General features: G+C 45.6%; 3 non-coding genes and 2 pseudogenes across 3 annotated transcripts; 3 read left to right on the top strand and 2 right to left on the bottom strand.

The window, feature by feature from the left end:
* The first annotated feature begins 4,962 nt into the window (after positions 1–4,962).
* Positions 4,963–6,646, top strand: LOC118621281 (annotated as a pseudogene).
* A 3,288-nt stretch (positions 6,647–9,934) lies between these two features.
* On the top strand, positions 9,935–15,124 carry LOC118621282 (annotated as a pseudogene).
* An 18,167-nt stretch (positions 15,125–33,291) lies between these two features.
* On the bottom strand, positions 33,292–33,363 carry TRNAQ-CUG. The gene has a single exon. It is a non-coding gene; the product is annotated as a tRNA-Gln (tRNA).
* A 4,365-nt stretch (positions 33,364–37,728) lies between these two features.
* TRNAL-AAG lies at positions 37,729–37,810 on the bottom strand. The gene has a single exon. It is a non-coding gene; the product is annotated as a tRNA-Leu (tRNA).
* Positions 37,811–38,493: 683 nt separating this feature from the next.
* On the top strand, positions 38,494–38,566 carry TRNAM-CAU. The gene has a single exon. It is a non-coding gene; the product is annotated as a tRNA-Met (tRNA).
* Positions 38,567–72,089: the final 33,523 nt, after the last annotated feature.

The following is a 72,089-nucleotide window of genomic DNA, read 5'->3' on the forward strand; positions in this document are numbered from 1 at the left end:
GCACCTAAACATGCTTGCTCCGTCCAGGAGTACAGGGACATTGATAATCCTGGGGTGACTTGGGTTGTTATCCAGTAGATTTACAAATCTTTTTCTCTTTGGGGTTGCTGCTCCCTCATCCCTACTGTATTTCTTCATCTCCCTTGCTATTTTTTCAGTATTGTCCTTTATCCTCTAGATTTAATTGACTCTGGACAGCCTTGCTTTGCTTATCTCTCAAATTGCCTCTGTTCATTTTCATTTCCATTACTACACTTTGACCTCAATTATTTCAACAATGTCACTTTGCAAGTATTTTTTAAATGAATTAGTAACTGGACCAGTTCCACTTGTTTCTCTATTTCTAGTCTTTCCCTGTAACCTATTCACATAACCTCAAAGGAGAGACTCATCCTAAAAAAAAACCACCTAAAATGTTTCTTTTATTCTGTCACTTCTCACTCTGAAACATTAAAAACTTCCTTTTCTTTTCTTTTTTTTTTTTTACTTCCTGAACATTGTCCAAACCCTTGAGCAAGGGGATCAGTCTGAGCACCTCCGGCCTCCAACATCGGCTGCCGTCCTCACTATCTTCTTACCTGCGTCAGCCCGGCTGCGGCTCAGGTTCTGCTCACCACGGTCCTCCACAGGGCCTGCTTACGAATGCTATCCCTTCCTTGGAGCTAACCCTGAACAAGCAGGCCACACAGTCTCTCCACTCAGCCTCCTATGTTTGCATAGCACCTCAAATTGTGATACTTGACTGTTTTCTATCCTAAGATTTTCTTTGACTTTGCTTTGTGTAGAACTCTTACCTACCTGTCAAAGTTCTTTTAGAATACTAACATACTTCATAAATAAGGACACGGAGGTCAGATCCTTAAGTAACTCTATGAGGACAGAAACTCCTTTGCAAACCCGTGTTCTCCATTACACTTTGCACATAGCTCTAATCATACTGACAGTACTTAAATTCTCGTTGAATTATTAGACTAATATGTAATTAATTTAGTGATTCCACTGTCACATTTTATACATACTTTTTTATGACTGTTATTATTTATTCAATTATAAAGTGACGAGCACAAACACAAATGCCTTTTAGAGGTAACCTGCATGAGCAGGCCAGTGGGTAAAGGTGGGGACAGTGACTGATTGTAGGACAGGTGGTCCTCCTGACAGGCAGCTATTTCTCATCCTTAGCTGAAGGTAACCATTGAGAATGTGGCCCAAGAATATTGCCGAATTTTTAGATTTTTCAAAAGAAGGCAAAAATCTGGAGTTTTATGAGAAATATGTTGACTTAACTATTGAAAATTAACTAAAAATTGTAAAATCAACTCTGCAAGATAAAATTGGCCTCCTGGTCCAGCTGACCGGTGTGGCTCAGTGGTTGAGTATCAACCCATGCACCCAGAAGTCGCTGGTTCGATTCCTGGTCAGGGCACATGCCCAGGTTGTGGGACCAAATCCCCAATGAGGGGGGGGGGCATGCAGGAGGTGGCCAATCTATGTTCTCTTTCATCAGTGTTTCTATCTCTCTTCCTCTCTCTCATAAAATAAATAAAAATAAAATTGGCCTCCTGACCTCCAGTTTGGGACTTCTGGTACAGCTCTTTATTTTAATACGTGCCTATAAGGGACTGTTGTTTACTGTTTTATAGCCAATATCTACCCTTTAAATTTTTATTCCAGGTAGCAATATGTCCAGCTAAAAGGTGCCTCCCAGGCCCCTTTGCTGCCAATATTATAGTAAACTCATGAAGGCAATGCTATAATATGAAAATTATTCACCCATATATATGGATGTTCCCAGGAGCACCCTCAACTCACCCAGCACTTCTTTCACACCTCAACACAGTCCTGAGCTTGGGGGTGGCCAATGATACCTATGTGGAACTTTTTGGATGGGAATTCTGAGAAAGCTTCTAAAAGCCTACTCAGCTGGGAAGTATGCCCTTTCCCCCTTCTACTTCCTGATTATTCTATCATGGAATGTGCACGTGATGGTAGGACCTGGAGCAGCTGTCCTGGACCATGAGGCAATCTTGAATATAAAAGCCAGGACTGCCCTGGCCGGTTTTGCTGAGTGGTTAGAGCATCGGCCTGCAGACCAAAGAGTCACAGGTTCGATTCCAGTCAAGTGCACATACCTCGGTTGCAGTTCATCCTCAGCTCTGGGGACGTCAATGTTTCTCTCTCTTTCTCTCTCTCCCCCTCTCCCTCCCACTTTATCTGAAGATAAATAGAAAAAATATATATCCTCAGGTGAGGATAAAAAATAAAAATAAATAAATAAAAGCCAGCACTAAGATGGTACAGTGAAAGGTTATGAAGCCTTGTTCACTGCAGAGTGACTGCAGCCAAACTTCATCTGTGTGAGAGTGATAAAAGCCATTGTCTTGTTTAGCCACTTATTTAGATTGTCTTCATATGAAACAGAAACTAAACGTATCTGATAAAATACAATTTTCATCGATACAATTTTTTATTTTAAAATGAATCCCTACTGCCTCCTGTACACAACCGTGCGCTCTGCGAGCACCAGTGGTCTCTGATAGCACTGGCCAAGTGCAGGGCGCTTCAGTCCTCGCCTTAATGTTTCTGGGGCATTTGACACTGTGACCCGCCCTCCTGGACTGTTTTTACTTCCAGGCACTAAATTGACTAGGACCAAGATATTTCTGCTTCCTCTATCTCCTCTTCTCTTACCCGCCTTCACCAAGTGGTGCTAAAATTATTCCGAAAAAATAAAAATAAAGAGTAGTTAGGAAAATCACAAAGCTACCAGTAGAACAAGCTGATAGATCAATGGGACAGACAGTAACTGAAGGAGGCCAGGTGTGAGTAAGACTTGAGTACGAGATGAAGGAGAAATTTCAGGTTGCTGGTGCACCTTTGGTAAATGATCCTGGAACGATGGGGCAGCTACACACAGGTGTGGGGGTCAAGGAGGATAAAAAGATCCCATTTTTACTTCTTACACAAAAATATGTTCTACATCAATGAAAGATTTAAATTATTAAAAGTAAATCCAGCCCAGCCAGTGTGGTTCAGTGGATTGAGTATCATCCCATGGACTGAGAGGTCCCCGGTTCGACTCCTGGTCAAGGCACATACCAATCCATGTTTGTCTCTCACATCGATGTTTCTATCTCTCTCTCCCTTCTCTCTCTAAAACGTCAATAAAAACAATAATAATAATAGTAATAATAATAAATCCATAAAAGCTTTTTTAAAAACTGATTTATTATTTTTTAATCTTGTCTGGAAATTTTTTCTAAACATAATCCAAACCCAAAAGCCACAAATGGATAAATTTGATTACATTAAATTAAAAATCAAATAACTTCTATTCAGAAGTGTGCCTCTGAACAGTCAAGTGATAAAGAAAAAATGGAAAAAGTTATTTATAGCAAATAAGACAAAGGATGAATTTCTTAGAGAGATAAAATTCTTTCACAAATCTAAGAAGAAAGAAAAGAGAGAGAAAGAATGCAAAGAATACAAACAGCACAGAAAAAAAAGAACAAGTGGCTCATAAACATGTGAAAAGAGGTTCAACTCACTATTTTTTTATTGATTGATTTGAGAGAGAGAGAGATCAGTTTGCTGCTCTACTTACTGATGCAGTCACTAGTGGCTTCTTGCATGTGCCTGACCGGAGATCAAACCCACAACCTTGGTGTATTGGGATGATGCTCTAACCAACTGAGCTACCTGGCCAAGGCTTTATCTCACTATTAAAATAAAATAATGTGCTGTTGCTCTGAATTTATGAGATCAATAAAGATTAAAAACTCAATAATACTATTGGTGAGAATGTGAGGAAATAGGTATTTTAGTACACTGTGGGAATGTAAATTGGGAGAACATTTTTTTTTCATCCTCACCCAAGGACATTTTTCCATTTTTAGTTCAGATAGAGTGGGAGGGAGAGAGAGAGATTGACACTGATGTGAAAGGGACACATCGAGTGGTTGCCACCCACATGACCCAACCAGGGCTGGGGACAAACTGCAACTGAGGTACATGCCCTTAGCGGGAACCAAACCCGGGTCTCTCTGGACCGCAGGCCAACGCTCTAACCGCTGAGCCAAACCGGCCAGAACAGGGAGAACATTATTAAGAGCAATTTGGCAATAGCTAATTTTTTTTTTTTTAATGCACAAACTCTTTCAACCATTACTCCACTCCTCTCCCATCTGCACAAAGATGATTGATTGTATAAGGTGTGTCGTTATAGCATTGTTTGGATTTGCAAAATACTGGAACTAACATCAATTTGCTTCAGTAGGGGACAAGTTAATGAAACCCTATGCAGGCATACAGTGGAATACTTTGCAGGCACCAAAACAAAGGAGTTAGATCTATGTACACAGTATGAAAACATGTCTGGGATTTACTCATTCACGTCTGTTGAGTATCCACTCTGCCAGGCTCTCTTCTAGGCTTCAAAATAGTACAAAGTTCCTGGGCTAAGAAAGTTGCTTTCCAAAGGGGAAGATGGCCAATAAGCAAACCAAGAAATAAGTACATAATATGAAAGATGCCACGAAGGAAAATGAATGAGAACATGGAGTCTGGGGAGTAATTGGAGCGTGTTTTTATATTTGGTGGTCAGGAGACGTCTCTCTCCCAATGGCTGCTGTAATTTTGAGTCTTAAATCTGTATGTCATTGGGCATTTATCTGAGAGAAATGAAAGTTTATATTCACACAAAAATCTGCGTAAAGCATTATTCGTATTAGCCAAAGCGTTGAACTGAGCACATCCATGTTGCGGAACACTTCTCAGCAACAAAAAGAAATGATCATTGAATTGAACCACAACAACCGGGGGGCTCTCAAGAGAATTGTGCCGAGTGAAAAAGTCAACCTCAAAAGGTACATTCTGGTCACGCCAGCAGACTGACTCGAGCAGGAGCATGCGAGACTTTGGCGCCTGGCTGCCCCTGCCCAGCCACAATGTCGCCAAGCCCCGATGGCCAAGACCTTGGCCCAGGGCCCGTCTCTGCTCTACTTCACCTGGGAGGAGGTGAAGCAGCGCTGGGGGGGACAAGTAGCAGTGGCTGGTGATGGAGTTACCAGCCCTGAAGCAGGGCAGGAGGCCAGGGACCTTTTTGTGGCATTCCACATCAACAAGGGCCTCGTGAGGAAGTACATGAATTCTCTCCTGGTTGGAGAACTGTCTCTGGAGCTTTGAGCCCCTAAGCGTAAAGAGCAGACCCTGTGAGTTTCGGGAGCTGCAGGCTCAGGAAGCCAGCCCTGTCTTCTTCCTGTTGTACCTGCTCCAAGCTGCTGCTGCCTGGCTCACTCGGGTCTCCGGGAGGTCCTTCATGCTCTTCCTCCTTGGTGCGGGGCTGCTCAGCCCAGTTCAGGCCCAGGCTGGCGGGCTGGCTGCAGCTTGACTTTGGACACCTGTCTTCAGCGCCTCTAGGTGGAGCCACCTGCCACATCATTTCATGATTGGCCACCTGAAGGGGGCCCTTCCAGTTGATGAACCATACTTACTTCCAACACCATGCTGAAACTGAATGGGTCCAGCCGCCTGTCACTACTTAAGCCAATTAAGCAGAGACCAGGTTGAATCGTTTATTCCAATATTGCAGACAGTATGGGGGAGCCATGGATTATCCAGTAAAATCCGCTTTGCCCCCTGTCCCTCAGTTGCCAGCTGCTTCTAAAGAGCAGAGAAACCGCCCTGGCCAGTTTGGCTCAGCGGTTGGAGCGTCGACCTGCGGTCCAGAGAGATCCGGGTTCAGTTCCCGCTAAGGGTGCGTATCTCGGTTGTGGTTTGATCGTGTGGGTGGCAGGCACTCAATGTGTCCCTTTCACATGGATGTTTCTCTCTCTCCCTCCCACTCTATCTGAACAAAAAAATGGAAAAATGTCCTCTGATGAAGATAAAAAAAAAAAAGGACTAGAGAGAAACCATGACTGTTGTTCATCTTTCCAGGAAGTCAGGTAGTCCCTTGTCCTCAGATTCGAGGTCAGCTCCCCAGGCCATACCTCCCAGCCAAGTCAGATGGCCTTTTCTTTAATCAGAACAAAGCAATCACAACTAACATTTCGTATAACTATGGCTAGTGTCCCGTTATGATCAGTATTCTTAGTCTTCTAATATTTTTTGTTAATTATAATATTCTTTCCTGCCCCTTTCGATGCCAAGCCCAAATGCTTCTGCAAAGACCTAGACATCAACATGCACCCCTTCTTCTTCACCTTGGGGAGATGCTCTCTGTGGAGCTTGGGAAGCAAGTACTGGCCATGCAGCCACCAGCACAAATACGTCTTCACTGGGCCCCTGGCCTTGCTGCCTCACTACGTCCAGCAGTATGTTTTATTTGTTATCTAGCAGAAGAAATGTGTGGAGTTGGTCTGGATGATCACTTCCACTTCTGCATCTTCCTCACTTATGTGCCGTTGTTGCGAATGAAAGTCCTCCTGGGCCTTTTCTTCATGGTCAGGTTCCCGAGCACCTGGTTTGGTGGGTGACACAGATGAACCATATCCCCAAGCACACTGATCACGACCAGAACAGGGCCTGGGTCTCCACCCAGCTCCAGGCACGTACGGCCTCCACAGGTCCCCTCAGTGACTGGTCAGTGGACATCTCAATCCCCAGACCAAGCGCCGCCTTGCCCCAAGGTGCCTCCATGCAGTGACACAGAGTGGCTTCTCTGGGACAGTCCTGTGTGTCGAGCATGACGCAGAAGACCCTGCTCTTAGCTTTTGCCGTCATGTTCCCTCTCTGAAGGGGTCTGGGCAACTCTGGTTAGATGATTATCTTCAACAATAAAACAGCCCCCATGTGGAAGAGGAGCCCCCAGAGCCAAAGCAGAAGGGAGCTTGGGGGACAATGCCACCACAATTCTAATACTCAGAGGGGTGGGATGAGGAGATAAAGGCTCTGGCCCACCACCACCCCTTATCTTCTAGGCAGATCTGTGACCCAAAGAGGCTGGGGAACATGCAATCCCCTGGAAGAAGGGACGGAGCTGTTGGGACAGGGTTGTGACTTTTGTCATTTCTTTTTTCTAGTGTGTCAGATACAGATGGTTGGCGAGCAAAGAGAGAGTCAGGAAGGTGACAGAAGAATAGGAAGGGCCAACTGAGCCCAGATATCATGAGGAGATTTAGCAGTAAAATCCACCCAGGAAAGCAGTGAGCTCACCTTACTGGTCCACTTCTCAGTGCCTTCTCCACCGTCGCTTGCAAGCCTCACAGGTCCACAGGCTGAAGGGAGATTGAGCAGCTGAACCTTTAGAGCAAGATTTAGAAAGGAGGAGTGAGTGCTTGGAGCTCCGAGGCCTGGCCTAAGGCCGTGCCTGGGCACTCAGCTGTCAGGGCTGGGACCTCTGTTTGTCACAGGTTCCTGGAGAAGCAGGCAGGGCAAAGAAAGGCCAGGACTATGGTATTGAAGACATCTGGCCCAAAAGGACCCTGCCGCTACTGATGCTGGTCCCGTGTTCCATCAAGGGTACCAAGGCAACATTAGGTCCTAGGTCTTGCCAAAATGGCTAGCAGAGAGTTGCTGGTCATTAAAAATTCCTTCAGCTTTTGATTCACCTCTTCTAACCAGCACCAAAGGAACAAAACAGTCCTAGGACAGAGAGCCCACTTCTTGCTCGATAAGCAACTGAGTAGATGGGGCAACTTAATTTTCTCCTCCTTAGAAACAAATTTTTGTTGCTTCCCTACCATGTTTCCAAGTTTAATACAATGAAGTCAGTGAGCACAAGTGACCAGGCTGGGAAATACTGAATTACCAGTCACAGGGAAAACACAAATTTGATCATGAATATAAAGGCTGTAAGAAATTTTCTGAATATAAACTGTTTACAGCATTCCTTCTGAGCAGGAGCAGCAGGGTTGACGTAACCACATCACAGGTCCAACCGGAACCAGGAGAGGAAAACAGCTTCGGGAGCACCTGTTGCTGTCCTTAGGCATCCTACTCTGTCAACTCTGTTCAAGTTTTTTTGTGTTTTTTTTGTGGGGGTTTTTTGCTGGAGACCAGGTAGGAATTTTGGATAATCTCTTATCAGTCTGATGCTGAAATGCAATTTTTTCATGCCCTAGTGTTTAAAAGATAAGAATGGTTTAACCCATCTCTACAGAGCAGACATGGGAATATGCCCCAGGAGTCTGACCTTAACTCCAGGGTCTGTCTTAGCATGCACACCCCTTCCTCCCACACCCGCGGTCTTTCCGTTCAGGTGAGGGGTTGCTCACCTGTTCAGCAGCACTGAGGCGCTGGGAGGAGGGGCCTCAAGCAGAAGGGCCGAGCAGAGTGGGAGAGTCTGCGTTCAGTTTGGAATGGAAAGCAGTGAGGGAGACGAAGTCCTAAGGCATGCTGGGATGGGACTAGAGGCACCACCAATGGAAAGGATGTTGTGATTACTTAGAGGTTTGTCAAAACAAAGAAAAAATTTAAAAATAAGTTGATGGGGGAGAACAGGTTGCAGAGGAGTCCTTTTCCATTTGGGCAGAACCTGGTTAAATTAGGGGCAGAGTTGAAGCGTCCTGTTTTCAGTGGCGTCCTCCCTCCAGACCAGGCACTGACCTCCGCCCCCTGCCCCCTGCTCCTGAGGTTGGGTGTGCTGTCACCAGCTGCCAAGTCCAGACCCTCACCGCACCTCCAGCGTGTGGCCTTCTCTCCGCAGCCTCGCGGCCTCACCTGGCCAGAACAGACACCTGCTGACAAAGGCTCAGGCTGTTCAAACGGTCACACACAGGAGTGACCTGAAATCTGGTGAGAGATGAGAAGACTGGCTCAGACAGGGCACGTCGCCCCGGTCACAGATCGTGGCCGAACTAACATTGGAACTGACTTTGTGAAAACACCAACTTCTGTGTTTGTCTTTGTTACTTCATCATCCTACCACTTTGTCAGAGACATTTTCTTTTCTTTTTTTCTTTTGTGACTTCTTATTTATTTTTTTAACTTATCTTTATTGTTGAATGTATTACAGATGTTCCTCATTTTTCCCCATTGACCCCTCCACCCCACTCCTGCCCCCTTCCTGCCTTTCCCCACACTGTTGTCTGTGTCCACTGGTTATGCATATAAGTTCTTTGGTTTACTTCTTCCCAGCCCTCAACCCCCCTTCCCTTTGAGGTTTGTCAGTCTAGCAATGAATTTGTTCTTCTTAATCCCTTTACCTTTTCCACCCATTCCCCCAACCCCCTCCCATCTGGCAACCAACAAAATGTTCTCTGTATCTATTAGACTGTTTCTGTTCTGCTTGTTCATTTTGTTGATAGCTATGTATTCATTGCCATTTTGTTTGTTCATATTTTTTATCTTTTTCTTCAAGAAGACCCTTTAACATTTCATATAATAACGGTTTGGTGGTGATGAACTCCTTTAGCTTTTTCTTGTCTGGGAAAGTCTTTATATGGCCATCGGTTCTAAATGACAGCTTTGCAGGATAGAGTAATCTTGGTTGTAGGTTCTTGCTTTTCATCACTCTGAATATTTCTTGCCACTCCCTTCTGGCCTGCAAAGTTTCTTTTGAGAAATCAACTGACAGTCTTATGGGAACTCCCCTGTAGGTAACTATCTACTTTTCTCTTGCTGCTTTTAAGATTCTCTCTTTGTTTTGAACCTTTAGCATTTTGATGATGATGTGTCTTGGTGTGGGCCCCTTGGGGTTCATCTTGTTTGGAACTCTCTGTGCTTCCTGGACTTGTCAGAGTCATTTTCTTTAATTAGGTCCAATATCAGTATCCTTCTTATATGTGCCAATTTTGTTATTGCATCCTGATGAGGTAAATCTGAAAAATAAAGTTAATTTTGACCAAAATAACCACAACAATAGAGTGGTTACATTCTGTGTGATTTCATTCATAGCATTCTTTTTTTCTCAATTAGCAATAATTGCACCTCAGATGAACCTCCTTAGCTTTGATACTGCCATTGTGCCAAGCCCGTTCATAACATTCTCGAAATGACACATCACAGAGAACAGATCAGCGGTTGCCGTGTGCTGGGAGCAGAGAGGGGAGAAGCTGACTCAGAAGGAGTAGCAGGATCTTGTGATAATGGCAACCAGAGGAGGGGCTTAAATAGAACAGTTGTTCTTCTCACGTAGGAGGGGATGAGAAGAAGTCGCTTCTAGGCTACCAGGGTAGATTCCCCATCCTCAGTGGCTCAGTCTCTGCCTATTTTCTGCTCCTGTGTTCTTGGGCGGGCATCTACCCTCACAGTCCCCTCACAGTCCAAGGTCAAAATTCAGACAGGAGGGAGAAGAGGCAAAAGGCCACTTTTCCCAAGTGGGTGAACCACCTTTTTTTTTTAAAGGGGGATTTTTTAATAATTATACAAGGACAACAGATGGAAATAAGAAGTGTCCAGATAAATTGGGAAAATCATAGCCCTGTCTTTAAAGATTCTACTGAGCAGACTCTTCCCCCTGCACAACTGCCACGTGTCAGTGGTCACCGCACAAGGAAGGTGCACCTGCCAACCAGAACAAAGATCTGGGTTTGCAAACAAGAAAGAAGGCGAGAATGAGATAGGCCAGCAGCCAGGGCAAGTGGAACAAGGAAACTGAGACCGTTACATAGCCAAGCAGTTTACAGTCATCTAGTAAATCACAAAATTCTACCTTCCCTGACCAGGGACACTTAAGAGTAAACAGTTTGCACTTCTCCTCCCCAGCTAGAGGGTAAATCACTGATATCACCCTACTCAGAGAAAGAGAGCAGAACTCCAATTTGTGCCATTAGCCAGCCACATCCAAGGACAGATGAAATCAGGGGAATAAATCTTGTTTTGATACTTCAGCATGAAGATGATGAGATCCTCTCCTAAGACCTCCCCTAAACTCCCAGCAATTAAAAGCCCTCAAAGTGCAGGTCCCAGTCTGCACTTTTCCTCTGGGGAGCATACCAGAGCCTTTCCCGTCCCCTCATCTTCTCCACAGGCAGCATCTCCTAGACTCTATGGGACCCACCCTGTGAAATCCTTCCTGCACAAAGTCAAGAACCCACACGCTACTGGCTGGCCTAGGCAGACCCGCTCAGAGCCGGGTCCCCTTCCTGGTTCCGGATCACCCGCTGAAGTTTCTTGGCAGTTCCTGCCACCAGCCCTGCATTAACACTATTTGCGATCTGGATCCCCAGTTTCTGTGACTCCTTTGACTCTTGGCTTTCACCTTTCTCTCCAAAGGCATTCAAAACCGTACGCGGAACATGGCCGGGACAAGCCCTCCTCTGTCCTTATCTTGTCCCTCTCGCTTTGTTTCCCAACATCTTCCCTCAGCCCAAACTCAAACCTTCCCATTAAACAGACCTGAGGAGGATGCACCCATGCTGCAGGTGCTCTGAGGGGTCACCGGGAAGAACAGACACTGCTGTCAGTAGTGAAATTCCAAGTGCTGAGAGCCTTTCTCCCAGGAGAAGACAAAGGCTACAACTCTTTGTAGGTGAGGCCAAGTCCTTACGACATAAGTACCATGAACACAAGATGAGAAACCTTTATAGAAACATCAGAAATGTCTCAAATTTAGTGCAGGTGAAAAGCCTGCCGTCCTGCCAGCCCACTTGGAAGAGCGTCTCAGGGTCGCTCGTGTCAACATGAGATACGTCCAAACCTGTGCAATTTTTATGAGTTTATTTGAGTCAAACTGATAATAATTGCTGGGAAGCAAAGTCTTAGGAAATTGAGAAAATGCTCCAGAAAGTGGCAGTTTTACCACTTATATTATACTCAGAATCAAAGGGGAAGATGTAAAAGGTACATGAAATCCACTGGTGACGAATCAGGGAGGTGGGAGAAAGCAAAGTGGGGAACCTCTGGGACTGGATGAAAAGTACAATGATAGACACACACATCTTTTACGTAGGTGGGTACAGGACGGTGAGCAGTCAACAGTTGACTCAGTAACAAAGAGGGTTCTGTCGTCTCTGCTCTAATGTGGGTGTGCTCTGAAGGGTCGAGATAAAAAAATTACTTTGATATGCCAAAGGTACATTATCAAGTATGTTATCATAGATGCAGAAAGACAACAGACAGGACCAGTTAAGGTGAAGATTGACCCTTGTCAGGGAAGATTCTAGCCCTAGGACATGACTACTTGCCTTGAACTGCTTTTGTTAGGAAGTTTTGGTTTTAGACCATCCTGTGGTCGCTCCAGTTCTCTGAGTTTGCAAGGCCCCATGAAGGCCTCCCTGAGCTCGCCAGGTTTGCAAGGGGCCCTTTTGTTTTGTGTGCACTTGTAAAAGGAGACAAAATAGAAAACATGATAGTCCCTTCCTTTTCAGCTTCTTGCCTTTGCTTCCTCACAGATAATGGAGGTGATGGATGGCTGGGGGTAGGGACTGGGTGCATGAAGCAAGGTGGAGGGGTCACTAGGTCCACAATTTTATTTTTATTTCATTATTATTGTGTTTTTTTTTTAATCCTCACCCGAGTATATTTTTCTATTTATCAGCAGATAGAGTGGGAGGGAGGGAGAGAGAGAGGGAGACAGAGAAACACCAATGTGACTGGTTGCCTCCCACACGGCCCCACCAGGGCCCTGGACAGACTGCTACCACAACTGAGGCACGTGCCCTTGACCAGAATAGCACCTGAGACTCATTGGTCCATGGGCTGACGTTCAACCACTGAGCCAAACCAGCCAGGGCAACAATTGTAAAAACTTCAAGAGAAATGATTAAAGGACTACCAGTACTCTATGAGGCATTTCTGCTTTGGAGTGAAAAGTTAGTAGACCTTTCGTATCTTGAATTTTGCGCCATGTGCATGCCTTATTTATACAAAACAAAAAAATTTTTTTAAAGAACACAAATAAATTCTAAAGTATTTAAAGCACTCCTCTCCAGTGGGTGCGGCTCAGTGGTTGAGTGTTGACCCAGCACCAAGAGGTCACTGGTTTGAGTCCCTGTCGGGGCACATGCCCAGGTGGTGGGCCAAATCCCCAGCAGGAGGTGGCCAGTCAATGTTCTCTCTCATCAATGTTTCTATCTCTCTCTCCCTCTCCCTTCCTCTCTCTAAAAATCAATAAAGAAAAAAATAAATAAATAAAGTATTCAAAGCACTCCTCTCTGTGCAGAGAAATGGATATTCTATTTTAAATTTCAAACTTTAAAACTGGTTTTGCTTGAGTAAAGGAATGAGTTTTGTTTCAGAAACTTACCTTTTGACTTTGAGAAATTTTATTCATTTAGAAATGAGACAGGCCAATAAGCCGGGATAAGTGGAAGGGGAAACTGAGCAAGAAGATGAGTAAGGCGCCCTGGCCAGTTTTGCTCGGCGGTTAGAGCATCGGCCTGCGGTCCAGAGAGACCCGGGTTCGGGTCTCGCTAAGGGCGAGTACCTCAGTTGCAGTTTGTCCCCGGCCCTGGTTGGTCATGCAGGTGGCAGCCACTCGATGTGTCCCTTTCACATCGATGTTTCTCTCTCTCTCTCTCTCTCTCTTCCTCTCTCTCCCTTCCACTCTATCTGAACAAAAAATGGAAAAATGTCCTCGGATAAGGATTTAAAAAAATAAATAAATAAGGATTAAAAAAAGAAAGAAAGAAAATGAACAAGGCCACACAGCTGGGCAGCCTGTGAGACCCTCCCTTCCCCAACCAAGGACACTTGAGAGCAAATGGTTAATACCTCTCCTCCCTAACCAGAGCATACATGCTTAAATCACCCCCTAACCAGAGCATACATGCTTAAATCACCCCCTAACCAGAGCATACATGCTTAGATCACCCCCTAACCAGAGCATACATGCTTAGATCACCCCCTAACCAGAGCATACATGCTTAAATCACCCTGGCCTGGGAAAATGAGAACAAGACCCCAGCTAAACCCAAAGACAAATATCACTTGGGGGACATTAGGCAGGAGGAGGGTAAAGGAGAAGGAAAAAGGGGGAGTTTTATCTCACCCACTGAACAAAGAAGTCAGCTGTCTCAGGACTTGCCAAACCAGATGTTTGTACAAACATCCCAAGAAAAGCCACAACAAAGTGAAAGGGGTCCTTGGAACCTAGTCTGGTCCCGGAGGAAACTGCAGGGAGCAGGGCATAAACCCCCTGAACCCCTGGGAGGCGTGCTCAGAACATCTGAGTTGCCTGCTGGTGCTATGTGCCAAGTGTACTTTTAGTAAATTTGCTTGCTTTGCTGCAACTCTGCTGTCCAGTGTCACTTGTTTGAAATCTTTTTTACAAGATTGAGAAGAACCAAGGAGGGACAGCCCTCTCCTCCAACTCAGGAGGCTGTCCAATAACACCTTTTATGGTGCTGATAGCACAATAGACTCTGAAATTTCTTCTAACAGTAAAGAAGTAAGAGGTATCTCATTTTGAGATAGCGGTCTGTCCATTTTACATCCTTTGAAGTGTTTTTCTTTATAAGACAGCATTTATCTTGCTATTTTCAAAGGTAGTTACTATTTAAATCTAAATTTTGGTCTAGTTAAGACTATGAGAAAAACAAAGAGAACCAAAGTAAAAGGAAAGCAGCAAAGAAAAAAAAATCATTCAACATGTATTAATTTAAAATGTATGGAGCCGCGGACCGGAGCTGACAGGCGGTGGGGTCGGGTCCTTCCTTCCCTCCAGCGATCACTCGGAGTAATAGCTCTTCAAGTCTGCAATAAAAAAGGGCCTCCAATAAAACTACATTGCAAAAAAGGGGAAAGAAACAGAATGGAAAGAGTAAAAAAGGTGAAGAGGCAGAACCTGAAGAATTTGTAGTGGGAAAAGTCTGGGACCGACGGGCAGGGAACGGGAAGGAGGGTGTTTCCTGAAGTGGAAGCGCCCACAGATGCTGACAGTACTGGGAACTTGGAGAGAATTCAGATTGTCCACAGTTAATTGAAACATTTCTTAATTCTCAAAAAGCTGGTAAAGAAAAAGATAGTACAAAAAGAAAGTCTTTATCTGACAGGGAATCTGATGATAGCAAATCAAAGAAAAGAGATGCTGCTGATAAGCCAAGAGGCTTTGCCAGAGGTCTGGGTCCTCAGACGGCAGGGCAGGGAGAAGGTCTTTCTCATGAAACGGAAAGACTCCCATGAGGCAGACTTGGTGCTGGCAAAGAGGCAAATATGAAGTGTCCTCAAATTGTAATTGCTTTTTATGAAGAGAGACTAACTTGGCATTCTTGTCCAGAAGATGAAGCCCAATAATTATTTGCATTGCTATATATATATATATATATATATATATATATATATATAAAATCTGGATCTTTTTTTTTTTCTGATTTATTAGTGTGAAGAAAGAACTACATTCTAATGAAAATCAAGTTTGATATGTTTGTTTTGAAGTAGTACAGGGGGAATTGTTGGGGGGTGGGGGTGCAGCTATAGCACTGGTTACTTTGAACAAAAGCTTTCTGTAGTTGGTTCCTTTATCGGAAAAGAACATTTGACACCATGGTGAATTTTTTCCTCTGCATTAGAGAAAAGCTTTTCTAAATGTTGGGGGAAATCTCCATAGTCATTGCTCAGTCAGAATTTGTGTTTAACTCACATATACCTAAGGATCATTGCCTGGGGGTGGGGTGGGGGTGGGGGTTGTTTATGGGGGGTAGAGGGGTGGGGGGTGTTCGTGTGTATACATATGTAAATGGTTTCCTTTCTTCAACTTTTTTTTTTTTTCTTTCACCAAAACAAAAATAGCTTTTACAACCATAAATAAGTTCCTGTTTCTGGGCTGCCATCATTTTCAGCATTTCTTAGAATAAATCACTTAAAGTAAAATTGAAATTTTTTCTGAAGCTTTAACCTTTGAAATTAAATAGATAATTTATAATTAGTTGGGCAATTTAAATATAATGTAAGCATTTTAAATTGGACAATTTCAAAGTAACTATATCAGTATCCATACCTACAATCATAAACGCAAGTTTACCTGCAAAACCCCCACAGGAACATTTTATCACTATCAACAACCTTCCCACCTGCATGAGAAAACTAGGCAAACTCTGCTGCTTTAATTAGGCAAGAACACTTGCTTAAAGGTTTCACCTGGTAAACCGTTCCTTTACAAGAAGTTAAAATCCCTGTGCTATATTGACTAAAAAGTTATGATCATGGAATGTGTAAGACTTTATTCATGGAAACCCAATCAGATTGTTAGAGACCTTGGCAATTTAGGACCTGCTGGGCTAAATGGGTGAAGAAATTTTTATAATCTGAACTCTTGACTTGCATGTTTTCTCTTTACTCCAACTCATTCCTTACATGTATGTTCAGTCTGAGTATTTGGGTTACTGGTTCAGCAGAAGCCAGGAAAAACAATAGCTTTGTAGTAAACTGTATATTGTTTACTTTATTGTAAATACTGGTGAACAGTGGTCAATAAAATAGTTTTATATTCCTTTTAAAAATAAATAAATAAAATAAAAATTATGGCATATGGCCCTGGCCGGTTTGGCTCAGTAGTTAGAGCATCGGCCTGTGCACAAAAGAGTCCTAGTTTCAATTCGGTCAAGGGCATGTACCTGGGTTCCAGTTTGTCCACATCCCTGGTCAGGGTTTTGCTGGAGGCACCCAGTCGATGTGCTCTTGCATGGATGTTTCTCCCTCTCCCCCCTCCCCCTCACTCTATCTGAAGATAAAATGGAAAAATATCCTCAGGTGAGGATTAAAAAAGAAATTATTGCATATGCTACAATGTTATGTCATTATATGTCATTAAAAAGAATGTATTACTGATGTGAAAATATTTTTCGCTTATGTTAAAAACAAGTTGCACTATATAGACTGAATTAATATCTTCGTAAAGTAATATATATACTGAAAAACATCTGGAGGAATATCAGCCAAATGAACATGGGTGTGATGTATAAGAAGAACTGGAAGGAGGGGTTAGATTATGAGTGACTCTTGCTTTCTAGGTTATAAATTTCTGCAATATATATTTTATTTTTACTACAAGTATATATTATTTTGTAAACAAGAAATACAGCACAGATAAAACTTATTAAAAGGGAGGGGCAGGTACAGTTCAGCAAAAGACTACAAAGAGTTACAGACCAAGAACTCAAGAAATACTTTCTTCTCAGACTTTATTTTTACAAAATGTAAAACTTTTATGTTTTATTATATGGTTAGTACTCTTTCCACCACCTCAAGTCCTTCGTGGCTATCTGTAGGGGAAATAATAACTATCTACTGGGAGGATATTGGTAAATTGTGAGAGTATCTGACTTGCAATAAGTTTAGAAGTGAATATGTGAAAGAAAATTTGGACAGGCGATACTGATAAAATTGGCTAAATAAATTCATAGAAAGAAAAAAGCAATGGTCATAAAATTGGCTCTGGAGGACAGAGTCTGAGTCCTGAATAAGAGGGAGGTCCATTAAGGCTTTACTAGCAGAGCAGTGACCTGCTGATGGTGTGGGTTGTAGTAAGGCGACACCAATCAGGAGGTGGACTTGGAGGCCATTGCAGTAGTGGTGCTGTTGCCGCACAGGTGGCCTGGCCCAGAGTAGGTCTTTCCAGGGCCAGCTGATGGTGTGTGGGTTCTTGACTTTGTGCAGGACAGATTTCACAACATGAGTCCAGGTGACTATAAGGGTCATTTTTTAAAGCTGGGGACAGTGAAAGAAGTAAGGGCCTGGGATGGAAGAAGCAACAGGAGAGAGGCTGGGCTGGGCTGCTTTGCTTTGCTCAAAATGTTATAGGAGGCTCAGCCTTGCCCTGGCAGGTTTGGCTTAGTGGTTAGAGTGTCAGCCTCTAGTCCAGAGGAGGCTCAGCCTTTGGAGGTGACTCCGCTGGGCCAGCACCACTGCGTTCCTCCAAGTGCATGCAGTCTGTCTCTTCCTGCCAACCAAATTTCTGCCACAATATTTTCCATTCACATCTCTCTTCCCTCACGGATGATGCGTCACAGTCTTGCCCCTGCAAGGTCCACATCCAAAAGTGAAACCAGTGATGAAGAAGAAAAAAATGCAGCAGAGTGAATAGAAGCTTCACAGACAATCTCCCAGAACCAAACTGGAATTACAACTAAAATAAAGACAAATCATTGGAAAAAAAAACAACAGAAAAGCAGCTGGAGAGGCCTATATAACCAGGGACACTGAATTGAGCCTGGTAGGTCTGTGGAGGCATGAGAGAGTGGTGGGCTTGGAGCCCACAGACAGCAGCGGTTTTAGCTGTAGGCAGCACGCCCAGGGTTAAAATCCCAAGCCTGCTCCACAGCACAGAGGGCCGGGAAAGAACACTAAATTAGCTATAGCCACTCACCTTGGGCTCCAGCAGAGGAGGGCAAACTGAACTGGAACTCTATGGGGACACCTGGGATTTGGAGGGCACTCAGAGTTTTTGCTAGGTCACGGCCACACAGGTTGGTGGCCATATTGCTCCTTCCTGGAGCTCTGGGAAGTAGCAGCGGCCCCTCCCTCGAAGATTCAACCCCACCCAGCTGAGCCAAAGAAATGCAAATTGAGGCTCACTAACAACCAGCATCTGCCCCACCCTTTGGAAATCTTACACTGAACACCTAAGGGAGTTTTTCATGCAGCTGAGGGCTACAACCTTAGGTCCTAAGTAACTGAGACTAATAGCCTCAAGGCAAAAAGCTAGAAGATAACTGAACTATTCCTGGGCTTGCAAATCTACTCTGGAAATTAAGACTAGACAGTGGTGTGTAACGTGGGTCCTCCCACACTCATCCAAACTGAGTAGAGGGAGCCACAAACAGCAGAACACCAACACCCACAGGGAAAATTTGGCAGGCTCCAAAACCCACTGAGATAGCCAAAATGGTGAAACAAAGTAACAAATCCCAAATGAAAGAACAAGAGAACTCTACACAAGATGAGATAAATGAAATACAGTTAAGCAAGTTATCAGAGGTAGAGTTCAGAGCCATGATCTTAAGGAAGCTCAGCAGCATGAGTAAGGACATCAACACCATGAGCAAAGATATAGAAACACTGAAAACCAACCAAGTGCAAATGAAGAATGACATAGCAGAAATAAAGAACACATTGGAAGGATTAGCCAGCAGAGTAGAGGAAGCAGAGGACCAGATCAGTGAATTAGAAGACAGGGTAGAAAAATTCAACCAATCAAAAAACTAAAAGAAAAAAAAACAATTAAAAAACAGGAAGACAGCTTAAGAGAACTGTGGGACAATTGAAAACGTAACAACATTCGCATCATAGGAGTTCCAGAAAAAGAAGAAAATGAACAAGGGTTAGAGAATATATTTGAAGAAAGAGTGACAGAAAATTTTCCAAACGTGGTGAAGGACGATGGCATTCATGTTCGGGAAGTACAGAGAGCCCCAAGTAAGAAGACTCCAAACACAAGACACATAGTAATTAAAATGCCAAAAATTAAAGGCAAAGAGAGAATCCTAAAGGCAGTAAGAGAGAAGCAACAGGTTACCTACAAAGGAACCCCCCCTATAAGCTGACTTCTCAACAGAAACACTACAGGCCAGAAGGGAATGGAATAAAGTAATGAAGGTCATGAAAAACAGGGATCTGAATCCAAGACTACTCTATCCAGCAAGGCTATCATTCAAATTGGAAGGTCAAATAAAGAGCTTTCTAGGCAAAAAAAAAATGACTAAGGGAATACATTAACACCAAACCAGCACCGCAAGAAATGTTAAAAGGACTGCTGTAATTAGGAGAAGAAATAGAAAAAATATATATATAACCACACTGAACAAAAGTGGCAATAAATAAGTACATATCAATAATCACCTTAAATGTAAATGGATTGAATGCTCCCATAAAAAGACACAGAGTAGCTGATTGGACAAGAAAGCTCGACTCATATATATGTTGTTAACAAGAGACCCACCTCACAACAAAAAACTCACATAGGTTGAAAGTGAAGGGATGGAAAAAAATAAACCAAGTAGCCCTGGCCGGTTTGGCTCAGCGGTTAGAGCATCGGCCTGCGGTCCTGAGAGACCCGGGTTCGGTTCCCGCTAAGGGCACGTACCTCGGTTGCAGTTTGTCCCCGGCCCTGGTCGGTTGTGCGGGTGGCAGCCACTCGATGTGTCCCTTCACATCGATGTTTCTCTCTCTGTTCCTCTCTCTCCCTCCCACTCTACCTGAACAAAAAATGGAAAAATGTCCTCGGGTGAGGATTAAATAAATAAATAAATAAATAAATAAATAAATAAATAAATAAAAATAAACCAAGTAAACAAAAAGGAAAAAAAGCTGGGGTAGCAATACTCATATCTAATCAAATAGACTTCAAAATGAAGGCCATAACTAGAGACAAAGGAGGCCACTACATAATATTGAAAGGATCTAACCAACAGGAAAATATAACCTTGGTAAACATATATGCACCCAATATAGGAACACCAAAATATATTAAAAATTTTCTGGAGGACTTCAAAGGAGAAATCGACAGCAATACAATCATAGCAGGGGACTTCAACACACCGCTGACATCACTGGGTAGATCCTCTCAACAAAAAATTAATAAGGAAACAGAGACTCTAAATAAATCACAGGATCAAATGTATTTAATAGATATCTACAGAGAATTATACCCCAAAACTGTAGAATTCATATTTTTCTCAAGTGCACATGGGACATTTTCAAAAATAGACCACATGTTAGGTAACAAACTCAGTCTCTATAAGTTCAAGAAGATTGAAATCATGTCAAGGATCTTCTCAGATCACAATGGCATGAAACTAGAAATCAATTGCAACAAGAATATGTAAAGACATTTGAAAATATGAAGCTAAATAGTATGTTATTGAACAATGGATGGGTTACTATGGAGTTTAAGGAAGAAATCAAAAACTACCTGGAAACCAATGAAAATGAACACACAACAACACAAAATTTATGGGATGCAGGAAAAGCAGTTCTGAGAGGGAAGTTCATAGCATTACAGGCCTACCTCAAGAAGCAAGAAAAATTTCTAATTGACTATCTAACCTCACAACTTAAAGAACCAGAAAGCACAAAAAGAAAACCCAAGAGAAAGCAGAAGGAAAGAAATAGTAAAGAGCAGAGAAGAAAAATGACATGGAAATGAAAAAAACAAAAAACAAAAAACAATTCAAAGGATCAATGAAACAAAGAACTGTTTTTTTGAAAAGATAAACAAACTTGATGGACCCTTAACTAGAATCACCAAGAAACAAAGAGAGAGAACCCAAATACATAAAATCAGAAATGAAAGAGGAGAAGTAATAATTGGCATCACAGAAATACAAAGGATTGAAGGATTGTTAACAAATACTGTGAACAATTATATGGCAACAAATTGGACAATCTAAGTGAAATAAACAAATTTCTAGAAACACATAGTCTCCCAAAACTGAACCAGGAAGAGATAGAAAACTTGAACAGACAAATAACAACTAAGGAAATTGAAGATGTAATCAAGACTCTCCCAGCAAACAAAAGCCCCAGCCGGGATGGCTTCATGGGGGAGTTTTACCGAATATTCAAAAAAGAACTAACACCCATTCTTCTCAAACTACTCAAAAAATACACGAAGAAGGAAGACTTCGAAACTCATTTTATGAGGCCAGCATAATTCTAATTCCAAAACCAGAAAAAGACACTACAAAGAAAAAAAAACTACATATCAATATCCCAGATGAACATAGATGCCAAAATCGTGAACAAAATACTAGCAAATCAGATCCAGCAATACATTAAAAAAATTATACATCATGACCAAGTGGGAGTCATTACAGGAATTCAAATCTGGTACAATAATTGCATATCAATAAATGTGATACACCACATAAACAAAATGATAGATAAAAACCATATGATCATATCAATAGATGCTGAAAAAGCATTAAACAAAATCCAGCACCCATTTCTGATAAAAACACTCAGCAGTGTGGGAATAGAGGGATCATATCTCGACATAATAAAGGCCATATATGAAAGACCTACAGTCAACATCATACTCAATGGGCAAAAACTAAAAGCATTTCCCTTAAGAACAGGAACAAGACAGGGATGCCCACTTTCACCACTCTTATTTAACATAGTACTGGAAGTCTTAGCCACAGCAATCAGACATGAAGAAAAAATAAAAGGGATCCAAGTTGGAAAGGAGGAAGTAAAACTGTCATTATTCACGAATGACATGATATTATACATAGAAAACCCTAAAGACTCCATCAAAAATCTACTAGATTTAATAAATGAATTTGGCAAAGTAGCAGGATACATAATTAACATCAAGAAATTAATGGCATTTTTATACACCAATGATGAACTCACAGAAAGAGAAACTAAAAAAACAAGCCCATTTAACATTGTGGCAAAAAAATTAAGATACCTAGGAATAAACTTAACCAAAGAAGTAAAGGACCTATTTGCAGAAAACTACAGGACATTGCAAAAAGAAATAGAGGAACATATGAAAAAGTGGAAGCACATACCCTGTTCATGGATTGGAAGAATCAGCATCATTAAAATGTCCACACTACCCAAAGAAATCTATAGATTCAATGCAATCCCCATCAAAATAGCAGTGACATATTTCACAGAACTAGAACAAATACTTCAAAAGTTCATATGGAACCAAAAAAGACCTCTAATACCCACGGCAATCTTTTTTTTTTTTTAATTTTCAAGGTAGTTTTAATTAATTTATTTATTTACTTACTTTTTTTATCCTCACCCAAGGACATTCCTTTCATTTTTTGTTCAGATAGAGTGCAAGGGAGAGAGAGAGAGAAACATCAATGTAAAAGGGACACATCAAGTGGTTGCCACCCACATGTCCCAACCAGGGCCGGGGACAAACTGCAACCAATGTACGTGCCCTCAGCAGGAACTGAACCCGGATCTTTCCAGAATGCAGGCCGAAGCTCTAACTGCTGAGCCAAACTGACCAGGGCAGCCATAGCAATTTTATTTTATTTTATTTATTTATTTTATTTTATTTTTGTTACAGATGTTTCTCCTTTTTTACCCCATTGACACCCTCCTCCCCATCCCCCCCGTCCCGTCCCCAGCTTTGTTGTCCATGTCCATTGGTTATGTATACATGCATATAAGCTCAGTGGTTTATCTCTTCCCACCCACCTCCCCCCACTCTTCTGAGGGTTGTCAGTCTGTACCCTACTTCCATGTTTCTGGGTCTACCCTATTCCTCAGACTGTTATGTTCATTATATTCCATATATAAGTGAGATCATGTGGTATTTGTCTTTTTCTGCTTGGCTTGTTTCGCTGAGGATAATACTTTCCAGGCCCTTCAATATCGTCTTAAGATAAGAGATCTTTCTTTCTTACAGCTGCACAGTACTCCATTGTGTATATGTACCACAGCTTTTTATCCATTTGTCTACTGATGGACACTTGGGCTGTTTCCAGATCTTAGCTATTGTAAATAGTGCTGCTATGAACATGGGGGTAGATACATGAACATGGGGGTAGATACATTCTTTCTGATTGGTGTTTCAGGCTTCTTAGGGTATATTCCTAGAAGTGGGATCACTGGGTCAAATGGAAGTTCAATTTTTAATTTTTTTTTTTTTTTATCCTCACCGAGGATATTTTTCCATTTTTTGTACAGATAGAGTGGGAGGGAGAGAGAGAGAGAAACATCGACGTGAAGGGACACATCGAGTGCCACCCGCACGACCAACCAGGGCCGGGGACAAACTGCAACCGAAGTACGTGCCCTTAGCGGGAACCGAACCCGGGTCTCCCGGACCGCAGGTCGACGCTCTAACCGCTGAGCCAAACTGGCCAGGGCTCAATTTTTAATTTTTTGAGGTAATACCGTATTGTTTTCCATAGTGGCTGCACCAGTCTGCATCCCCACCAGCAGTGTACTAGAGTCCCCTTTACTCCACACCCTCGCCAACACTTGTTGTTTGATGATTTGTTGATGGCGGCCATTCTGACAGGTGTGAGGTGATACCTCATTGTTGTTTTAATTTGCATCTCTGATGATTAGTGATGTTGAGCATTTCTCCATATGTCCTTAGCCATTTGTATATTCTGTTTGGAGAGGTGTCTATTCAGCTCCTCTCCCCATTTTTTAATTGGATTCTTTGTCTTCCTTTTGTTGAGTTGTATGAGTACTCTATATATTTTGGAAATTAACCCCTTATCTGAGGTATCATTGGCAATGATGCTCTCCCATACAGTGGGTTGCCTTTCCATTTTGATGGTTGTTTCTTTTTCTGTGCAGAAGCTTTTGAGTTTGATGTAGTCCCATGTGTTCATTTTTTTCTTTGTTTCTGTTGCCTTGGGCGATGTATCAGTGAAAATTCTGCTGCGTATGATGTCCAAAATTTTGTTGCCTACATCCATAGCAATCTTGATAAAGAAGGACAAAGTAGGCAAGATCACAATACCAAATATCAGGTTATACTACAAAGCTACTGTAATCAAAACAACCTGGTACTGGCACAAGAACAGGCATATAGACCAATGGAATAGAACAAACATCCCAGAAATTGACCTAAAACATTATGCTCAATTAATATTCAATGAAGGTGGCAAGAGCATACAATGGAGTAATTATAGCCTCTTTAATAAATGGTGTTGGGAATATTGGACAGCTACATGCAAAAAAATGAAACTAGACCATCAATTTACACCATACACAAGAATAAATTCAAGATAAATTAATTAAATGTGACCTGTGAATCCATAAAAATTATAGAAGGGAATGTAGGCAACATAATTTCAGACATCATACGCAGCAGAATTTTCACTGATACATCATCTAAGGCAACAGAAACAAAGGAAAAGGTGAACACATGGGACTACATCAAACTCAAAAGCTTCTGCACAGAAAAAGAAACAACCATCAAAATGGAAAGGCAACCCACTGTATGGGAGAGCATCATTGCCAATGATACCTCAGATAAGGGGTTAATTTCCAAAATATGTAGAGTACTCATACAACTCAACAAAAGGAAGACAAAGAACCCAATTAAAAAATGGGGAGAGGAGCTGAATAGACACCTCTCCAAACAGGACATACAAATGGCCAAGAGGCATATGAAGAAATGCTCAACATCACTAATCATCAGAGATGCAAATTAAAACAACAATGAGGTATCACCTCACACCTGTCAGAATGGCCGCCATCAACAAATCACCAAACAACAAGTATTAGCGAGGGTGTAGAGAAAAGGGGACTCTAGTACACTGCTGGTGGGAATGCAGACTAATGCAGCCACTATGGAAAACACTACGGTGTTACCTCAAAAAATTATAAATTGAATTCACATTGACCCAGTGATCCCACTTCTAGGAATATACCTTAAGAAACTTGAGACACCAATTAGAAAGAATATATGTACCCCCATGTTCATAGCAGCACTATTTACAGTAGCTAAGATCTGAAAACAGGCCAAGTGTCCATCAGTAGACGAATGGATAAAAAAAGCGGTGGTACATATACAAGATGGAGTACTATGCAGCTCTAAGAAAGAAAGATCTCTTACCCTTGAGACAACATGGAGGGACCTGGAAAGTATTATCCTCAGCGAAACAAGCCAAGCAGAGAAAGACAAATATCACATGATCTCACTTATTTGTGGAATATAATGAACATAACAGTCTGAGGAACAGGGTAGACCTAGAAACATGGAAGTAGGGTACCGACTGACGGTCCCCAGAAGAGGGTGAGGGGGAGATAAACCAGAGAACTGATATGCATGTACACATAACTGACAAACATGGACAACAAAGCTGGGGATGGGGTGGGGAGGGATGTGGAGGAGGGTGTCAATGGGGGAAAAATGAGAAACATCTGTAACAAAAATAAACTAATTAAAAAAGGGAAAAAGGAAGAAAAACACAAGTGATGCAGAAAAGAAATTAAAAAAAAAAAAGTCATAGGAAAGAAATGAACTTAGGCTGGGCTGTTTTGGCTCACTGGGAAGTCAGAGAAAAGAGGGCCTTGGAGAGAGGTTCAGGGGGTGAGCCCAGGATGAACTGCTGCTGCCCATTGCTCCCTTGGTTGTAAGTCTTATGGGGACCCTTGGAGGTTAGGAGATGAGTGCCTGTGGGTAGAGAAGAGGGGGAACAATGGTCATGGACAACAAAGCCGGGGACGGGGTTGGGAGGAATGGGGAATACGGTGTCAATGGGGTAAAAAAGGAGAAACATCTGTAACAAAAATAAAATTGAAAAAAGAAAAGTACACTTTAAGTATTGTCATAAACAAAAGAAGAAGAGGGAGAAGGGGAAGGCATGAGTGTGCTCCCCAGAAGGATAAGGGGAGTACACTCCAGGTCCTTTGTCTTGGGAGTTTTTATCTCTCTTTTGCAGGCAGGAATCTTAGGGGAGGTCTCAATAGAATAATCATCAGTTTTCTGGGTGTGTCCTTTCAGGTCTGTGGTCCCCACTGAGTGGCTGGTGCCAGGGCAGGGGATTAGTCAAGGCCATCGCCCTGAGGCCGCGGCATCCTTTTCTGGGCCTGGAGCTAAAATACGACGGATGCCTCTATTGCATTTAGAGAGGAAATGTCAGGGGTGTAAACTGCATGGTCAGCGATATGCTAGGGGAGGAGGTCCTGTTTCCCATTCTTTGCCCACATCTAGGCATCCTGGGCTTTCCACCCTGGTGACCTTCCGTACCTGGTCCATCATCCTTGCTTTGCTCATGCCTGTCTGAGACAGGCCAGTGAGCCAGGACAGGTGGGACAGGGAAACTGAGGCAGGGCTGAACAAACTGGCAGAGCAATTACAGCAGACACAGACGGCCCCTCCCTAGGGTAACAGCGAGGCCTCACTGTATTTCAGCCCCAGGCCCAGAAGAGCTGAAAAACCATGTGGGGGCACCAGGACCAGCTGCGCTGACCAACAACCCCCTGTCCTGACACTGACCAATCAGTGAGGACCGACCCTGAAGGACACACCTGGAGAACTAATGAACAGTCTGCTGAACGCTCCCGGAGACCTCCCCTGTGGTCCCCCCCCCCCCACAAGAGAGGGAGGAAATCCTCAAGACAAAGGCCCCAGTGGGAGCTCCCCTCCCGGGAGCAGTCGGTGCCTGCCCCACCCCCATCTTCCCCCACGGGCAGCGTCTCCTAGACTCTGAGGGACCCCAGGAGGTTTCCAACCAGGGCAGCAATGGGCAGCGGCAGTTCAGCCCGGACAACCCCCCTGAGCCTGGCCCCAAGGTCCCCTTTTCTCTGACTTCTCAGTGAGCCTGGGCTCCTTTCTCCTCTAGTGCCTCTCCTGTTACCCTAGGCCCCTCCTTGTTTCGCTGTCCCCAGGTTTAATAAACACGTCCTCCAAAATCCACCTGGACTTGTGAGACTTGTCCTGCACAAAGTCAGGAACCCACACACTACAGCTGGCCCCAGGCAGACCGGCTCAGGGCAGGTCCCCTTTCCGGAACAGGTCTAGGTGCCTACCACATTATAAGAGGACACTACTGTGGAGAGAGCTGATAGAAACAGAGGGTAGGTAACTAGGAAGGATAAGAATCAGGATGCTCAGTGCCATTTTCCTCAATTATTTCTAAAGAGAATGAAGCTGAAACTGACAAGGAGAAAGACGTCTTGAAATAGAGAAATAAAGAGATATGCAGCAACAATTGAGCTATCAGAGGTGAGAGAGAGAGAGGAAGAAACACCGGTAAAGGAAAGGGATTTATTTGCACTTTGGAGAAGACATAGAATTCTTTTGAACAGGTGTGGCTTTGTAGTTTTCTGGCTGTCTCCCAGCAACCCCACCAAGACAGGACCCAAACTCTCAGAATGGACTACTATGAATCCAGAGGACTGAGAATAATTGGGAGGAAAAAAATCAGCAAACTTTTAAGAATAATTGATTTGAACCAATTCTTCCTCTTCTCACTTGGTTTATTTAATTGGTACCCATTTAGAAGTTATTATATACTGGGCTCTGTTCATTACAGCACAAAATTCTTCTAGAATCTAGATCCTTGTTGGGGAAATTAAGTAAATTATCTAAGGTCACAAAGTTGGTGAATGACAGAGCCAGGACTGAAACCCACGTAGATGGCTCTAGAATCTGAGTACCAACCACCACACAAATGGTCTCTCTTATTCTAACCCAGGTTTCTGCCAGACACATTTTTTTAAAAAACAGATACTTTTATTGCTGGGTTTATTTAGTTCTTAGGACAACATTCTCTGGTGTAGCTTATTACTTTAGAAGACAATGTGAAGAACCTAGATTATAGAGCAATCTAGGACAAAATACAGGATATAAGAAGGCATACTCAAGTAATACTGTCACTGAAAAATGTGATCATCTTTAGTCACTTAAATATTTTTCAAATTGGTAATTTGCTTGCCAATATTTAACTATATTATATTTCCTAAGGATCAAATCTTTTTTTTTTCCTTTATTAATTTTTAGAGAGAAAGGAAGGGAGAGAGAGATAGGAACATCAATGAGAGAGAACACCGCTTGGCTGCCTCCTGCATGCCCCCACCCCCTTGGGGATTTAGCTCACAACCTGGGCATGTGCCCTGACTGAGAATCGAACTGGTGACCTCTTGGTGCATGAGTCGATGCTCAACCACTGAGCCACACTGACCTGACTGAGGATCAAATCTTTAGTGACAGTTGGGGAAGGGTGACCTAACTTGACCCATCCTTTCAAACAGCAAGGGTTTTAAGGATCTTGTTTAGTATAGTCACTTGGGTATGAGCAGAGTACCTGGTAAACACTCTAGAGAAGATTCCTGCTCTTATGGAGTGCACACACACTGGAGGCTAGGTGGTAGTAGGGATGGTAGCTATCTCCAAGATGGTCATCATCAGTTTCTTCCTTCCTTGTATACACTTGACAGTGCATCACTGGGAGGTGCAGTCCACTCTACTCCCTCGGATGGGCTGTCCTGCCAACGCTCTGACCAATAGAGTGAGGCAGTGATTCTACACTGGTGCTGGCCCTGGCCTGGAAGGACTGACATCCTGTGCCTTGGTCCCTCAGAGTCTTTAGCCACCATGGAAGACGTCTACTTGGACGGCCACAACAAAATACCAGACCGTGTGGCTCAAACAAGAGAAATTTATTTTCTCAGTTTATTTTTTGGAGTCCGGAAGTCCAAGATGAAGGTGTCAGCAGGGTTGGTTTCTCTGAGGTATCTCTTCTTGGCTTACAGAGCTCCACCTTCTCTCTGTGTTCGCACATGGTCTTTGCTCTGTGCACACTCACCTCTGGTATCTCTTCCTCTTTTTTTTTTTCCTAATTTATCTTTATTGTTGAAAGTATTACAGATGTCCCTCCTTTTTTCCCCATTGACATCTCCCCCACTCCCACCTTCACCACACTGTTGTCTGTGTATATAAGTTCTTTGGTTTATCTCTTTCTCTGAGGTTTGTCAGTCTGTTCCATACTTCCATGTCTCTGGATCTACTTTGTTCATCACCTTATTTTGTTCCTTATATTCCACAAATAAGTGAGATTGTGTGATACTTGTCTTTCTCTGACCAGCTTATTTTGCTTAGCATTTCTCTTCCTCTTTTTTAAGGACACCAGTCATATTAGATTAGGGCCCCACCCTTATGACCTCATTTAACCTTAATTACCTCCATAAAATCCCTCTCCGATACAGTCACATTGGGGGTTAGAGCTTCAACATATGAAGTTTGAGAAGACACAATTCAGTCCATAACAATGTTCGACTATTCTACCATGGGACTCTGTAGAGGGAGAGAGGGGCTCAGCTGAGCCCCTCCTTTCAGCCATCCCCTGACAAAGGCATCCTGCATGCAAATGAAGAGCAGCTCAACTGCCAGATGGAAACATCCAAGCTGCCAGTTATTGCCACATGGAGCGAAAGAATCACACCATGGAGCCCCAAGTTTTGGGGCAGTTTGTTACCTAGTATGACATAATTAGAATAAGAAGTGGCATTAGGTTATTAAATCTATCTATCTATCTATCTATCTATCTATCTACCTACCTACCTACCTTCCTACCTATCTAGTCCTGGTCGGTTTGGCTCAGCGGTTAGAGCATTGACCCATGAACTGAAGGGTCAAGGGAAGGTACCCAGGTTGCAGCTTCGATCCCTTGCCCCAGTTGGGGTTGTGCAGGAGGCAGCCAATCGATGTATTGCTCTCACATCCATGTTTCTCTCCCTCTCTCCCTCCCTCCCTTCCACTCTATCAAAAAAAAATCAATGGAAAAATATCCTCAGGTGAGGATAAAATGAATGAATGAATGAATGAATAAATAAATAAATAATAAATAGTTACTAGTTGTGACAAATGGTATGGGTGAAGAGTCCAGATGCTATGAAAAGAACAGCACTGCAAGTAGAAATGGCATACTGAACTGCAAGGGGGACATTCTCAAGGGACCTGGAGCATGTGGCCTGAGGAAGGTCGCAGGCCTCTGTGGGCTCTGGAGCCATTTCTCTTCCCTTTCTGTGCTAAATGTCACCTGCTTTCCTGTGGTGACCCACTCCCTCCAGAATCAGTCTCTCATAACATTTTCTATATCTTCCCAAGATTACAACTATTTCTCCTTTCTTTAGTCTCTTCAGAGTGTACACAGTATAGCATCTAATTGACACTGAATAAGAAATTGTCTCCTATTGTAATTTTAAACGTATCAAGGTAAAATATACAGAGTGCACAGGGTTTCAGTGTAGAGCTTAATGATCCGTTCCGTGTGCAGCTACCTTCCAGATAAAAATGAAGGGTGTCCGCAGCGCGGCCGTCATGCTTCTTCCCATTAACACCCACCCTTAGGGTCAATCAGAAGATATTGTTATTCTAAATTTCTAGAAACAATGATTAATTTTTCCTGTTCTTGAACTTGCTATAAATAAAACCATTCAGTAAGCACTTTTTTGTTTTTGTTTTTTTCACTCAATATACCTGTAAGAACCATTCTTTTTTTTTTTTTTATAGAGTGGGAGGGAGGGAGAGAGAGAGAGAGAGAGAGAGAGAGAGAGAGAGAGAAACATCGATGTGTCCTTCACATCGAGTGGCTGCAACCCACACGACCAACGACAAACCACAACCGAAGTACATGCCCTTAGCGGGCACCGAACCCCGGTCCCTCCGACCGCAGGCCGACGCTCTAACCGCTGAACCAAACCGGCCAGGGCGTAAGAACCATACTTATCTATAGCAGTAATTCAATTTTTTTTCCCTGTGAGTAGTGATTCACTGTATGAATATTATTCCCAATTCAACACCCGTTTTTGACACTCTTTTATGGTCAAACACAGAGGGGTTTATCAGTTCCATTTCCTCTTGGAAATATCCCTCTTTAACCCTCCTCCCAGCTCCTGTAGACTGAGGTCTGAGCAGCAGGCTCCGTGGGACTCATCTTCACCTTTCTCCTGTGATAGGTCCCCTATCACTGGACCACACATCGTCCTTTTCCTTAGTTTGATGCCCTGGTCAGTGAAACAATTCCTCAGAAGCTTCTGAGTAAGTGGACATGGGAGGTAAATTTTTTTGAGATGCAAGATTAAAAATGTCCACTCACAGCTGATTGGCAGTTTGGCTGGGACCAGAAATTTAGTGTGGAAATTATTTTCCTTAATGGAAATTACTAGAAGGCATTGCTTCTCTGTCTTGCATCTTTCAGTGTTGCCTTTGAGAAGAAAGATACCTTTCTGATTCCCAGTCTTTCATGCACAAGCATCAAGTTTTCTGTCTTTTAGGCTCTTCACTTTATGACGTCCTGCTTTCCCAAGCGGCTTTTGTCGCACATTAGGCAGGGCTGTGGCGAGCCCCTCTGATCTGGAGACGAGTCTTCAGTTCTGGAAACTAGTCTCGTGTTATGTCTTTATCTCCTTTTCTTCGTGGTCTCCCTTTCTTCTCCTAGGAGCCTGGGGCTGTAGAGTACTTTTTACTCTATACCCTTTTGTTTTCTTATTGATTCTCTCCTATTTTACCTCTCCACCCTACACTTTTTAGAGTTCTACAAGTTTATTTTGAAATTCTTTTTAAGATATTTCTGTCATGATAATATTAATTTTAAGAACTACCCATTTCTCTCGTTTAACGAATGCAATCTTTTCTAACCTCACCGAAGATTTAAGTATTCTTTTTTTAAAAATCCAGTTTCTTGTATTGTATTTGTTTTGCCTTAGTTCCTTGTTTATATTGTAGAAATATTTTCGTTAACATCTGGTGATTCTCGGTTGTCGTTCTTTTTTAAACTGAGAGTCTAAACGCACGATTGTGGAAGCTCTGTGGAGTGGACCAAGCTCGTGGACTGGAGAGTCTTGGGGGATCGCGTGGAGACCCGGCCATTTGTTTGGGGGACCCTCAAACGTCAATGTCTGTGGTGCTTCATCCCTGAGCTCCCTTCCCACGGACAGACCTTAAATCTGCCAAAAGCAGACGGAGCGGGGCTGAACCCGAGTGGAGCCGTGCGAGGCTGCCGGGCACTGCCCCTCCCGGGCCTGGTCCGCGCCCCGCCGGCCCGCCGCTGGCTGCCCGCGTCGGGAGCCGGAGCCCGAGCCGGAGCCGGAGCGGGAGCCCGAGCCGGAGCCCGAGCCGGAGCCCGAGCCGGAGCCGGAGCGGGAGCGGGAGCGGGAGCCGGAGCCCGAGCCGGAGCCGGAGCGGGAGCGGGAGCCGGAGCGGGAGCCGGAGCGGGAGCCGGAGCGGGAGCCCGAGCCCGAGCCCGAGCCGGAGCCGGAGCGGGAGCCGGAGCGGGAGCCGGAGCGGGAGCCGGAGCGGGAGCCGGAGCGGGAGCCCGAGCCCGAGCCCGAGCCCGAGCCCGAGCCCGAGCCCGAGCCCGAGCCCGAGCCCGGCGATCCGTCCGCGGGCAGAGCCGGCCACCGCGGGCTGCCGGTGGCAGAGCCGCGCTACGTTCACTGGAAGTGCCTGCCTCTAGCGAGAAGCCACACTTACATTCCCATTTCTTCGATAAACCTCAAACTGAAAAAAATGTAATAGGTGCACGTTCATCACAATCGAAAACCTCACCCAATGGGAGCTGGCGGGCGGCCCAAGGCCCAGGCTCCAGCCCCGAGCGGCCGCGGGGGCGAGGGCTCCGCCCCCCCAGGTGGCCACCCCCCCCCCCTTAGCCTCAGTCTGTTCCTCACTCTTGTTTGTTTTTCATTCTACTCTCTATCTTTCTCTTTTCGATCCTAACGACTGACCCTCAGTGAGGTCTGTCCCTTCCTTTTAGTCTTGCTGGCTACGTAATCACGGGTCACGTTCTGCTCTGTATTCTGGTTTAGGCACTGAAAGCACGTTTGCTGACAGCTCGGCACGCCGGGGGCGCCCTGGGAGAGGATCTCGGCTGGGACAGAGGCGCGGGCACCCGGCCGGCGGTGGCGCAGTCCCGACCTCACAGGCCGCCGGGCCGCAGCCCCGCGGTTTTCCTCATTGCTCCAGCACCTCAAAACTCGACATGCTGGAATTGAGAAAAGTTTAGCTGGTTTTGATTAAGATGAGAAAAGTTAAGGTTCCACCGAGATTTGAACTCGGATCGCTGGATTCAGAGTCCAGAGTGCTAACCATTACACCATGGAACCCTCGCTGGCAGGGCCTCCCATTCTATCCTAATATCCCTTTAGATTTTCTAAAACGCAAATCATGGGATTCATAACATAATTTCTGAAGAAATGCCATTTTAAATGGAAGCTCTGCTTCTCAAGTTATTTTGTTTTTAATTTACAGGAATGTTTTTTAAAGAGATCTAAGCCATTTTCAGTCATAGGGCAAAGAAAAAACGCCAGCCAAGGGTGGGAGGTGGGTGGGATGGGGTTTTCTCTGAATGTTTTCACCGACATCCTTTCCCGGCTTCTTTCCTTGGATGTTCGGGGAAGGACATATGATCCAAGCATGTTGTTACTTTTGGCGATTTTGATTTTGTCTTCATTTCCGACCCACGAAAGGACACATTGAATTTTAATCTCACCTCTGAAAAGAGAGATTTTTACCAAAATAAAATAACGTCTTTCTACAGCTTCACTTACTCATTCTAGGATACCTGCAGAGGTCGCTAGAGCGACCTTGGAGTTTCTCAGTAATTCCTGCTCTGCTGTGATCGTGGGCTTGAAATTTTTGAAACTCCAGAATGCCTTAAATACAAGACCAGGTCTCATTCCTCTTTAACATCCGATGGTCTGAAACGTAGAAATTTAATCAATGCTTGTCGCATGAAGAGAAGTGTATGGACGACGGCACGAAGGAGGTAATGAATACTCCGTTGGGATAGACCGGCGTTAGACTTTTTGGAGGTTTCATTTTCCTTCACTCCATAAACTAAATCCTACAACCCTAAAGAGATTATTGGCACTTTTTTTCCCTTTCTAGGTCCTAGCTCTCAGGTAGACATTCCAGTGTAAACAATAACATAAACAGAGCCACTTTCAAATGGAGCTAGAGTTTCCAGGCCAGAGGAACTACCTGGCATTTCTTTTGTCTCAAACTTTTGGAATGTTAAAACAGAGAAAAAAATCACCTTTGAACTGGGCTTAAGCAACCTTGTGTGCCAAGAAAACTGTTTGCGAAGATAACAAGAAAGCAGTTATAACTACAGGACTGATGGTACTGGGCTGAAAATTAAACATATTTTTTAGAATTAGCATGAATATATTAAGTTTTCTGCACCAATAAAAATGCCTTCCTTCTATTGATATAATTGTTCCCCTTGTGCGTTCTCATAAATACTTATTGCCTTTGTCTCCTCATCAGAACACTATTTGGGCTTCTGACTGAATAATCAATACTGGTGCCTTACTTTGAAATGCATTTTATTCTTAGATTAGCACCAGTATTCATAGGGCCCCATAATTAGGTGTCCTTGGGTGTGGATGACCAAGAGAGGATGTTGTAGTGCTGGGCATAATCGTTTATTTTTCTAAATCTTAACTTTATTAAGATAACATGACTATCTAGTAATTGTAAGAACAACAAATAACAAGATCATATGTGTAGCATAACTGGAAGAAATATTCAGGTATTAATTAATACTTTAGTCAATCTAAATATTAATTATTGGCCACGTATCCTTAATGTATGTCTGGAAGTCTCCCAAGGCTGAATTGCCAAGAAATGCCTGAAACATTTTTGGGCATTCATCCTTTTGTTATACCTCCAACCAAGCCTTACATAAGACAGCTGCTTGATAAATATGGGTTGAAGTGAATATGTCTTTTAGGAGGTCAGGAGGGAAGCAGGAAAATGCAAAGACGTTTTGCCAGGTGGCTATAAAGTTCTCCTAAGTGTCTGTTCCTTCCCTCCATCCACACAAACTCTCCATTCTACCCTTAAAAGGTAATCTTCTAGCCTTAAAAGGTAATTTAAACTATCTCAGATTTAGCTGAATCATGGACCAAGTGTTTTTACTCCAGCACAGATGGTATTTTTTATTCCATTAGCCACAACCTTTTATCTTAAAGGAAAAAAAAAAAGTCCACTGGTTTAAAATCATGCCAGAGCTTCAAAAGCCCACTATTCAATCATTGGCTTCAAACTGCTCTCTAAGGATAGGTAAGGGGAACTGTTTTTTCAACCTTTTTTCATTTACCTCCCTCCACTCCCCCATCCCCAGGAAACAAGAACAAGATGAGAAAAATAGGGAAGATGGCCATTGGTTGGTTTGTTTATTTATTTTTTTCTACATTTTTTTTTTACTGCATACTCTTTTATCACCTCTTCACATGATACTGATTTTATTTTTGTGTGCCTCTTTATTGGGATTAACAACTTCAATGTTGCAGAACATTGGAATATTTTCTATTTTTATTGATATACAATTATATTAGCTTCAGGTGTGCAATATAATGATTTAATATTTGTATATTGAAAAATGATCAGCATAATAGGTCTAGTTAACATCCATCACCACACATAGTTACAATTTTTTTCTTGTGATGGTAGTTTTAAGATTTCCTCTTTTAGCAGCTTTGAAATACACAAGACAGTATTATTAACTATAGCCATTACATTCCAAGACTTACTTATTTTATAACTGGGAGTTTATAACCTTTTGATGACCTTCACTCCTTTCAGCCACCCCAACCCTAAGGTTTGTTTATTTTGAATCTGGAGTTCATCAGGCTGCACCTTTTCACTGGAATTAGCTATGGTTGGTTTACAAATATTACAAGGTAAGTGCAAATAAATTAACACCACTGAGGGGAATGAGTAGCGGAAGAGAGGATTGGGTTCCACGATCAGGAACAGTCTATCTCTGGTAATCTCAGCACTGGATGTTTTGTAATCACCTGGTAGAAGGGCTGAATCCAGAAAGAGCAAGTCAGCAGGGCGTAACCAGCAATCCAGAACCAAATTTCAATGGAGTGTCTGTCCTAGAGAAAGGTGGCTTCAGAACATAAAACTGTACCTAAATCTGAAGGTCTGAGTCTTCCTGACTCCTCAGTTCTGTATACCTTTCTCACCTCACAAATTAGAAATCTATTCTTCCATGTACTTATTCATTGAACCTTACCGCAAATATCTATTTAGTTTTTATGACGTGGGGAAGCAAGAGAAACATGGCTCTGTATCTGACAAAACTTATGATGCACGTGGAAAAGCAGACAATTACACAAAAATTTCCAAGTTACAGTAAATGCTAAGTGATGGGTTGAGTGATGACGGAACATACCCAATGCATACCAACAGGAATACTCAACTAAGGGCACAGGCAATAAGGAAAGCCTGCTCCAGGAGAGGATGGTTGCGCTGAAGTCTGCCGCCTGTTTCCCAGTTCGCTGCATTTCTCCTTTGCTGTATTGATCAGATTTCGATTTTTAAAATTTCATTTATAAATTGTTGAATTCACGTACTCGATTTATGAAACAAATATCCACTCATTCTAACAACCCAAAGTGAAATGTCTAAAGTAAAATTTATAATCTCCCCTTGTCTCTGACACTGTTGTGGCTGAGAACAATTTAAAGTGTGCCCTATACATTGTACTGCTGCGTAACAATCGGTAACATTCTTTATTCTGGTAACAATATATCTAAGATGCCATTTATAGTTCAATCTCATTCTTTGCAGTAGAAGTTGTATCATCTTGGGGCAATTATGCATCCAACACTAGTCTTCCCTACTAGGCACCAGGGCAGGGGCCCCTTCTCTAGTTCCTCTCCATATCCGCAGTGCCTAATTGTAATTATAGAGGGAGAGATCAAGGGAGGCTTCCAGGAGAAAGCAGCTTCCAAATTGCGACCCAGGGGATGAGAAGAAGCGGCGAGGGCACAGCGAACCGTTAGCAGCAGACGGGGAACCCAAGCGAAGACGCAGAGACGCGCACGCAGAGGTGCAAGAGGGCCTCTAGTCCGCGGGCTGCGCCGCAGTTGACTGGCGAGGCCGGGCGCCTTGCGTGGAGACGCCTTCGGCTGCAGCACAGATCAGCATAATCAAGGTTCAAAACGTGAAAGCAGCAGCTGCGGGAGCTGATGATAGCGGTTGGACAGGACCTGTCTCCGGTTGCAAGCAGTCAGGGAGACAGGCTAGTCATTCGTTCATCATTTGTTAAATCATGTAATAAGTACTGCTATATCTAGGGGTACTAAGGAAGTTCCTAGCCCATAGTAGGCGCTGACTACATTTTTAAAAATACACGAACGACCTAAAGGTCTGTTATATTTTGAATACTTCTGGGTAGTGAAAACACAGTAATGAAGGGAGTATTACACACACACACACACACACACACACACACAAAGTAGATGTTCATTAACTGTCAATTGAAATAATAGAAGGCCTATCACATGTCGGTGACTGTTTGGGAAAGAGTATGGGTGTTGTCTCTGACCTCTGGAGAAAGACAGATGGTAGGAGTGAGGAACCTACCTGAAGTAGGAGCCTCAGAACTGTACACATTGTGAATAAAAGAGCGGTTATCTATTGGATCACGGTGAAGCATGGAAAAAGGGGTGTGGCAGCGGTGGGATTCGAACCCACGCCCCCGAAGAGACTGGAGCCTTAATCCAGCGCCTTAGACCGCTCGGCCACGCTACCGCCCTCACGCGAGCCGCTCACTGCGTATCCAGGGAACTAGAGGTCGCTTTTCCCCATCTTTCTCTTCCGCTCCGCCGGCGCGCCTGCCCTTCCTGCGCCCGACTCCCAGAGGAGCCCGAGAACCCCGCCCGACCCGTGGGACCCTGGCTCTTCTCGCCGCTCCCAGGCGGACCCTGAACGGGATGCTGCAGGCGGCACGGGAGGAGGCTCTTGCCCCGTCTGTCGCCAACACAGGGAAAAGGGGTCACGCGGCCGAGAGCCCCAGTGGACGTGTGGAGCGCGGAAGTAAGCCTCCAGACTTCGGGGGTGAGCAAGGAGTCCGCGCTCTGCGAAGGAGGAGCGAGAAGATCCCGAGGCCGCCGGCCCGCCCTCCACCCGTTTCAGGGGACCGAGCCGCCCAGAACCTACCGAGCGAGCAGAGGTGCGGTGCCTGCAGCAAAGTCAGGCTGGCGGTGCAGACGGCGGGGCCCCGCAGACCTGCCTCGCCGCCCTGACGTCTCGAGGACAGTTCGCGGGGAAACGGGCGGGCAGGTGGCCGGCCGGTCCCGGTTCCGCACCGCCGTGGACGCTTTGGATACTGCAAATCGGTTGCACTTTATTTTCAAACATTGTGGCTTCAAATTTTGAATAGACGCGTCTTTTAATACTATTACTAAGTGTTCCGTCAGGCGTTGCGCGCAGTTGCCTCCTTAGCGCAGTAGGCAGCGCGTCAGTCTCATAATCTGAAGGTCCTGAGTTCGAACCTCAGAGGGGGCAACGGTCACCTTTTATTTTTTTCTTTTCTTTATTCCTTAATCTTAACCAAAAGAAACGTGACGATGAAGAGAGTTAACAAAAATCTTTCTTTTTTTTCTCTATTATTTTTCTGTCGGAAGTGTACACTATTTTTTTTTTTTAAATCCAAGGACATTGTTTTGATGAGACCGAACGGGTGATTTGCTGTTTAACTAACCAACCATGTAACGTACCGTTACAAAATAGTGATTTTCATTAAGAATTAAATAGTCCAGAATTCTTCCATTTTTTAAATACCAGTTGTAGATAAATCTAGGAGATTTTTCAAATGCCTTTGAGATATGCTTGGCAATAGTCGTCGTGACAAAAAATTTCATCGTCAAGAAATTCACTAGTTGGAAGAAGGGATGGAAGCTTGTACTGGGGGTGTGGAGAGTGGAGTACGGTGTGAAATAATTTCTATTAATTATTGATTGTTTATCTTTTGCCGTTATTCTGCACTTGCTTACCACCAGTTCACTAATGACACCCTACATGAAAAAGAAAAGCTTTTTGCCCTGTCTCAACGTCGCTGGGCCTCTTACTGCTTCCAGTGCGGTCGACTGGATCTCTAAGTCATCCAAGCTGTGAGGTCCAGGGAGGAGTAAAAAGAGAAACAAGAAGTAAAGAAATGAGAAGTGATATTACCAGTCAAGATAGGCATCTGACAAGTAAAAATGAACAAGATTGATATTTAATATTCTGCTGTTAACATCTTTGTTTATCACATGGGAAGTAGTTAACAGATATTTGGGTTTTTTTGTTTTTCTTTAATTTAAAGTGGTACATGTTTATTTATTGATTTTTAATTAATTTATTTTTATTACAGACGTTTCTCATTTTTCCCCCATTGACACCCTCCTGCCATTCTTACCCCCCACCCCTAGCACTGTTGTCTGTGTCCATTGCTTATGCTTATGTGCATAAATTCTTTGGTTTATCTGTTCCCTCCCTCCCACCTTCCTCCTCTGAGGTTTGTCAGTCTGAACCCTACTTCTATGTCTCTGGGTCTATTTTGTTCATCAGCTTATTTTGTTTATTATATTCCACAAATAAGTGAGATCATGTGATATTTGTCTTTCTCTGACTGGATTATTTCATTTAGCATAATACTCTACAGGTTCATACATGTCAAAGGGTAAGAGATCTTTCTTACAGCATCATAGTATTCCATTGGTGTATATGTACCACTGCCTTTTTATCCACTCATCTATTGATGGACACTTGGACTGCTTCCAGATCTTGGCAATTGTAAATAGTGCTGCTGTGAATATAGGGGTACATATATTCTTTCTGATTGGTGTTTCAGGCTTCTTAGGATATATTACAAGAAGTGGGATCACTGGGTTAAATGGCAGTTCCATTTTTAATTTGTTGAAGAAACACCATATTGTTTTCTATAGTGGCTGCACCAGTCTGCATTCCCACCAGCAGTGTACTAGAGTCCCCTTTTCTCCACACCCTCGCCAACACTTGCTGTTTGATGATTTGTTGATGGCAGCCATTCTGGCAGGTGTGAGGTGATACCTCATAGTTGTTTTAATTTGCATCTCTCTGATGATTAGTGATATTGAGCATTTTTTCATATGTCTCTTGGCCATTTGTATGTCCTGTTTGGAGAGGTGTCTATTTAGGTTCCCTGCCTATTTTTTAATTGGATTCTTTGTCTCCCTTTTGTTCAGTATGAGCACTCTATATATTTTGGAGATTAACCCCTTATCTGATGTATGGTTGGCAATTATGCTCTCCCATAAAGTGGGTTCCATTTCCATTTTGATGCTTGTTTCTTTTACTGTGCAGAAGCTTTTTAGTTTGATGTAGTCCCATGTATTACTTTTTTCCTGTTTCTCTTGCCTTAACCATTGTATCAGTGAAAATTCTGCTTGTGATGTCTGAAATTGTGTTGCCTACATTTCTTCTAGGATTTTTATGGAATCAGGAGTTACATTTAAGTCTTTTAGCCATTTTGAGTTTGTTCTTATGTATGGTGTAAGTTGATGGTCTAGTTTCATGTTTTTGCTTGTAGCTGTCCAATTTTCCCAACATTTATTAAAGAGGCTGTCTTTACTCCATTGTATGCTCTTGCCACCTTTGTCAAATATTAATTGAGCATAATAACTTGGGTCAATTTCTGGGTTCTCTGTCCTGTTCCAATGATCTATCTACCTGTTCTTGTGCCAGTATCAGACTGTTTTGATTACAGTAGCATTGTAGTATAACCTGATATCCAGTATTGTGATCCCTCCTACTTTGTACTTCCTTTTCAAGATTGCTGTTGCTATTTGGGTCTTTTTTGGTTACATATAAACTTTTGGAGTGTTTGTTCTAGTTCTGTGAAATATGTCGTTAGTGTTTTGATGGGGATTGCATTGAATCTATAGATTGCTTTGGGTAGTATGGACATTTTAATAATGTTAATTCTTCCAGTCCATGAACAAGGTATATGTTTCCACTTTTTTATATCTTCCTCTATTTCTTTTTTCAATATCCTGTAGTTTTCTGTGAACAGGTCCTTTACTTCTTTGGTTTAGTTTATTCCTAGGTATCTCAAATTTTTTGTTGCAATGGTAAATGGGATTGTTTTTTTTTTAGTTTCTCTTTCTGTGTGTTCATTATTGGTGTGTAAAAATGCCAATGATTTCTGGATGTTGACTTTGTATCCTACTACTTTGCCTTATTCATTTGTTAAATCTAGTAGTTTGTTTTTTTTTTTTATGGAGTTTTTAGGGTTTTCTATGTACTATATTATATCATCTGCAAATAATTGCAGTTTTACTTCCTCCTTTCTAATTTTGATCCCTTTTATTTTTTCTTCTTGTCTGATTACTGTGGTGGCTAAGACTTCCAGTACTATGTTAAATAAGAGGGATAAAAGTGGACATCCCTGTCTTGTTCCTGTTCTTAAGGGAAATACTTTTAGTTTTTGCCCATTGAGTATGATGTTGGCTGTAGGTTTGTCCTAAATGGCCAGATATTTGTTGATATTTGCCATACACTGTTCAAAGCTGTGCCCCTCCCTCTTAGTCCATTCTCTCTCCTCTTCAAATCCACCTGTATAGACTCTATTCAGTGATATTTGGGCTGGACATCTGCAAATTACACTTCCCAAACCTTTGCCAATTGGTTTTCTCTAAGTTCTCTTAAGAAGAGGAGCTACAAGGAAACTGGCATGCAGGAGAAGGAGTATTTTATTTTATTTTTTAAATGTTTGCTATTTCTGTCAGTGTCCCTCCAACAATGGCAGCTGACTCCAAGCTTCATTCTCTTTAAGCCATTCCTCAGAAGTTCCAATTTCTTCCCCAGCCCTAGAAGGTTGGTTGATACTTCCTGTGGTTATTATCTTTGGGTTACCATTGTTCCCCATTGAAATAGCTAGTGGTGTTTCTTAACAAGACCTCGACTGATACACAGGGCCTGAGGTGCAGCACACACAACAGAAAGTGCTCCTGCTCTCATGGAGTTTACTAAATTTTAGTGGGAAATGGTAGATGATAATCTTCTAACTCAATATAAGAGATGTCACTCGCTCAGCTGGTGTGGCTCAGTGGTTGAGCATCGACCCTGCACCAAGAGGTCGCTGGTTTGACCAGGACATATGCCCAGGTTGTGGGCCTGATCCCCAGTGGGGGGCATCCAGGAGGTGGCCAATCAATGTTCTCTCTCACTGATGTTTCTATCTCTCCATTTCACTTCCTTTTTCTCTAAAATCGATAAAAGAAAAAAAAATTTTTTTTAAATGACACTCAACATCCTTTTAACTGCTGACTCTCTCCAGGTTGTCCTCCCATTTCTCTCTGACCGAGTCCTCAGTTTTCTCAGAGAATGCCTCTTCCTCTTTCTGATTGCCTATCAGTGTTTCTTAGGGCTTCCTCCTCAGTGCCCGTTTTCTCCTCTGAAAGATTATCCAGTGACCTCATTCAAACTAGTGGCTTTGTTTATCCCCAGATCTACCCATTGAGTGCAGAGGAGTCTCCTGAGCCCCACTGGCTTGCAAGAAATCCTGTTTGTATCTCTTATACCTCACACTGAAACCCTCATATTCTGCACACCTTCAACTACTCTCATTCCTAGGGTTACTCTCAGGTTATTCCAGTAACCCAGTATTCCCACTTAGAAGGTTGGAACTCATCTTACACTGCCTTCTTACTTAATCACTCTAATACAATCAGTGTACGAGTCCTCCAGACTCTCTGCTTACCTTTGTTCCTTACCACTGGAATTCCAGAGATAGTCTCCTGGGTGGTCCCCTTGCATCATCTACCTCCAATTCATCCACATGTGTGCCAGAGTGATTTTACTAAAATGCAAGCATAATCATGTTGCTTGTCTATTTAAAACCTTTGAAAACACCCTAAACTTTTAAGAAAAACCTTCCGAGTCTTGGGGCATACAAAACACCTCCTGATCTGGTTTTTGTTCACCTTTCCTCTCTGACCTCATTTCACTCTTCTCTTCCATTGGTTCAGGTATGTGGACTTGTCTGTGCCTTCCAGGTTGAAGATCATTCTCCATGGCAGAAGTGATGGGAACAAATAGGAGGCAAACACGTCTGCTTGCTCTTGGTGTGTGTTAATATGACACTCCTCTTCAACTCCCAAATAGTGAATCAACCCAGTCTTTGTCCTTACCTTATATAAAACCATCTTTGGTTATTTTATGTGTTGTGAAAATCAAAATCTGAAATCAATGGAGACATCTTTGTGTAGCTGTATTAGTTTGCTTTGGCTGCCATAGCAAAATACCGTAGACTCGGTGGCTTAAACAATAGCTACGTATTTTCTCACAGTTCTGGAGGCTGTAAGTCCAAGATCAAGGTGTCAACAAGTTTGGTTTCTTTTGAGGACTTTCTCCTGGGCTTGCAGATGCCTGCTTTCCTGGTGTTTTCTTACGTGGTCTTTCCGCTGTGCACTCATGTCCCTGGTGTTTCTTTGTGTGTCCAAATTTCCTCTTCTCATAAGGACACCAGTCAGATTGAATTAGGACCTGCCCTAACAGCTTCATTCTAACTTAATCACCTTCAATCTTCAAATACAGTCACGTTCTGAGATACTGGGGATTAGGGCTTCAATATATTAACTTGAGAGACAATTTAGCCAATACATTTTCTTAAAGTCATTCCTTAAATTTTCTTTCTCCCTGGAATGGCTTCACATTTATTTATACTTCACATTTCTTATTTTAACACTTTACATATATTTACCTCCTAGTATGTACGCCAGATCTGTTTTTTTAAATTATCTTTATTCTTGAAAGTATTACAGATGTCCCCCTTTTCCCCCACTGATCCCCTCCTCTCTGCTCCTGGCCCCCTCCTGCCTTTCCCCACACTATTATCTGTGCTTATGGGCTATCCATATATGCATATAAGTTCTTTAGTTTATCTCCCCCCTTCTTTTTGAGGTTCATCAGTCTAACAACCAATTTCTACTCCTTCACTTTTTTCACCCATCCCTTCAATCCCCCTCCTACCTGGCAACTAACAAAAAGTTTTCTGTATCTACGAGTCTGTTTCTGTTATGCTTGCTCATTTTGTTTGTAGATTCAATTGTGCATAGATATGTATTTATTGTTCATATTTTTTATCTTTTTCTTCAAGAAACTCTTCAACATTTCCTATGATGCTGGTTTGGTGGTGATGAACTCCTTTAGCTTTTTCTTGTCTGGGAAGCTCTCCATATGTCCATCTATTCTAAATGATAGCTTTGCAGGATGGAGTAATCTTGGTTGTAGGTCATTGCTTTTCATTACTTTAAATATTTCTTGCCACTCCCCTCTGGCCTGCAAAGTTTCTTTTGAGAAATCAGCTCAGTCTTATGGGAGCTCCGTTGTAAGTAACTAACTGCTTTTCTCTTGCTGCTTTTAAGATTCTCTGTTTGTCTTTAACCTTTTGCATTGATGATGATGTGTCTTGGTGTGGGCCTCTTTGGATTTATCTTTTTTGGAGTTGTATGTCTGTTTCCCTCACCAACTTAGGTGTCCAATAGCCTGGGAACTGGTGCCAGGCAAACTGTTCAGCCATCACCTCGCTTACCCAACCTAGACTCCTACCCTGTTTCAGGAACTGTTTGCCCTGAACTCATAGATCAACTCCTGTCCTATTCTCCTGTCCTAGTCCAGGAACTGTTTGCCCCGGGACAATAGACTCACATTCCAGGGGCTCCCATGCATAGCCCCTCAGGACCTAACCCTAACAACAAATTCCCGCTGCCATAGGCGCAGATATAAAAATCACAAACCCCAGCATCGGGCGCGGCTTCTAGGACTCGACCCCGGAGTCTGTGAACCCGCCCGGAGTGTACCCAATAAAGCCTGATTTATGTTTATTCGGCTGTTTGGCTCTTCGGTTTCTTCCCACCTCCCACCGGCGGCGCCTGGCTACTTTACATTAGGGAAGTTGCCTATCATTATTTTTTCAAATAGGTTTTCTCTTTTGTTGTTGTTAATCCTCATCCAAGGATACTTTTTCCATTTATTTTAGATAGAGTGAAAGGGAGGAAGAGAGAGAGAGAGAGAAACAGCAACATGAGAGAGACACATTGATTGTGTCAACATAAGAAACATGCACACCACCCAGATGGTGTGGCTCAGTGGTTGAGTGCCAAAGAGGTCACAGGTCAATTCCCATTTAGTGGCTAGTCAATGTTCTCTCTCATTGATGTTTCATGTCTCTTCCTCTTCCTTCCTCTCTCTCTAAAATTCAATAAAAAAATGTTCATACGTATGAAGAATTTTGTGAGTTTATTTGAGCCAAACTGTCAACAAATGCCGGGAAGTAAAACCTCAACAGATTGAGGTAATGCGCCTGAGAATGGTAGTTTTGCACCTTAATTTATACATTACAATCAAAAGAGAAGATGTAAATGAGTTACATGAAATCCATTGGTGATGGATTAGGGAGGTGGGAGAAAGCAAAACAGAGAAATCTCTGAGATTGGATAAAAAGTAAAATGATAGACACATACATCTTTACATAAGTGAATACAGGATACTTAACAGTCAACAATTAACATGATAATAATAACAGTGAAGGATTTGTGGTTACTTTAGGTCTTTGAGTTTGCAAGGCTGTCAGGCAGGCCTTCCCTGAGCTTGTCAGGTTAGCATTTGGCCCCTTTTCATTCACAATTGGCTGATTCCTGCATGACCACAACCAGGGCTGGATATTGAACCTGCAACTTAGGTATATGCCTTTGATTGGAAATTGCACCCACTACCCTTTATTTTGAGGGCCAATGCTCTAACCTCTGAGTCAAACCTGCCAGGGCTCAAATATGTATTCAATTTCTTGCTCTCTCTCTTCTCCTTCTGGCACCCCCATGATGCAAATGTTGGTACATTTGAAGTTGTCCAAGAGGCTTTTTACACTATCCTCATTTTTTTTTATTCTGTGTGTGTGTGTGTGTGTGTGTGCTGTTTTGATTGGCTTTTTGCTTCCTTATATTCCAAATCGATAACCATCTGTACTACTGATTCCCTGTAAGTTATTCTTTATTTCAGTTAGTGCATCCTCCATTTCTGACTGGTCCTGTTTGTTTTGTTTTGTTAATCCTTACCTGAGAATATTTTTCCATTGTTTTTTTGTTTTGTTTTGTTTTGTTTTAGATAAAGTGGAAGGGGGGTGGGAGGGAGAAAGTGTGCTGACATGCTTATAACCCCATAATTAATGATTGGTAAATTATTGTGCTGACTTATTTATAGCTCCATAACTGATGATTAGAAAAGTCACTGTGTGCCCTCTAGCTGAACCTGTTTTGTAAAAAATTTAATCAACAGGATAGAGATCAAAACAACCTCAGTAAATTGGAAGATTCCTTGAACCAAGAAATTGTTGGGAGCCGGCTATGTGTCTGACAGAGCCCATCGAGCCTGGAGGTCTTGAGTCAGAGACTCAACCTCCCCCACAATCTCAAGGAATTAGGTTTGCATTGTGTTTGTGCAATGTACCTTGAAATACCTGAGATAAGAGACTGGGTGTTCCTTGGTGTGCCTGGGTGTTCCTGTTATCTGCAAGGCAAACTAATTCTGTACAGCATTGTTGTAGCCCTGGGCATTATATCAAGAAGATCCTATTTTCTTATATCATTAAACTTTTGCTGTAAGGTATAAAAGGCATGTAATAAAGTATATCAAGGCTGATCTCCGAAGACTCTGTCACAGGGGTATTCAAAATCAAACACCAGCCAGCTAACAAACGGCTCTTATTTGGACTTCAATTCTCTAGTGGTCTTTCTTTGACTCTGTTGTGCCACAACAAAAGAAACATTGATGTGAGAGAGACACATCAATTGACTACCCCCTGCATGACCCCAACCCGGGCCAGGAATTGAACCTGCAACCCAGACATGTGCCCTTGACTGGGATTCGAACTGAAGACCTTTGGTTCACAGGCCAATGCTCCAACCACCACACCAAATCAGCCAGGGCCTGACTGGTCCTTTTTATGTTCTTGAGGTCCTTCAAGAAGTTCCTTGAGCATCCGTATAACTGTCAGCTCTATCTTCCATATTACTGCCCCAAGCCTCTTAAATCTTTTACTTTCATATTGATGCCCTAAGCCTCTCATTCCAGGAAACCAAAACCCATCACTCCAGTCAGGCAGAAGGAATGACGGAACCACCCTAACCCACCCCAAACTGCAAACAGTTGCTCAACAAGAAAAACAAGTTTCAGGAGACCCCAGCCCCGACCAATCAAGGATGACCACAACTCCTGGCTGAACGACCACCCACCCCAGCCCTAAGTTTAAAAACCCTTAGTCTGGACCAGCCGGTTGCTATTTTCTCCTTAGAGGTAGCCTGGCAGGTCTTTCCCTTAATAAACCTGAACTTCTGGTTACTCAGCACCGCCTTGTTCTTACGATAACCATGGTTGTTTTTTTTTTTTTCCTGTAATAAGTTTTTTTCTTTTCTTATATTTTGAAAGTATTACAAATGTCCCCTTTTTTCCCCATTGACCCCCTCCTTTCCACTCCCACCCCCCTCCTGCTTTCCCCAACCTAATGTCTGTGTCCATTGATTATGCATATATGCATATAAGTTCCTTGGTTTATCTGTTCCTCATCCCTCTGAGGTTTGTCAGTCTGTTCCCTACTTCCATGACTCTGGATCTCTTTTGGTCAACAACTTATTTTGTTCATGATGTTCCATAAATAAGTGAGATCATGTGGTATTTGTCTTTCTCTGACTGGCTTATTTCGCTTAGCATAATACTCTCCAGGTCCCTCCATGTTGTCTCACAGGATAAGAGATCTCATCTGCATAGTATTCCATTGAAACCCTGGAACCAAAGGGGTTTTGAGGCCGGCCCCGCCCTCCAGGCACAACCTCTCAAAGGGCAGAACCAGTGGCCCTGTCGGAGCTCTGACCCAGCAAAGGCCAGAGGGCGAACATCCACACCGACTCTGTAGCCTTCCGCGTCCTGCACGCACGTGCTCCCTCGGGAACATCCACACCGACTCTGTAGCCTTCCCGTCCTACACGCACGTGCTCCCTCGGGAACATCCACACCGACTCTGTAGCCTTCCGCGTCCTACACGCCCGTGCTCCCTCGGGAACATCCACACCGACTCTGTAGCCTTCGCGTCCTACACGCCCGTGCTCCCTCGGGAACATCCACACCGACTCTGTAGCCTTCCGCGTCCTGCACGCACGTGCTCCCTCGGGAACACCCACACCGACTCCGTAGCCTTCCGCGTCCTACACGCACGTGCTCCCTCGGGAACATCCACACCGACTCCGTAGCCTTCCGCGTCCTACACGCACGTGCTCCCTCGGGAACACCCACACCGACTCCGTAGCCTTCCGCGTCCTACACGCACGTGCTCCCTCGGGAACATCCACACCGACTCCGTAGCCTTCCCGTCCTACACGCCCGTGCTCCCTCGGGAACATCCACACCGACTCCGTAGCCTTCCGCGTCCTACACGCACGTGCTCCCTCGGGAACACCCACACCGACTCCGTAGCCTTCCGCGTCCTACACGCACGTGCTCCCTCGGGAACATCCACACCGACTCCGTAGCCTTCCCGTCCTACACGCCCGTGCTCCCTCGGGAACATCCACACCGACTCTGTAGCCTTCCGCGTCCTACACGCCCGTGCTCCCTCGGGAACATCCACGCCGACTCCGTAGCCTTCCGCGTCCTACACGCCCGTGCTCCCTCGGGAACATCCACGCCGACTCCGTAGCCTTCCGCGTCCTACACGCCCGTGCTCCCTCGGGAACATCCACGCCGACTCCGTAGCCTTCCGCGTCCTGCACGCACGTGCTCCCTCGGGAACATCCACGCCGACTCCGTAGCCTTCCGCGTCCTACACGCACGTGCTCCCTCGGGAACATCCACGCCGACTCCGTAGCCTTCCGCGTCCTACACGCCCGTGCTCCCTCGGGAACATCCACACCGACTCCGTAGCCTTCGGCGTCCTACACGCACGTGCTCCCTCGGGAACATCCACACCGACTCTGTAGCCTTCCGCGTCCTACACGCCCGTGCTCCCTCGGGAACATCCACACCGACTCCGTAGCCTTCCGCGTCCTGCACGCCCGTGCTCCCTCGGGAACATCCACACCGACTCTGTAGCCTTCCGCGTCCTACACGCCCGTGCTCCCTCGGGCTACAGGGCTTTCTCTCAGCCCAGGCACACCTGTAATTGACGGTACACTGGTTAAGAAACTCCTTGACCCGGCCGCTGTCCCTGCAGGCAGCTATTATACACTGCAGGGGTCGTCAAACCCTGGACCCTCGACTGCTCCAGGCAACAATTCTGCTGACACAATTGCCAAACAGGCAGCCAAGGAGCCCCTACAGGGCCATCTTCTTTCTCTGGCCTCAGTAGGGCCTGCTTACTCTCCCTCCGAAAAGCAGATTGTCAAGCACAGGGATACCACACTGAAGGCCCCTGGTTCCTCTTGAATGGCCAATATTTTTTGCCTGAAGAACAGGCCGATTCCATCCTACACCCTTTACATCAGTCCTTCCATGTGGGCCACAGACCCCTGACCCCTCTAGGACTCCCTGTACTTGCTCGTGCCTGTCAGTCAGATTACAGAAAATAACTAGAAAGTGTCAACTCTGCTACACTGTCTCCCCCCAAGGTGCCTTAAACTCCTTCTTACCCCACACACCAGGCAAGAGGTCTGCCCCGGGACACAATTGGCAAATTGATTTCACACATATGCCCCCACTGAAGAAAATCAAACACCTCTAGTGTTGGTGGACGCCTCTTCAGGGTGGGCTGAGGCTGTCCCAGCACCTCCGGGACCGCCGGGACAGTGACACTCTCTCCAGGGTGGGCTGAGGCTGTCCCAGCACCTCCGGGACCGCCGGGACAGTGACACTCTCTCCAGGGTGGGCTGAGGCTGTCCCAGCACCTCCGGGACCGCCGGGACAGTGACACTCTCTCCAGGGTGGGCCGAGGCTGTCCCAGCACCTCCGGGACCGCCGGGACAGTGACACTCTCTCCAGGGTGGGCCGAGGCTGTCCCAGCACCTCCGGGACCGCCGGGAAAGTCACACTCTCTCCAGGGTGGGCCGAGGCTGTCCCAGCACCTCCGGGACCGCCGGGACAGTGACACACTCTCTCCAGGGTGGGCCGAGGCTGTCCCAGCACCTCCGGGACCGCCGGGACAGTGACACACTCTCTCCAGGGTGGGCCGAGGCTGTCCCAGCACCTCCGGGACCGCCGGGACAGTCACACTCTCTCCAGGGTGGGCCGAGGCTGTCCCAGCACCTCCGGGACCGCCGGGACAGTCACACTCTCTCCAGGGTGGGCCGAGGCTGTCCCAGCACCTCCGGGACCGCCGGGACAGACACACTCTCTCCAGGGTGGGCCGAGGCTGTCCCAGCACCTCCGGGACCGCCGGGACAGTCACACTCTCTTCAGGGTGGGCCGAGGCTGTCCCAGCACCTCCGGGACCGCCGGGACAGACACACTCTCTTCAGGGTGGGCCGAGGCTGTCCCAGCACCTCCGGGACCGCCGGGACAGTCACACTCTCTCCAGGGTGGGCCGAGGCTGTCCCAGCACCTCCGGGACCGCCGGGACAGTCACACTCTCTCCAGGGTGGGCCGAGGCTGTCTCAGCACCTCCGGGACCGCCGGGACAGACACACTCTCTCCAGGGTGGGCCGAGGCTGTCCCAGCACGTCCGGGACCGCCGGGACAGTGACACACTCTCTTGGACCATATCATTCCTGGACTCGGGTCACAGCGTGCAGTCTGACAATGGTCCAGCCTTTGTCAGTCATACCGCCCAAGAAGTTTCAGAAACTTTAAATATAAAATGGCACCTCCACATACCCTATCGACCACAATCCTCCAGTAAGGTAGACAAAATGAATTCAGTTCTTAAGACACAATTGACCAAACTGACTTGGGAAATGAGACAGACTTGGGTCACGGCCTTACCTCTAGCGCTCATGAGGATCGGGTCTATACCAAGATGGCCCACTTTTTATTTATTTTTTTTTATCCTCACTCGAGGACATTTTTTCGATATTTTGTCCAGATAGAGTGGGAGGGAGGGAGAGAGAGAGAGAAACATCGACGTGAAAGGGACACATCGAATGGCTGCCACCCGCACGACCCAACCAGGGCCGGGGAAAAACTGCAACTGAGGTACGTGCCCTTAGCGGGAACCGAACCCAGGTCTCTCTGGACCGCAGGCCGACGCTCTAACCGCTGAGCCAAACTGGCCAGGCTGCCCCACTTTTTATAGCCCTTTGGAGCGAATGTGTGGCCGGTCACTTCTGCCCCAGACCCAGACAGTCCGCCTCCTGTTGGAGATGTGTCCCTGCTCTAAACCCACCAGAACTCTCCCGCGGGAGGCTGCCTGCGCCGGCCACCTCTCCCAGAACCGGGCCTAGCACAGAGGACCGCCTGGCTGGGGAGGAAGTGCTGGTCCGCCCGCTCTGGGACGAGCTTCCGCCTGGGTGGACGGACCTCTCGGTCACCTGCAGCAGCCGCAGCGGGGAGGGGCGCGGACTCCCCGCGGGACCATCGGACAGAGGTCAGGGCGGTCCCGGGGAGCAGCAGGCCACCTGGCCAGCAGAGGTCACCGCTCCCTCCTCTCAGACTCACTCCAATACCTGAGGGAGACTATCTAGCTCTCGATTCCTGAACTTTCTTTCATTGTGAAAAGTCTGATCTCTGTTTACCTACTTTCACTCCTATGCCGAACGCTACTGTGACTCTAAGGCAAAATAACTCCATTTCCAAACTGCGAGTGCTGCAGGACGTCAAATCTTCACGTCCTCTCATATTTCCCAAAGGGAAATAGAAAAAGTCTTTAGGTTTTTTAGTAATATACCAGTATATATCAGAATTTTTAATAATTTTTAGAACATTTATATTAGCAACATAATGAAATAAATATAATCAAAGGCTTAGCACCACTTTTTTGACAATGCTTTGTAAAGGACAAACACATGACCTTGCCCCCTGGATTTTAAGGGAATGGCAAGAACTAGCTGCTAGTAGATAACCACTGCATTGTATAGATAACCACTGCTTTGTGTACACAGAAACGGATTGTTCCCTCAGGCACAACAGCTAATTGCAAATATCTGCTTCTGTACCTGCTTGCTTGCTCGCATACCCTTAACCCAAATTCCTTAACAGGGGCTAAGACAACTATATAAGCAGCCCACCCCCTGAGCTCAGGGCTGCTCTCTCCTCTGCGTAGGATGGGACAGTCGCCGCGCGGGAAATAAAGCTCTCTTAATTTGGACCCAGTTCAGAGTCTGAGTCTGGTCTGTCTCCTTGGTCTACAGCATTTGGAGGCCCCAGCGAGATAGACAAACAAGGTCCCCCACTTCGGCGGGTTGACCTCCTCAGACTCCGGAGACAGGTCCATCCCCAGAGCGGACGGGCGGTCTAGGGGAAGGCCTCGGAGAAGACGTTCCTCCGCCCCGGACGCCGTTCTGCCCTGGAATTGTCTTCACTCCAAAATTCCATCTAGAGAGCATCTGGAAACCCTGGGCCCAGGTTCGGTTCAGCAGACGGGACGTCCCTCGGTAAGTCTGTTTCTGAAAACTCTGCGGAGTGAGGGGAAGTGGATCTGCTGGACGCAGCACAGAGATCCAGCCCCTGGGCCATAGCGAGACGTCGCTTTTGGCCCCAGTTCAGTTTGCCTCATTTTTTGTCTGTCTTATTTGTTTGTCCTTTTGTGTTTTGAGTTTTATGTTTCTGTGCTGTGCTGGCCTGTGTCCTTCAGAATGGGTCAGGGACCTTCAGGACCTAGGACCCCTCTTCAATGTCTCCTTAATAACTTCTCAGACTTTTCCAAGCGCGCCTCAGGTTACAGCATCGCAGTAGACCCTGGATTCTTGCACATTTGTGCGAATTGGAGTGGCGCACTGTCTGGGTCAACTGGCCCTCCCAGGGCACTTTTGACTTAAGCTCTTTGTTTGAAGTTTGAGGCGTCATCTACGGGACTCCTGGACACCCAGACCAAACTCCTTACATCGATGTTTGGATTGACACAGCTACTGACAAGCCTAATTATATTAAGAAATGTCTGTACCCTAATAGGGAGAAGATTGTAATTGCCCAGCCTCCGCGGAAGCCTCAGAAGCCCTCGTTCCTGCTCCCTCCCGAAGGCTTGACCCTGTTCTTCCAGGTCCCCCAGAAAGACCCCTCACTGACCCTGTGGGGTCACCCCCTTATCGGTCCCTGCCATCTGCAGCCATTTCCAGAGAGGCTGAAGCCCTTCAGCCGCTCAGTCCTTCCATACACGTGGCGGTGCCCCTTATAACCCTGCTCCGCAGGCGCCAGGCTCCTCGGCTGCCATCCTGCCCCTCCGTCAGGTCGCTCCACCACCGGGTGGAGACCAGACTCAATCCTTTATGGTTTATGTCCCCTTCTCAACTAACGATCTGTATAATTGGACTGATAAACCCCGAGGTTCAATCTCCCTCCTAGAGACAGTCTTCCACACCCATCAGCCCACTGGGGATGACTGTCAGCAATTGTTGCAGGTCCTGCTCACCTCCGAGGAGAGGGGCAGGGTCCACAGAGAGGCAGCAAAATCCGTCCTCGGGCCAGATGGCCAACCCCTCACCGATCCGGCCCAGATAGGAGCCTACCTCCCAACTACCCGACCCAGTTGGGACCCGAACACTGATCAAGATAAGGAGGCTTTAACCCAGTATCGCCAAACTCTACTTCAGAGCCTCCACGGAGCAGCCAAAAAGCCAACTAACCTGTCTAAGGAAGTGAGACTGTTCAAACTGCAGGGGACTCCCCAGCAGCCTTTCTTGACCGTCTCATGGAGGCTTATCGCCTCTTTACTCCCATAGACCCGGAGGCCCCTGAGAACAGGCGGGCAATTAATATTGCTTTTGTCACCCAGTCGGCCCCAGACATTAAGAAGAAACTCCAGAAATTAGAGGGTTTTGAAGGAAAGAATCTTAGTGAGTTAGTTGAAATAGCTCAGAGAGTATTTAACAACCGGGACGACCCAGAAACGGCAAGTACTAAAAAAGTCACAAGAGTAATCATAGCCGCTCTTCAAGAGAATCAAAAAGGGCAACGGGGAAATAGGCCTAAAAACACAGGGCCAACCCCACGGAGACCTAGGCAACGATCTCAGCCACCTCCTGACCCTAACCAATGTGCCTACTGCAAAGAATATGGTCATTGGAAAAAGGACTGCCCTACAGGGGGGCCAACAGAAACCTAAGGACCTCATCCACCAATACCCGATCTCCATAAAGGCCAAACTAGGCATATTAATAGACTCAGAGAAGCTGGCATTTTAAAGCCTTGCCAGTCGGGCCCTGGCCAGTTTGGCTCAGCGGTTAGAGCGTCGGCCTGCGGTCCGGAGAGACCCGGGTTCGGTTCCCGCTAAGGGCACGTACTTCGGTTGCAAGTTTGTCCCCGGCCCTGGTTGGTCGTGCGGGTGGCAGCCACTCGATGTGTCTCTTCACGTCGATGTTTCTCTCTCTCTCTCCCTTTCTCTCTCTCCCTCCCACTCTATCTGTACAAAAAAAAAATAAAGCCTTGCCAGTCGGCCTGGAACACTCCCCCCTTGCTAGTTAAGAAGCCTGGGACTGAGGATTTTAGGCTGGTCCAAGATTTAAGGGAGGTAAACACTCGGGTAGAAACCATCCACCCCACGGTTCCGAACCCTTACACGCTTCTGAGCCTGATCCCTCCCAGCCGTGTTTCTATACTGTCTTGGACCTCAAGGACGTCTTCTTTCCAATTCCCTTATCGCCTCTCAGCCAACCGATCTTCCCTTCGAATGGGTTGATCCGGAAGGGGGATTCTCAGGACAACTGACCTGGACCCGACTGCCTCAAAGATTCAAGAACTCTCCTCCATCTTCGATGAGGCCTTGAGCAAGGACCTCCAACTGTCCCGGGAAAGGTACCAACACGTCACCCTGCTACAGTATGTAGAGGATTTGCTTCTAGCAGCCGCTTCTCTTCCTGAATGTGAGGAGGCCTCGAAGGCACTCCTACTAGAGCTAGAACACCTAGGGTACCGGGTCTCAGCCAAGAAAGCTCAATTCTGCACCACCACCGTGACCTACCTAGGTTATGAACTAAAAGAAGGAAAACAGTCGCTCCACAATAGCGGGATAGAGGCGGTCATGAAAATCCCTACCCCCACGACCAAGAGACAGGTTCAGGAATTTCTTGGGGCTGTAGGGTACTGCCGCCTCTGGATCCCTAGCTTTGCCGAGATCGCTAAGCCTCTCTATACCAGCACAGGGGGAAAGACAATGCCTTAGTCTGGACTGAGATAGAACAACAGGCCTGTGAGAAACTAAAAATGGCCTTAATGTCTGCGCAGAGGCAGGTCCTAGCTGTGCCTGATATCACTGAGCCCTTTCAGCTCTTCCTCTCTGAGACTCGGGGCATTCCCAAAGGGGTCCTAACCCAATCGTTAGGGCCCTGGAAGAGACCAGTTGCCTACTTATCTAAGAGATTAGACTCCGTAGCCTCCAGCTGGCTCAGCTGCCTGGGAGCCATAGTAGCTACTGCTCTTTTAGTTAAAGAAGCATCCAAGCTAACCCTAGGGCAAGACCTCCAGATTATTGGGGCACACTCTGTTGAAGCTCTCCTCAGGAGCCCTCCAGACCAGTGGATGTCTAATGCCAGGTCACCCAATACCAGGTACTCCTCTTAGACTCCTCCCGAATCCAGTTCCTGAAGACCTCTGCCCTCAATCCAGCCACCCTGCTGCCTGACGATGACCCTCAGGCTCCCTTCATGACTGCTTAGACACTCCTGAGACTCTAACTAACCTGAGGTCTGACCTAACTGACAACCCTCTCCCAACTCTAGTACGGATGGGAGCAGCTTCATCCGGGAAGGAGTCCGATATGCCGGAGCAGCGGTAGTCACACAAGACAAGGTCATCTGGGCCCAGGCACTAGGGCACGGGGCTCCAGCTCAGAGGGCTGAGCTAATTGCTCTCACTCGGGCTTTAAGATGGGCAAAAAGCAAGTCAGTAAACATCTACACTGACAGCCGCTATGCCTTCGCCACAGCCCATGTCCACCTCAGGAGGGAAACAGATAAAAAATAAAGAAGAAATTCTTGCCCTCCTAGAGGCCATTTGGCTACCAACAAGAGTGGCCATTATCCACGGCCAGGGCCACCTGAACACCGACACCCCTGAAGCTAAGGGGACGCCTTCGCCGATCAGACAGCCAAGGAGGCTGCCCTACGACCAGTGGGGCCACTAGAGATCCTTCCAGTCCTTCCAGGGAAAAGCCTCCCCAAGGAGCCCTCCTGTATCCAAGAGGAGGAAGAACTTGGATGGAGGCTCAACTCCAACCAGGGGCCTCGAGGCTGGAGGCTTCTCCCCGAGGGGAGGACCCTCTTGCCTGCGGCCCTGGGCCGAGAGCTGATCTCTCAGCTCCATCAGGGCACCCACCTGGGCAAGACTAAACTCTCCAGTCTCATAGCCCAGGACTTCTATGTCCCGAACCTCAACAGATGGACAGAACCTGAAATGAGGAGATGCCCTGCCGGTGCCCAAGTCAACTCTCACCCTCGGGAAACAACAGACCTCGGGGCCCGAGAACGAGGCACAGCTCCTGGTGACCACTGGGAAATTGACCTTACTGAGGTCGCCCCTGGCCAATATGGCTATAAATATCTGCTTGTTTTCATAGATGCTACTCCGGCTGGACTGAGGCTTTTCCTACCAAGACTGAAACTGCAACCACGGCAGCCCGGTCACTGCTCTCTGAGACAGTCCCCCGATTTGGCCTCCCTCTAGCCCTGGGTCCAGTGGCCCAGCATTCATTGCTCAAACCACAAAATTGTTAGCTAAAGCTTTAGGGATTACCTGGAAATTGCATTGTGTCTACAGGCCTCAGAGTTCAGGACAGGTAGAAAGAATGAATAGGACATTAAAGGAAACTTTAAGCTCCACCTTGAGAGGGGCGATAACTGGGTAAGGCTCCTTCCTTTTGCCCTCCTTCGTGTGCTCTGTACCCCTTATCTTAAGGGTTTCACCCCATTTGAAATCATGTTTGAAATCTCCCCCTATTCTACCCAAAATCGTGGACGAGGTCTTAGCCAACCTGGGTAACCATAACCTCCTCAGCTCTTTGCAGGCAATCCAGAGGCTGAGAGAACAGACCCAACAGCTAATCAAAGACACCAGACCCCAACCGGGAACACCCCAGATACCACAGCACGACGTCACCCCTGGTGACTGGGTCTGGGTCAAGAAACATCAGCCTGCTTCCCTCGAACCTCGCCGGACTGGCCCTTTTCCTGTTATCCTGACTACGCTCACCACTCTGAAGGTAGCAGGATGGAAATTTTGGATTCACCACACTCAGGTAAAGAAAGCGCACCCTGAGCAAATACCTGAGCAATGGGTCTTACTGTTGTAACCCAGGAGATCAACCAAACTCAGACGCCGAGATGGGGTTTAACAAAAGGAGTTTATTGAGCTAAGTCCGCAGGCCTGCAGTGTGTCCCACACAGGAGTAACTGCGGCGGCCGAGAGCTAAAATGTCTCCTTTTTATAGGATTTTGTGAGGGGGGGTTGCTACGTATAAGCAAGCATGTTACAGAAGCGGAATTTAGCAGTTAGCTAATTACCTGTTACTCAGTTTCCCAGACATCTCAAAGGTCAAGATGTTTTCAATAAATTATCCCTGGCGCCGACCCCAGGATTCCTCAAGGGTTAGTGTTTACTTAGGGATTAGCTAGTGAAGAATGTTCTTCAGTAAATTAGTAAACTGACAACCCCTTTGGTTGTCTTGAAGGCCTCTGGGAGTTTGGGTCAATGGCACTGAGTTATAACATTCCCCACTTCTTCTGGTGAATTAATCAAATCCTTGATTTATATTAGTCATGGATTAGGGGTAAGCGTTGGTAATGTTGCTGTTGGGCTAGTACCATAAGCTTAATTGATTGGACCCGCTCCTTGACAAATGCAGTGATTCTGTTAAGGATGATAGGTCTGCAGGCTAAGGCTATGAATAAGAGGAGGAGCGGACCCACTAGAGCTGTGAGGAGGGTGGTCAGCCAGGGAGACCAATTGAACATACTCTCATACCATGAGGTGGAGGTATGTTCTTCTCTCTCTCTATCTCGTAATCGCTTTTGCAGCTCTTGCATAGATTGTCTGATGATACCTGAGTGGTTAGCATAGAAACAACAGGTCTCTCCTAGGGCAGCACAGAGGCCTCCCTGTTTGAGGAAGAGCAGATCTAGACCTCTGCGATTTTGGAGGGCCACTTCGGCTAGGGAGTCAACCTGTTTTTCAAGGTATTTGACTTGGGTCTGGAGTAATTCAACATCGCGGGAAAACGTGGCTGACAGCTCACGAAGGGCAAGGTCATTCTTAATGAGGGCTGCCGCCCCTAGGGCAGTGGAGCCGGCAATACCCAGGGTAGCCAGTACAGGGATCAGAATGGGTACACGTTTCTGGAGTCTAGTATGATAGTCTGAGGCTAGAAAATGGGCTGCACCTGTGGGCCCTGCATATAGATATACCTGGGGAACTATATAGATAACAACACAAAGATCTGAATGGTTCCCGGGGCTAATGCAACGGTGGATACCTGATAAGCATGCAAACCAAGTCCCGCTAGGTGCAATCAGAGTCCATGGGGTTGAGCCTTCGGCTCGCAGAGAGGTGTTGGTCAGGCAGTTGTCCTTGTATGGCGAAGTTTGGAGGTTGAGGTTTCCAAGGATGAAGCAGGTCCCCTGTCCTTGAAGATCTCCTAGGGTGAGCTTGCCGGCTCGGGCACAGTTGGCAAGGGTTCCTTCCCCAGGTGAGTCTGAGTCACTAAAAGTTTGGTTCATGGGGGCTAGAGTACCCGTGGCATTTGCCCCAATACCAACATAGTAGGGTGGTGCTGGATCTACACAGAGCCAGCAGTCTTCGGTGGTGTTAGGTTGAGAACTATTTAAGAGGGAGAAAACAGAATCTAACATGGTTAGAAGCGAGTTGCTAAAGGAATTGAGGGGGTGTGGCGTTGGCACCTGAGGGGGCCCAAAGGCTGGAGCTGTTGCCCTATTCCGGCTCTCTAGAGACTCTGTGGGTGTTACTGGGTTGAGAATGTGGTTTGGTCCGATGGGAAGCCGTGGGGGTAGACCCCCGGCAGGGTTGGGCGGGTCCCTCTGAGAAGGAACCCAGGGAAGTCGCTGGATGGTGAATAAAGTACCAATGTCGTATCCAGCGAGATATAGTCTCAATCCCCATGTTTTCCCAGTAAGCCAGGCTGAGTTTAGAGGCTGTTTTATAGTAATAGTGGTGGGGTTACAAGTTTGGTTCTTGCAAGTAGGGTCTATTCCATCTTTTCCCTTGTGGGTATGGGGTGTGGGGTCCCGCAGGAGGGTTATATCATCATCATTGCCGTCCTCTGGTGACCATCCAAGGGCTAGAGTCTCACAACCCCAGATCTTACAATAAAATTCTCCCGGTCCACCACATATAGTCCTCATATGCCTGGAGAATGAGTTCTCGGGACAACCATAATGCTTAGTGCTCCATAGAACATGGTTAAGGTGTCCCAGGTTACAGACTGAAGTTTTACTTGCTGAGCCAAAGCGAGTTATTGGTTGGGTTGTGTGACGGGAACCAAATTCTCCGTGACAGAGGTTGTCATCGAAGAATTGTGAAAAGTCAGTCTTAAGGGTTACCTGGGAGGTTTGGAAGGTCTCATTGATGGCTAGCCTAGAGCCATCTCTAGTCCTGGTGAGGACCCAGGTATGTTTAGTTGGAATGCTGCAGAAGGTAGGGACCCACAACAAACTCAAGAGGATGCAGTAAACTTGAGTTTTAGAGGGTCTGTGGGATCCTTGAAAAGAGCCCATTTCTTTGGGATCTGATCAGGGTGTGCTTTCTTTACCTGGGTGTGGTGAATCCACGGTCTCTTATTAGACACCTTAAAGGCTGTGGGGGTTGTCAGAATTACCAAGTGGGGCCCATCCCAGGTAGGTTCGAGGGTTTCCTTGTTAAACTTCTTGATCCAAATCCAGTCACCAGGCTCAATGTCCAGTGGGGGTGGTTCCGCTTCAGTGGGTTGTTTTCTTTCCTTGGCTGAGAGGCGGGCCTCTCTTCTGATGACTTCGATGGCCTGCAAAGACTTGAGAAGCCCCTGGTTAGATAATTCGCCTATTTGGTCATAGTGAATCTTAGGGATAATAGGTGGTGGTCTCCCATAGATGATTTCATAAGGGGTAAGGTTCTTGAGATATGGGGTGCATCGGGTGCGCAACAGAGCAAATGGCAAGAGGTTTACCCAATTATCACCAGTTTCAATCTTAAGTTTGGTAAGAGTCTCCTTAAGAGTTCTATTCATTCTCTCTACCTGACCTGAGCTTTGCGGTCTATAGGCACAATGTAATTTCCAGCCTATTCTGAGAGCTTCCGCTATTAATTTGGAAATTTTGGCTATGAAAGCCGGCCCATTGTCTGACCCCAGTACTAAGGGCGGGCCAAATCTAGGAATGATCCCAGTTAGGAGATGTCTGGCAACTACGTTAGCAGTCTCATGCCTTGTGGCAAAAGCCTCAGTCCATCCTGAGTAGGTGTCAACAAAAACTAGTAAGTACTTAAATCCAAATTTGCTGGTTGAGATCTCAGTAAAATCAAGTTCCCAATGCTCACCTGGTTCATGCCCTCTGATTCGGACCCCAAGTCCACGGGGTCTGGGAGGCCCTGGATTTACCTGTGCACAGGCAGAACATCGGGTAACCTCCGAAGTGGCTATAGTCTTGAGATCTGGAATATAGAAGTGTCTACTGACTAGAGAGATTAATTTTGATGTGCCTAGGTGAGTACTATAGTGGAGATCTCTAATGAGAGCAATTCCCAAGGCTTTGGGGAGAAGTAGTCTTCCGTCGGGGAGCCGATGCCAGTTCCCCTTTTCTGTTGAACAATTTAACTTCCTTCCCAGGTGGAGCTCCTCTTCATTGTAGGATGGCGAGGAGGGCAATGCCCGAAGGGGAAGAGCAGGGAGTATTTCTATAGGTTTTACCTCAGTTAGGGCAATTTGTTTAGCAGTCCGGTCTGCTGGGTCGTTTCCTTCTTTTGTCTGACTAGGCTTGGTTTCGTGCCCTCTGCAGTGAACAATGGCCACAGCCTTAGGTTGCCAGATGGCTGCTAAGAGATTGAGTATTTCTTCTCTATTTTTAATTTCTTTCCCAGCTGATGTGAGGAGCCCCCTTTCTCGGTATAGGGCTCCATGCACATGAGCAGTTGCAAAGGCATAGCGGCTGTCAGTGTAGATGTTGACCCTCTTGCCTTTTGCCCAGTTGAGTGCCTGTGTCAGGGCAATCAGTTCTGCTTTCTGTGCAGAAGTTCCGTGGGGCAAGGCCTGAGCCCAGATTACCTGTAAGTTGGTGACTACTGCTGCCCCGGCATACCGAGTTCCATCCTTGATGAAACTGCTCCCATCAGTATAGAGGTCATAGTCAGAGGTGGCTATTTGCTCGTCTTTGAGGTCCGGTCTGGTTCCCTCTATGGAGTCTAGTAATGAGTGACAATCGTGGAGCAGTTCTCCTTGATTCCCGTCGGGGAGTAAGGTGGCCGGGTTGAGGGCAGTAGACTTGGAGAAGGTAACCTGTGGTGGGTTCAATAATAGTACCTGATATTGAGTGAGGCGAGCGTTGGAAATCCATCTGTCAGGAGGAGACCTGAGTAAGGCTTCAGTGGTGTGGCCTCCGATGATTTGGAGGTCCTGGCCTAAGGTCAGCTTCTGTGCCTCCTTGACAAGGAGAGCGGTTGCAGCTATTGCTCTCATGCAGGACGGCCAGCCTGCAGCAACAGGGTCAAGCTGTTTGGAGAGATAAGCAATCGGGCGTTTCCATGGTCCCAGAGTCTGGGTTAGGACTCCTTTTGCTATGCCTTTGCGTTCTGCAACAAAAAGCTGGAAAGGTTTGGTGGTATCTGGCAAGGCAAGGGCAGGGGCTGAGGCAAGCGCCTGTTTAAGTTTTTCAAAAGCCTCTTCTTCCCTTTCAGTCCAAGTTAAATCAGGTTCCTTTCCCCCCGTACATGAATAGAGGGGTCTTGCAATTTCTGCAAACCCTAGAATCCAAAGTCTGCAATATCCAACCGCGCCTAGAAATTCTCGTACCTGCCTTTTGGTGGTTGGCCTTGGGATCCCAAGGATTGCTTGGATTCTTCCTGAGGATAAGGTGCGTTTCCCTTCCTCTAAATGGTAACCCAAGTAGGTGGCTTTCTTGACACAGATTTGGGCTTTTCTCATGGATACCCGGTACCCAAGTTTGTCTAACTCAATGAGAAGGGCTCGAGTGGCAGCAAGGCATTCATCGGAGGTCCGGGCAGCTAGGAGTAGGTCATCTACATATTGGAGCAGGGTTACCTGTGGGTGGCTGTCTCGGAAGTTGAGGAGGTCCCGGCTCAGGGCTTCGTCAAAAATGGTGGGAGAGTTCTTGAAGCCCTGAGGGAGTCTGGTCCAGGTAAGCTGGCCTGAGAAACCCCCTTCGGGGTCTGTCCACTCAAAGGCAAAGATGGGTTGGCTCTTCGCAGCAAGCGGCAGGGTGAAGAAGGCGTCTTTGAGGTCCAGGACTGAGTAGTAAACCTTGTCTGGAGGTAAAAGACTCAGGAGGGTATATGGGTTAGGCACAGTAGGGTGGATAGACTCAACCCTTTTGTTTACCTCCCGCAAATCCTGAACTGGCCTATAATCTTCCGTTCCCGGTTTCTTCACGGGCAACAGTGGGGTGTTCCAGGGGGACTGACACGGAATTAAAATGCCTGCATCTCTCAGCCTCTTAATATGTTTGGCAATCCCTTCCTTGGCCTTTTGGGGAATTGGGTATTGTCTGACTTGAATGGGAGTAGCAGTGCTGGCCAATTGCACAATGATAGGGGGCTGGTGAGAGGCTAGCTCCGGTGGGTTTGTTTCAGCCCAAACTTCAGGGATCTGTATGGCTAATTTAGTCAAGACATCCTGTGAGTTACTTTCCCCAGTGGGAGGTGACATTTCCTCTTGAAGGAGATATTCCTCAGAAAGGGGTACTGTAACCACGATAGTGGAAGGTTGTTGGTTCCCTAAGCTTAGAGTTGTGCTATTGTCTTGAAAAGTTATAGTTGCTTTCAGCTTTCGCAGCAGGTCTCTGCCAAGCAATGGGTAGGGGCAGTCGGGCATTACAAGGAAGGAATGAGTGATAGTGCCCTTCCCAAGATCAGTGATTCTGGCCTTAGTCCATGGGTATGCTTTTGGCTTTCCTGTTGCCCCTATAATCGATGTCTTTTGGGAGGAGAGCTTTCCAGAGGCCTGCTGCAGGACCGAATAGGTGGCCCCCGTGTCGACAAGGAAGTCAGTTTGTTTTCCCTCGACCGTCAGGGTTAACATGGGTTCCTGGGGGCCTAAATTGATGGAACCCTGACCCCCCTAATCTTCCTCAGTCTCTAGGAGTAAGCGTGCAGGGGTTTCTTGTGCTTTTCTTGCCATTAGCTTGGGGCAATCTTTCTTCCAGTGTCCCATAGCCTTGCAGAAGGCGCATTGATTTTTCTTAAGTTGGGGTCTATCTTTAGATGGTTCTTTATTCCCCTTATAGGTGGCTAGTGGTCCCTTGTTAGGGATTGCCAGCAAGATTCGAGACAGTTGCCTAGTTTGCTTCTTAATGGGATCCTCCCGGTTCTGAAAAACTTTCTGAGCTATTTCAAGTAACTCACTTCTATTCTTTCCCTCAAAGCCTTCTAATTTCTGCAGTTTCTTTCTGATGTCTGGGGTTGACTGTGAGACGAAGGCCATGTTGACCATCCGTCTATTCCCATCTGCATCCGGGTCTAAGGGGGTATAAGTTCTGTAGGCCTCTAATAATCTTTCTAAAAAGGCCGTGGGAGATTCATCCTTTCCTTGCATAGTGGCTGCTACTTTTGCTAAATTGGTGGGTTTCTTAGCAGCGCCCCTTAGACCCCTGAGGAGGTTTCGGTGATAAGTGCGTAACCTCTGCATCCCCTCCCCAGTGTTTGGATCCCATTCTGGGGGTCGTTGAGGCAGTTCATCATCTAAGCCCTCGGGGCCAGCATCATCCCCGACCACAGCCTTAATTGCCTCAGCGCGTATCCTCTCCCTCTCCTCTGAGGTGAACAAAGTTTGTAAAATCTGTTGACAATCGTCCCAAGTGGGTTGGTGGGTCCGGAATACAGACTCCAATAAACTTATCAGAGCTTGTGGTTGCTCCGAGAAAGGGGGGTTTTGCTGTTTCCAATTATATAAATCGCTAGTTGAAAAAGGGACATAGATCATACGTGCCGGGCCCATAGTGCCGGGCGCAGCGGGCACCTCTCGTAATGGGAGCATTGGGACTGAGGTGTCCGCTTCCCGGGCCGGTTGATAAGGGGTGCCGTCCCGTGTATGTGAGGGACTCAAAAGTCTGGCGTTGTCAGCCGGGCCTGGGGCTCTTGCCTGAGGCTCGTCTGAGGGTGCCCTCGCCTTCCCTCCCAAGGCGTTTCCTGCATAGGGCGGGGGCGTCATTACTTCCAGGAGCGATTCCTCAGGATCCCCTGGGGGGACTGGATATAACCGGGGTTTGGGTGCTTTCCCAGGGGATTCTGGTTGGCTCTCCTTGGTTGCCCCCCGCGGTCGCTCCTTTGGGGCTGCAACCATGATGGTATGCTTTCCTACCTTAGCTTTCATTCCCTTTTGGGGCTCCTCCCTTCCGCATTTTGTTATATAGGGAGGCTTGTCTAACACTATGTCAATCCAGACATCTATGTATACCCGTTGATCTGGGTGAGGGACCCTATAAACAACCGAACACACGGCGAAGAGGAGGTTAGGGTCAAAACTCCCCTCCGAGGGCCATTCCACCCCGAAGGCTGGCCACTCTAGTTCACATAGCGTCCTCAGGAAGCCGGGGTCTGCTGGCTTCCCATAATTACAGGACCTTTTGAGAAAATCGGAAAAGTTAGAGAGCAGACATTCAAGGGGTGTCGGTTTCCTGGATGGTCCTTGGCCCATGGCGTCTCTCCTGAGAGTGAAACAGTTAGAGCAGAAAGAGAGGCTGAACATACAAGAACACGAAATCAGAAGACAAACGAGAACAATCACTGAGACTAGTCTCACACCCTCACAGAACACACACACCTTCAAAGTGAAGCACCTAGGCTTCCAAAATCAGAAGTCAGCGTCCTGACTCTGATTAGAGGCAGACAGTGCGCGGCGTCCCGCCTGTACAGCCTCGCCAAATGCTCGGGAGCCAAAGACACAAAGAAACAAATGGATCAATCCACTTACCAAGACCACGTGGTGCAAAGTCCCTAAACTGAATCTGGCCGCAGTCAGAAGATCAAATTTGTAGAGGCGAGGATGGAGGCGCCTCGCCTTGTGCCTGAGGAGGTCGACCCCTCTCAGAGGGGGACCTCGAGGTGATCTCGCTGGGGCCTCCAAATGTTGTAACCCAGGAGATCGACCAAACTCAGACGCCGAGATGGGGTTTAACAAAAGGAGTTTATTGAGCTAAGTCCACAGGCCTGCAGTGTGTCCCACACAGGAGTAACTGCGGCGGCCGAGAGCTAAAATGTCTCCTTTTTATAGGATTTTGTGAGGGGGGGTTGCTACGTATAAGCAAGCATGTTACAGAAGCGGAATTTAGCAGTTAGCTAATTACCTGTTACTCAGTTTCCCAGACATCTCAAAGGTCAAGATGTTTTCAATAAATTATCCCTGGCGCCGACCCCAGGATTCCTCAAGGGTTAGTGTTTACTTAGGGATTAGCTAGTGAAGAATGTTCTTCAGTAAATTAGTAAACTGACAACCCCTTTGGTTGTCTTGAAGGCCTCTGGGAGTTTGGGTCAATGGCACTGAGTTATAACATTACAGCGGACCGAGGATCCCCTGAAGATAAAGCTCTCCAGGGTTTCCTCCTAGTCTCTTTCCTGACTCTGATCGCCAGTAAGGCACCTACCCAATTTAGATGCACTCAAGGGCGGCCACTGCTATGAAGGTACAGGCCCCCACCTGACCCTCAGAGTCCTACAAGGACCGGGGACATGCTTCATCATCGGCAACTACGACCTAAGCTCTTCCCCTTATGTGGACTCATGCGGGGACGCTACCACCCCAACCCCATTAAGCCCCTCATCACAAGAGACTTGGGTCCTAACTGTACCTCCCGGGGCTTGGTTTGCTTGCACCTCAGGACTGACTCCCTGCGTCTTTCCCGTTGGAACCAAAGACTTATGTATTCTTGCTAACATTATTCCACAGGTTTATTTCTTCTCTGTTTGGCCTTAGGAGAAACCTGTTGCTTTTATGCTAACCTGGTATTATTAGAGAAAGCATAAAATTAGTTAGACAGTGACTAGATGAACGAGAACAGGCTCAATCCACCTCTAAGAATTGGTATGAGAACGTCTTTAATTGGTCCCCATGGTCTACTACTCTTATCACTAGCCCTACAAGTCCCTAAATCCTCCTCCTATTAATATTAACTAGTGGCCCAATTCTAATTAATCACTTAATGCAAATTTTTAGAGAAAAAGTACAGGCTATTAATCTCATGGTTTTTAGCACTCCCTATCAGAGGCTAGCCACAATGGAAGAAATTGAGGACACTTTAGAATCAAAGATTTGATTTAACCCTAAGACCAGTGGGGAATGTAAAGGACAAGCACAGGACCTTGCCCCCTGGATTTTAAGGGAATGGCAAGAACTAGCTGCTAGTAGATAACCACTGCATTGTAGAGATAACCATTGCTTTGTGTACACAGAAACGGATTGTTCCCTCAGGCATAACAGCTAACTGCAAATATCTGCTTCTGTACTGCTTGCTTGCTCACATACCTTTAACCCAAATTTCTTAACAGGGGCTAAAACAACATATAAGCAGCCCACCCCCTGAGCTCGGGGCTGCTCTCTCCTCTGTGTAGGATGGGACAGTCGCCACACGGCTAATAAAGCTCTCTTAATTTGAACCCAGTTTGGAGTCTGAGTCTGGTCTGTCTCGTTGGTCTACAACACCACAACCACATCAAAGTTACAAGTAAACTACAAAAAAACCATCATTCAAAATCGCCTGACACCGAGCTGAATGGAAGTCCTACAACTACAGAATTAAAGCAGCAGCTCCATCGAGACTGGTGGGGGGGCGGAGGCAGAGGCTAGTGGGCTGGTCCCACACCCACGTGTGGTGCATAAAAATCAGGAGGATACCTCGGCTGGGATGGTCCTAACTAAGGACTGAGCGGTCCCTGTCCCACACCAGGCATCCCGCTCAGGGTTCTAGTGCCAGGAAAAGAATCCCCATCACTTCTGGCTGGAAAAACCAGCGGAAACTGAGGCTCAGGGAGGCTGAGGTGGCTGGAGCCCCAGGCAGCTTCTTAAAGGGCCCACGCACGGACTTATCGAACTCACTCCCTCTAAGCTTGGAGGGGAGGCAGCTTGAGGGGCACGAGAAACATACAGGGAAGAACTGAGCTGTTTGGCACTGGAGCAAGGGCTGGAGAGGGGACTTTCTCCAGGACAAAAGTGCTGTCAGAAGCCTTTGTTCCTTTGGTGAGCCCTTCCCTGGGGCGGCAGACAGCCGCCATATCAGGGACTCCAGCAACCTGGCTCACACTGGTAGCCCCACCCTGCTGACTCCCTGAGGCCCCGCCCCACCCAACTTTCAGGCCACCCAAGCTGTTGCCAGTTACTTCACCATAGGATTGGCCTGTCTCAGATCCTGTTTCAGGTTTTCCTAAATTCTTTCAAACAAGCAGCATCTGGTCTCAGATAGCCCCATACCTCTCGTTAAGTAATACACAGAAACAAACACAGGGAGGCAGCCAAAATGAGGAGACAAAGAAACAGGTCCCAAATGAAGGAACAGAACAAAACCCCAGGAAAATAACTAAGCAAAATGGAGATAAGCAATTAGATGGAGATAACCTAATAGATGCTGAGTTCAAAACACTGCTTTTATAAGGATGCTCAATGGACTTAGTGAGAACCTCAGTGAACTCAGTGAGGGCCTCATGAGCATAAAAAAGGACCAGTCAGAAATAAAGGATACACAGTCAGAAATGAAGGAGGCATTAACTGAAATAAAGAATAATTTACACACAGATTCAATAGTAGAGAAGGTAAATCCAAGAAACAAACCATTGATTTGGAATATAAGGAAGCAAAAAAACGCCCAAACAAAACAGCAAAAAGAAAAAAGAATCCAAAAAAATTAGGATAGTGTAAGGAGACTCTGGGACAACTTCAAGCGTGCCAACATTTGCATCTTGGGGGTGCCGGAAGGAGAAGAGAGAGAACAAGAAATCGAAAACCTGTTTGAAACAATAATGGCAGAAAACTTTCCTAACTTGGTGAAGGAAACAGACATACAAGTCCAGGAAGCACAGAGAGTCCCAAACAAGATGAACCCCAAGAGGCCCACACCAAGACACAGCATCATCAAAATGCAGAAGGTTCAAGACAGAGAGAATTTTAAAAGCAGTAAGAGAAAAGCAGTTAATTACCTACAAGGAGTTCCCATAAGTCTGTGAGCTGATTTCTAAAAAGAAACTGTGCAGGCCAGAAGGGAGTGGCAAGAAATAGTCACAGTGATGAAAAACAAGAACCTACAACCAAGATTACTCTATCCTGCAAAGCTGTCATTTATAATCGATGGCCATATAAAGACTTTCCCAGACAAGAAAAAGTTAAAGGAGTTCAACACCACCAAACCATTATTATATGAAATGTTGAAGGGTCTTTTTGAAGAAAAAGATAAAATATATGAACAAACAAAATGGCGATGAATACATATCTATCGACAATGGAATCTACAAACAGAATGAACAGGCAGAACAGAAACATTTTCATAGATACAGAGAACATTTTGTTGGTTGCCAGATGGGAGGGGGTTAGGGGAATGGGTGAAAAAGGTGAAGGGATTAAGAAGAACAAATTGGTTGCTAGACTGACAAACTTCAAAGGGAAAGGGGTTGGGGGTGGGAAGAAATAAACCAAAGAATTTATATGCATAACCAATGGACACAGACAACAGTGTGGGAAAAGGCGGGAAGGGGGCGGGAGTAGGGAGGAGGGGGTCAATGGGGGAAAAATGAGGAACATCTGTAATACATTCAACAATAAAGATAAAAATAAAATAAAATAAAATAAAATGTGTTAGTTTGTCCTGTCTGAAACCTGACAAGATATTTCAGAGAATTTAATACTCTATGATCAGACATTTAGCACAATTAAAAATCTGATAGGATTTTTTTAAAAGTGTCTTCAGCAACTTTCAAGGCCTTCCTACTAAAAACCAGGGGTGTAAACACAGCCCACAACTCCCTGAGAATAAGCAAACCAAAGGGGAAAAGTGGGGAAAGAAAGCTTTTTTATAAACACAATCAACTGAAAATGTTCCCTTGATTAGCAGCCTTCTTCTCCCAGTCTTATTAAAAAATTATTTATCTAAGATAAATAAAAATATAAAAGTCTGAGACATGGACTAAAAGGGGCCACATGCTAACCTGACAACCTCAGGGACGGCCTAGAGTAACCACAGGATGGTCTGAAATTTAAAAACTTTTTAACTAAAAAGCAGTTTATGGCAGGTAGTCCTGTCCTAGGCTAGAATCTTCCTGACAAGGGTCCATCTGCACCTCACTGAGCCTGTCTATTGTCTTTTGCATCTAAGATAACATTGCTTTGAAGGTCAGGGAAACTCCCCTTTTTGCAGACTCCTCAGGGCACAACCAATGCACCAGGGTGGAGACCGTAAGTCCTCTCATAGTTATTGTTATCATGTTAATTGTTGACTGTTAACTATTCTATACCCATCTAAGTAAAAGAAATGTATCTATCATTTTACTTTTTATACAATCCCAGAAGTTTCCCTGCTTTGCTTCCCTAATCTGTCACCAGTGGATTTCATGAAACTGACTTCAGTCTCCTCTTTTGATTATAATGTATAAAATAAAGTGCAAAGCTGCCATTCTCCAGAGCATTATCTCTATTATCTGAATGTGTTGACAGTCTGGCTCAAATAAACTCAAAAAATTTTTTACAGGTTTGAGTGTTTTTTCTTGGTACATGCCCCTAGCAGGAACCAAACCCAGGACTACTAGAGAGTCCACAGGCTGACACTCCAACCGCTGAGCCAAACCAGCCGGGGCTTGAGGGGTTTTTTTGTTTGTTTGTTTGTTTTTTTAATCCTCACCCGAGGACATTTTTCCATTTTTTGTACAGATAGAGTGGGAGGGAGAGAGAGGAAGAGAGAGAGAGGGAAACATCGATGTGAAAGGGACACATCGAGTGGCTGCCACCCGCACGACCAACCAGGGCCGGGGACAAACTGCAACCGAGGTACGTGCCCTTAGCGGGAACCGAACCCGGGGCTCTCCGGACCGCAGGTCGACACTCTAACCGCTGAGCCAAACCGGCCAGGGCTTGAGTGTTTTTTATATTGACAGTATGCATGTCTACTTCTGGAGAATTAATAAAATTGGTTTAGATAAAGAGCTCTGTTCAATTGGCTTAAAAAGGTTAAGTGCTTATATAAATTTGAATAATATAACAAGAACTAACCCAAATGCTTTTCAGTATAATATGATCTGGGAAAGTAAGTTTGGTTTAATTAAAACAGATATGTCATTAGAGTTATCAAAATTTAATATATTTTTATTTTATCTGGGTTTACAAAAAAAAATATTTGTTATTTCTATTAGAAGTTTTGTCAAAAGAAAAATAGTTTGGAATAATAATTGTCTTATGTTTCAAAGTTTTCATAAGTAATCTAAATATAATTAAGAATTAAGTACTGCCCTGTCTGGTTTGGCTCAGCGGCTAGAGCGTCAGCCTGCAGTCCAGAGAGACCGGGTTTGGTTCCTGTTAAGGGCACGTTACCTCGGTTGCAGTTTGTCCCGGGCCCTGGTTGGGTCGTGAGGGTGGCAGCCACTCCATGTGTCCCTTTCACATCGATGTTTCTCTCTCTCTCTCTCTCCCTCCCACTCTATCTGAACAAAAAATGGAAAAAAATCCTGGGGTGAGGATAAAAAAGAATTAAGTACTTAAATAAATATAAGTAAAATAAGATTTTTCAGTGAAGCTTTTTACCAATAATTGTTTTTTGGTATTTGTACTTAAAAAGTTTCCCCAAATCTTTAGGTGACTTGAAATCTTAGAATTTTACTAAGTTACTGTAAGAACGAGGCGGAACGAGGCGGTGCAGGGTCTCCAGGAGTGCAGGTTTATTGAGGGAAAGACCTGCCGGACTACCTCTAAGGAGAGAGAAGCCACCGGCTTGTACAGACCAGGGATTTTTAAACTCAGGGCTAGGGGGGTCGTTCAGCCGAGGAGACGTGGGTCTTTGAGTGGTCCGCCCGGGGTCTCCCCAGTTCTTGATTGGCCAGGCCCAGGGTCTCTGAGTTCTTGATTGGTCGGGGCTGGGGTCTCCTGAAACTTGTTTTTCTTGTGGAGCGACCGCTTGCAGTTTGGGGTGGGTTAGGGTGGTTCCATCATTCCTTCTGCCTGACTGGAGTGATGGGTTTTGGTTTCCGGGAATGAGAGGCTTAGGGAAAGGTTAAAGGATAAGAGTGATGGGTTTTGGTTTCTCGGAATGAGAGGTTTAGGGCAGTAATATGGAAGTTAAGAGCTAACAGTTACATTAAAAGATAAAAATTATTGAATGTCTAAAAATCTATAATTAAAAAAATATATTTTAGCCCTGCCTGGTGTTTCTCAGTGGTTAGAACGTTGGCCACTTGTGAAAGGTGAAAGGTGAAAGGTCGGCTGAAGGAGGAACACACCTGGGTTCAAGTGAGAGAACTTTACTGGGGAGTTATCTGCTGGGCTGACTCCTAAGGTGGGGTCAGGGCCAGTATCTCCAACAGCGGGTTATATAGGGGGTGTATGGGTGAGGGGCTGGCACCCTTAGAGGGAGAGGACAATGTGATTTGGCTACTTGTGTAGGTATAACTACACAGAGACCAAGGGGGTCTCCACTCCCAGGGTGATTCAACCTGGACACCTGGGGCAGTGTTCTGGAACATCCTGTTTCCAGAATTCTTTTCATATATCAAGGGAGGAGGGAGTTAGAGACTTTGGCTGCAACCCAATCAGAAGGATTGC

The sequence above is a fragment of the Molossus molossus genome, unplaced genomic scaffold (assembly GCF_014108415.1).
Source record: "Molossus molossus isolate mMolMol1 unplaced genomic scaffold, mMolMol1.p scaffold_m16_p_8, whole genome shotgun sequence".
NCBI lineage: Eukaryota > Metazoa > Chordata > Mammalia > Chiroptera > Molossidae > Molossus > Molossus molossus.